Source organism: Schistosoma mansoni, chromosome 1 (assembly GCF_000237925.1).
Source record: "Schistosoma mansoni strain Puerto Rico chromosome 1, complete genome".
In the NCBI taxonomy this organism is placed as follows: Eukaryota; Metazoa; Platyhelminthes; class Trematoda; order Strigeidida; family Schistosomatidae; genus Schistosoma; species Schistosoma mansoni.
Window position 1 is genome coordinate 15,966,150 of NC_031495.1, and position 72,089 is coordinate 16,038,238.

A 72,089-nucleotide genomic window follows, 5' to 3' on the forward strand; every position below is an offset into this window, starting at 1 on the left:
TTGCTCTTACAATTTCATCCCCTGTGCCAAGTGGCTACTGTAACTTAAGCTGATGTACACACGTACCAGGTTCAACGGTGCATTTGACAGGCTGGTATATGCTAAAGTGGAATTTATAGAAATATAGTAGTAATGTCTCGATTACGACCAGGTCCATGAAATATCATCTTATGAGAATGCAAGATGACTCTAAAAACAACTCCTCTAAATAATATATCCAATGAAAAAACATACGATACTTGAATAAAGCAAGATGAGAACAACGTTTGCTCAACATTCGTTTTGTACAAAACCATGAATTTTCGGATGAAAACTCAATACTTAGGTGAAATGCGTTACATTGATGAGCAATTTTTTTTTCTTTTTGCAAGCATTTCTTAAATATAATCGATTGACGTAAAACCAGAACAAAGTCGTAGAGGTAAATAAATCTTCAAGCTAAATAGTCCTGTAAGTCTTCGACATTGATACTGACCTTACTAGTTTTACTGGACACACCCTGGCTGAAGGCGCTCGGTTACGTATCCACACTAGATCGCGAGTGGGTAAGCCGTGATACGCATTGACTGCAACTACTACCCAGCCTAGACCAAACTATTCTCAACATGCCGATAACCTCCCAAATATATCTGTGGCATTTTTAAAGTATTAGCCGAGTATCTTTGCCAGTAAACAGGAGGTAGTGAAAAATATTGAGAAAAACAGTATCGTTTTACCTTCGGAAGTAGTCTCCATACTTGTATTCCCTTTAGAAAATTTACATATTTTGATAGGCTTGATTCATGAGTTGCAAGCAAGCCTCAACAAGTTATTCGAACCTGTGGGATAAGTTTCTTTTTGACTGGTCAACAGAGGATCTTTATCCAGATCCTCAGGTTTTCTCATAACTTCGAAAAGCATTTACATTAGACAAACGGCTACATCAGTATTTTTAAAGTTAAATCAGTAGTATTTTTTAAAACCAAGAGTGACTAGTTACATTTTGTTGTACAGAGTTATGCAAATCATAAAAAATAATCCGATTTCACTGAACAATGAGAAATGTGAACCCCCTCCCCAAAAAAAACAACCTTTTAGGAGATATTATAAAAAATTCTAATTCCACCATAAGCCTGTAAACATTCCATTAAAAGCTCCTTTTTAGTAACAATGACCAATATTAATAAGCTATATTTACTAAAATTATTTTCAGTGTTTATGATGAAGCAGTAGGAAACTGGTAAACTATCCTAATGTCGAGAACAACATAAAAAGCCGAAGGCTATTAAAAATCAAGTTGTGAAACTAACGCATATCTCAGGAAACTAACAAACGGACAACATGACATATGACTAAGCCACGAAAAAAGAATCTTGAGCTTGAAGGGAGAAAACTTCCGTCGCCCGAAACTTTGAAAAAACCTGCAGATATTTGTACATACATATCTCGAATCGATTTCTAGCATCGGTAGCTGTAAATAAATCCCCAAAATCAATAGCATCGTAAGTGTTCGACATTGGATGCTGACCAAATTAGTTTTAATGGACTCGTTTAGCTGAGGACGCTCGGTCATGCATCCGCACTAGATCACGGTTTGGAACGGCGTGCGCAACGTCTCCTGTGATTACTAGCCAGATTAGATCAGTCACTCCTCGAAATATTGATAACCCATCAAATATATCTTTCAAACTCCTCGCTTCTGACTTTTGATTTCACTGGGTGGGTACGATTCAATTATAGAAAGTGTTACTGGTAAAGTGTTGTCAGACTGCAATACCTATGCTATCTTCAGAACCAAGAGTTTCGACCACGAAACTTCAACCTTCGCTTTTCTGAAAGTCTGAATTCACCATAAAAGTTACATCCAAAAATAGTAGGAGCAGGGTACCGAACAAATAAAACAGAACTTTCGTCCAGAAAAATATCAAGGAAATCAAAAGAATTCATATACACAAATATTAGAAATGCAAGTCAACTGAAACGTCTGTGTAGTAACATGAATGCAGATAAATAACGAGTTTTGTTAAGTTATATGTATGCTTTGAACAGACCCTAAGGCTGCCTATACATGCAATGGAAAGCGAACAGAGCATCTGAACACAGCAATGCAAGCCTAAAGTATGAGTTATATGGATAATAACTACCCTAATAGTGTTACAGAGTTCCTATTCTACTTAGCGCCCCCAATAATTTGGTTTCAAAAGTATGTGGTGACCTGCATTCCTCGACGAGAACAAGATTGGAATAATGGAAACAATTATTATTAGAACCAATTGTATCAAACATTTATTTAGCGTACTCGTTGTTGTTTACCTGTATCAAAGTCACTTTCCGTTCGGTCGTCCGCCTTGTTTGTTTCCAACTTTCTTACGCTCTGCCTTTATTGCCTGTACTCGTTGGCACCTCTCGGCATTCTTTCGATACCACGAGATCGCCAATAAATATACTCTATCTGGATCAGTTAGTCTTCTGGTTTGTGAGTTATCAAAGGGACCAAGTCGTTTTTGGGCGCGTAATCTTATTGTAGTGGTGATCATAGTCAATCAAGACTCAACTCCATCTACAAGTATATGAAAACTATTGAGTTGATAAATATTTGTCAGATAGTATGTTCAGTGGCAAAATAACACTTCTTCGAGAAGGCTTGGGGTAAGAGAGCGGTCATCAGAAAACATATGATATGTAGTTCCAAATAATTAACAGCACATTGTGTACATCAACTTCCCAAACGAAATGGACACTCTACATCGACAGCAGACTGAAATTTCCTAGTCTTCGAACCCATGAAGTTTTTCGATAGGAGGTGTGTTGTGGTAAAAAGTTGTGTAAAAGTTTTACACTCATCAACTGATGGCAACGTGAACTTCAGAAAACATCTCATTTTCATTGTCAGACTCAATCTTAAATGAACAAGGTTGAATTTAACTCAGTCTATATATTTGATGAATTTCTAGAACAATGAAATCTAACTCTTGAAAATTTCTGGAGCAATTGCTTACGCTGTTTGCAGGGTCATGGAACTCCATAAATTCATCACTCAAATTCAGGAACTAGAATTCGTTTTACTTTGAAAAGGACAGGAGGCTTGGTGGCCAGTGTTAATTTTTCAAATAGTGATCTCCCAGTTCATTCAACTTTCTTTTGAAGGCATCAAAAGATGGCTCTTCAATCACGTGTTGAGATAATGAATACCATTTGTCGATTATTCGACGGAAAAGTGGATAATCAACTGACAAGTAATTTGTCCTGGACTTGTGAACTTTTGAGGGGTGTTCTCGTAAATTCCCTGTCTCGTAAGACAGGAAATGCGATAGCATATTGTCACAGATTTGTCACAAGGTAATTCAAAAACTGTGATAACGTCGCCTCCAGTCCTTCTACATAGTATAATAATAGGAATAGTTATAGTTCGGTCAGTCGATCATCATATGGGAACTTTGCTATTCTGGGAGTCATCATTTAGAAGGCTCTTGATTAAATCCAGTGAAAACTTTGTTCCTCAAGACCAATAATCATTTTGCAAAGGATAATACTTCGAAATGAATATGAATTGGCCCACTGTGACCTGTGAAAGATCTCCATTTAACATCCTGCTCTGAAGCCAAGGTGACTTGATTTGTGCACTAGCACAAAATTCTCAACTGGGTTTTGTGCACAGGAGGTTTCTAGATGTTCTGGGAGCAAGTCTAATTTTTCTGCATGCCACAAATCACTATAATATTTTCATGATAGTTTTTTGTGAGATGACGCATGTGTGGAGCACCAAATGTATCAATACCAAAACAATGATAGGATTACTGAAAAAATATGAGGACAATGAATAAAATACATATATATGAATACACATGACAAAAAGTATGGAAATATACTTGGATTATGAGTAGGAATAATGTTCGACATTTGGTCTCGTGATCCTCAATTGCAAGTCAATAACTCCAAATATGCTAGATACAAACGAAGGTTATGTGTATACAGAATAATTGAATAATTTACAAGTCAACACGATCTGTAAGTGTAGACAGCAAATATACTTGCGTTTTTTGGAGCCTCCGCTGACAAGTAAGAACAAGAAGTGTGTGTAGCAGTATAGTAGTTGTGCAGTAGTTGTATAAGTGACATGAAACTGCAGAAAATGTCGACAATAACATAATTCGCTTACAAAAGAACTATATTAGTTAGCTCCTCATGTTCTACTGGAAATATTGCACCAATACATATATGCATGTTAAGAAATTTGTGCGCTAGTGGCGCATGCAGTGTCAATGTACGGTGTTATAATATGTATATAGTTGTTCATTAAGAAAATAATGTATTGTAATACTCATGATTATAAAATACTAGACTCTGTAGGCCTATTCACATGAAAGAAAAGGGAATAAAGTTTTTGCCTTGAATATCACTTTATCCAACGGAAATAATCCTCTTCTTTGAATGATAAATTGTTCACTTGTCTCTTTGATGACTCGGTGAAGCACTTTATATTGACACTTTTATGACTTTCTAACTGAGTCGATGAGGGCAAAAATGAGTTCGCATATTTGAAATATTTGTCAAGCTGAGCCTGACGACCATGCTCACAATGATGTATCGCCTTTAACCTACTGCATATTCTGCCATAAAAATTTTGCAAAACGTATTGAGTCGATTAAGACTGTGTAGTCAGAGCCAACTAGTTGTCCTAGTGCGAGTGGAGATGTGCCATAAACTTGCTCAAATGATGCATAGCCGATGTCTTCTTTGATGGTTGAACAGATCTCATGGAGAAAAAGTGTCAATAAGTCACTCTGTTTGATCGTGTCAGCCTGTACATTAGTGAGCTTCTCAATTGACGCTGGAATCGTTTTTCCAATCCATTCGCTGCTAATTGCTAGGCTGATGATTCATGTGATTCGATCCACGACTTCTGGCGAACTCCTGGAATAGGACATTAAAATTAGGAGCCACAGTATGCAATGGTGGTTATTGGTACCTCATTGTTTGATATAAAGTAGTCCCGGAATATCTGTAGCCTTACTGTCTACTTCGTTATTAGCACTGCTCTAATTATAGGCCTAACCCTACAATTGTAGAGTTGTCATGATGTAACTGCCCAATCTATAAGATCCTACGTAGAAGTCACATCATTGTCTACACTGACTCATCATATCTTAATCGTCACCAACATATGATGGAGAACACACTTAGGCTGAAGACAGATCAGTATATTTAATATGAAAAGTGACAAGACAGCACACAAGAACAACCACGCCTGCATGGCTGGGCCATGCCATCCGATGATTTGAATCGGTTGAATTCCTTCCCTACCGCCTTCTCCATCGTTGGCTTTTTCTCCGCAATAGGTGTTGAATATCTATTTTCCCAGTTTCCACGTGTTCAGCTGTGACGAATATGTAGTTACGGCCTGAATGTCACTACATATCTACTATCTATCAACTATATCTGCAGACTGTAATCCATTTTACAGTGCAATCCGTTGATGCAACAGATTACACAACTTTAAAATGTTGATATAATATGCAGTTTATGGGATCACAACTTTGTCCTTTCTGTTGCTGTCGATGACTCATAACCTTGATTCACATTCAGAATTTCGAAAGATGCCAAAAGTATCCGAAGTTTGACAACGCCTTAACACGTAAAACCTTTATATTCGATGTATGCTAACCCAGTCAAATAAGAAGTCGGAAGTGACGAGACTCGAAGTTATATTGAAAGGTTATTGATAACTTGAGATGCGTTTGGTCGAAGCTGATTGACAGTTGTAAGAGATTCATGGCATGGCGTTCCCACTCGCTATCTGATGTGCATGCGTGACCGAGCGCCTTCAGGTAGGTGTGTCTAGGTCAACCCAGTGCGATCAGTACAAAATGTCGAAGACTTACGGGACTATTTATTTTGGGGATTTATTCGGCGCCACATTTCATACTGTAGAACATCAACGTTGATGTTCCATGTCGAAATGATTGGCAGGGCCTACTATAGTTAGACGAGAATGGTGACGAACCAACTAACGCTGAAGTCACACCTCGCGACCAGCCCTTACGTGGATTGAACGATCGACGCATCAAAGGATCATGGACGCTATGGAGACTGTACAACACAAAGGACGTTATTACAAGAATATATTAGTTAAGGTACAACCACGAAAATACAGAAGTGAAAGAACAACCACTGCCGCGTGGGCCAGTCCATGGCATATCATTGATTGATGCGCGCTGACTATCCTTGACCTTGACAGGGATCGATGATCTGTTCGATATTCAGTGACATTTCACCGACCCTACAATACAGTCGTTCACGATTCTCAGTGAACGGTAAGCATAGTGAGTCATTTCGTACCATACATCTTGGCTGAGCTGAGTACACGGACTGAATAGACCGGTTAACATTATGGTTAAAATGCACGTTCAGTTCGAAAATTAACTGTTCTACAGACTCTCCTGGACGTCAGTTGATCGCGCCACAAACAATTTAAGCTACAGAGAACGAAGAATAAGCTTTTTACTCAATAATGATTCGGATAAAATATTATTTTTTGACAGTGTATTAAGAAGATGAAGATTATCAGAACTATATAGTTCTTGACTGTAGATATTAGTTATCAAATGATTGTTTAACACGATCTAATGAGTACATAGTCATCGGGATTTCGAAATGTCACTGTTCCGCAGAGTGTTGAATGTATTATGCAATGAATTATATAGAGGATGAGTACAACCTCAAAAGTATTGAGTGCAATAAGGCAGGTCGATGACCACACAGGTTTATCAGTCATTCAACAGAAAAGAGAAAATGTGACCCTTGCATTATGGAAGAGCAAATAACTCGTGATTCGTACTTTGATGCTTTCGTCCTAATAAAACGTCACCTTCGTGATTTTTTTCATTTTGGCTATTACATTTTGCGGCTAGAAAACTACAAAGTTGAATGCCTCCAGGACAACAAGCATTAAACAATAGCTCAAACTGGCAATTATTAGTAAATACTCAGAGAATAATTATTAAAGGTAAAAAAAGTAATGAGCTACTGAATAAATGTATATTAGTGCCAGCCTGTTCCATGAAGGTCAAGTACAATCAATCAGTTCCATTTGGCCCTGATAACAATAGTGTTAATTGAACTACATGATCACATTATACTCCAGAAGAATACTCAGTTGAAAAAACGTAATATTGCTACACAAACGTGTTATCAGTATACTGGAGGTGACGAACATCTCAAATCTTATATACTGTTGCAAAAATAGGTGGTCCGATTATCCACTGATCTAGTCTCCAGAAAACTTTGAAAAGCTGATTAAATAAAACATAGTTTCTATTATTAAACTTCAAGTTTATTCACACTGTTTCGAAAATCCTTGTACGATGTTAGAGATAGCCAGCACGAAATACAAGTTTTGCGCTATCAGCATTCTCAAGGTCGTGGAACGTTATCTGTATCGTAATGTTATGTTTTGAGATGAGACTAACTTCAACTAGATATCTTGTATGAAGTATACAAATAGAAGCTCAAAAATTTTTGTAATAGTTGTGATATCTGTTTCGCTAGTAAGCATATATTCGCGTTGTATTTTGTGCAATTGCATTTGTGATACTATAATTTATGGAAGACTTTTGAGCTACTCCAAAGTGACCTTGGGTATCTCCACTTTCTAACTAGGACCAAATAAGGGTTATAAACCAGTATGAGTAGTCAGGATTATGATTTACAGTTGATGGTTAGCGTTGGGAATTAGATTAGTGGTTATCATCACGAACTGAGATAAGCTATTATTACCAAAACGCTATTTAGACAAGTAGGTGAATAAATTTCGCTCCAAAACCCGAAACTAGTTATCTTATATCTGATTAATTCGTCCATAAATTACAGTCTCACTTCTAACTGCGACAAAAATGCCTTCCGAGCAAATATTACACGTAAAACTTCGAAGCTCATCTAAACAACCAATAAAGGGATAATAAAGGAGAAAATAGATTGCAAAATTTTGGGGAAACGCGCCTAAATGTCTGTTTTTTCGTCTGTTTCGGAGAAATGATGCGGATTTTCCCCTATATGTCGCTCTAGGTTTCAAATGTCGCCCAATTGTCTACTTTTTGGATAAATACACGCCGAATTGTCTATTTTTCACCTAAATATACGCCTAATGCACTTTCGGCCAGTCCGACTGAAGAATTCTACCCTCACTCCAGAAGGATAAGGAAACTTTGAAATGTATCCAACGACAAGCCACGGAATCAGTTTGGCGACTCAAATTCAAGTCTTTTGAGGAGCGCCTTCAATCACTGAACCTTTACTCCTTAGAGTACAGTTGTCTTAAAGGTGATGTAATGGACTACAACATCCTTAATACTTGTAAGCATCCGCGTAAACACCTACTCAAGCTTAGTCCCAGCACAAACCTAAGGAGTAACACCAAGAAACTGGAGACACAACACAAAAGAAAGGACTGTAGGCACCTCTACTCCTTAAGGGTAATCAAATGCTGGAATTTGCTGCCGGTCAAGCTAGTCCAGGCGACTTCTCAGAAGTCCTTTAAGAGGAAACTTGCCGTATTCTTAAGTACTAAAGACAGTATCTTGCTATAATTTACTATTCTTTTTCTCTTTTATCGTTAAATATATCTAGATTCTTGCCTGAAGGTATCGGGGATCCATTGTTACCAGATGCAGAAGCCCGTTGAGCAAAAGCTTCTCCTATTCCATCCACAACTATTTGATATACACGCTTGGGATCGGAAGACTTATAGTTTCTATTAGTGTTACTGAGAATTCCTCTGAACTAATCGAACGACCTTTCTCTATTACTCTGGGTTGTCGATTTCATTGTACAGTTTCAATAGTAATAAGTATATTTTATCAACTGTTTCATCAAATTAAAGATAACTCCTGGGGATGGTTTTACACTTCTCTGAGGGGATCGACCGAGTAAGCAGAAATACATTATTGGGTCTGCTTTCACCTGCTAGAACTAGCTTAAGCTTTTTGGGTGCTTTGCTTGTTTTTAAATGAAAACCTACATATTTCGTGATTTGGGACTTATTCCTATTAAAAAACACCCCAGTATATCTAATTTACTTGTACAGAATTTTCGTGCAAATGTTTTCACCCAAATATTTTCAATGCCTTTAGACTAATTTTCATTTCTTTTCCTACCAATGCTTTTAGGTGAAATCCCTGTTGATGATTTCTTGACTCAGAGTCCACTAAGAATATTTCATATAGTTCCTTTCAAATGCAATCGTGAACAAATGTTTGTATGGAGAAATGGTTTCCTAATTAAAATTAATACTGTACATGCCGGTATAATTCTCACTAATATTCTCAATGTTCAATATATTCAATGCTTATGATTTACTTACAGTAAATTATCCACTTTTCCAGTTAAAGGGAAATATTGACCCTTATTGTCAATGCCAATCAGTTTTTGTTTCTGTTCACAATGATCGTGAAAGCGATTGGGAAATGGAGTGGACTTTATGCGAATCAATGTTCAAAGTATTTGTTCCACTGTCCGTAGGATGTAATACCTTGCAATTAAGGTGTGAACACTATCTCGTTGATTTTCGAATAGCGTATGTACATAATCGTGACTCTCCATATATCGTCAAGCCTATTTACGTAATATGCTCTGATGATACCGGGTGGTTCCAAGCTCCTGAGGGGATGGTTCCCACGAAAGAAAGTGCTTGTAAACGTATCGGACTAGGAATTAGATTGTTGCAGACTTTGACTGCAGAAGCCTTTCTGTCTGAACTTGGAATAAGACGCACTTTTATAATTAAGGAAGAATTCAATCGTAAATCATCGCAAAATATTTCAGACTGGTCTTCCGAAGCGTGCTGTATTTGTCACTACTCAAGTCTCAGTAAGACGTTTGTTAGTAGCAATACTCCCGAAGATGTGTGGCAGAAGTTGGCATACGAGCTCTACGAAAAATATCCTTATAACTTCGAGAACATAAAATGGATTGCTTTTATGGCCTGTACACGCTATCATCCCTCCGAGAAAATTAATTCCGAATTTCTGAGTTACAATGAAATACTTCTTCGGACAACAGCTCATTTCGCTCTCGGTAAGCATCCTCTTAGGATTATGTTTTTATCATTATATACTTCGAAAAACTATTCTTTCCTAAAATTTCGTTGGCTAAAACAATCACTGTTTAAAAATGAGACAGTTTTAAAGGATCTAGTTTTTGAAGGTTCCCACCAACGGCCGTTTAGTTGAATGAAGGGCATATATTTTTTGTTCCATTCGAAACATAGGGAGACAAACGTGGATACTTGTTTATATTGTTTTGTTAAATCAAATATGTTATTCAATGGTTTTCTTAAAATACACCACTGGTTTGTTTCAATTCTTGGTAGTGTAAGATGAACATTAGATCTACCTGTTATGGAATTTCCCTTTTATTGGTAGTGATAGTTGAAATCACTAATTTATGGGATGATTGTCAGTGAAAAGAGCATACCAGCAATATCATGAGGCCTTACGAGTTATATTCGTTTAATTTAAACCCAAAGTCAAAGTTATTTGCATGATAAGGTTTGAATAAAGAAAAGCACTTGGACTAATCTGCGCATTAAAACATGATACGCTCATGTGTTGATCGAGACAGTGTATGAAAGGAAGTCTTCAGGTCTCGCTGGGTTGATAGACCAAGAATCTATATCATTATAATAAGAAAGATTGGTTTACTAGAATAGACACGACCAATTCTAAAAGTTGGCTGTAGTCTCAGTAATAAACCTAGTTCTTCTCAGCTAATTGTGAAAGTGGATTATCAGTCAACTGAAACTGCGATTATTGACGGCCGGTAGTGTTTCTGATACTGACTGATAACTGAAATAGTTCGCCTTCGAATGTGTGTGTGACAATCCAGTGCCTGCAAGCATTTATAAGACCTAGTTGTATTCACTGAACAGCATATCTATTGATTTTCCTTATGAGTTTGAAAAAAGCGTTAACTTGAACTGCTGAAAGCGTATAACTGCATCGGTTAGTTGAAGCAAAATAGATCACTGAAACATTATGAAAAATCGAAGTGATTTTTATGGTTGAAGGAAAATTTTGAAAAGGAATACTCAAAAGAAAGTGAACATGGGTTTCTTAAAACCCACTGGTCGGTAATTGGTTTACGTATTTTCCTGAACTTCACAAATATATACTTGCAAGCCAACGAATAATGATCCAGTAATTTATATGATAAATAATCTACTCCTGGGTTTGAAAAAGAAAAGAAATTACAAACGAATATAAATGCCAGTGACAAAGCAATAATAATTCTTGTTATTTCGAGTTCACCAGGTTTGATAAATACCACGGTTATAAATTTAATGTCCATTTTTCAATATAAGTCTCCTAAAAATTACTCGCAGTGATTATTATACAAAGAAGTCACACTGAAGTGTCATCTAGTGGATATTATACCGAGCCAAATCCACACCCAGTTAGTGGGGAATTCAAATGAAAAACTTTACATTTAGTCGGTGTATGATTTTACACTTAGTTTCTTCTTAGCAAATCGTACTTGGGGATATAAGATCCTCAACAGTATGGTAGTTTAAATTACAATGCAGAATCCACATCACTCCATTAAATCAGATCTGGGAATCTGACCTTAGTCAGTAGTTCGTGCTCGGAAATAATGGTTTTATTGACCAGTTAGTTTCATTAAATTACGTTTGATGCATGTAACTATCAAAATAATTCATTACTTACTTACGCCTGTCACCCCTCGTTGAGGAGCATAGGCCACCCACTAGTATTCTCCATTCAACCCTGTCCTATATCAAAATAATGCATAAAGTAAATTTTAATAAGCTTTCTTTTTATTGATATCCGGTTGATCCATACATGATGATTCAGTTTAGATTTTATTTGTTGGTTTAATATTCTCGTCTTGTCAAATTGCGGTTAAGGTTCCCATCTGATAGTGTCAGGCTTATTTTGATTTATGAAACGCTCACTTGACGTTTTTTTGTATGATTAGGAACAGGGGGTTTAGCCTTGCTTGGAACGGGGACTTTACATGCTTGGCCAGAAAACCTTGAAGATTTGGAATTAGTTTTGGGCAATACAAGATTTGTTGACCCAACATTGATGGATGACACTGCTTATCGGTGAGTTGTAGTCGCGAGATGTGTATGTAAATTATTTCCCTCTTAAACGATAAGTTATCATCTATAATTAAACCACTGTGTTGTTATACCTGTTGTTTGACTCTAATATGTTCGAATCGATAATAATCTTGATAAAATATTAATCCTATTTACTTCTGTCGAAAAATCCTGTTAACAACAACATAGATATAAAAATTTGAATACAAAAGCATTTGAGAAATGCATATTTCTGGAATTTGGTAATGCAGATGATAGCCAACTCAGTGTATAATGAATACCTCATCATGTATCTAAAATAAATAGTATATTAAGTACAGAAAACTGATTAAAGTATAAATGATAGACACACATAGGGCACTCATACTTAAGAGCGCACATGACATGGTGAACAAGATTGTAGATAACAAAGTACATGGGAAGATCATAGAATGTCTGACTAGGTCAGACAAAAACAGACTTCATCCAGGTATGAAAAGGGCTGTCATTGTACATATTACAGTTTATTTGGTTCTGTTGAATCAAGTCTAAATGGTCTGTTCAAAGTATCCATTTGAATGTATTCTGATAAATTTGAAAAAACTCAACCTGATTCCACATTTGATGTTATTTACATAAGTCAACCAAACCGATCTAAAAGTCTTATTCTCCTCCTACATTCTGTTGAATATTTCTTATCATTTCAAAACTTCAATTCAGATTAGTGTTTACGAAGGCAGTTTGCTGAACAGTGTTTGTCATACAAACATTACCTATGGAAAAGATTGATTCGCATCGTTGTTCGAAGGTAATCTTTTGTAGCCGTCTCTAAATCTTATTTAAAGGGAGTTCATAGCAGTAGCTATCATAACTCTGTTCATTTTGATAATTAGAAATGAATATAACTTTCTTCACGATTCTCAGTCCGTATTTTACGTGATGTTTTTCATTGATCCCTTTGTCAGGCACACCTATTGGGCGGCTTTTGCTACAGGATTGGGTGCTGTTTGGCATGAATTAGGTCATTGTTTTGGACTGGAACACTATCCTCAGGGTATAATGTTTCGTGGTGATGATATTAATTTATGCCTTGGATTTCCACCTCCTGATTCTATTTGTCCACATGAATCCGATATGAATGGTAAATCTGTCCAAGCTACAGATCGTTATGATAGTTCAAATCCTCCAAATAAATATAGAAGAGACCTTTGTCAAGTATGCCAGTCCTGGTAATATTAGGTGATTTTTTTCAGTATTAAGAATTTCGGTTATTTAAAATAATGATTATTTCAATGGTCTGGTAAAAAACAAACCGGAAATTGACTGCACTCAACAATGACATGGTTTTTATCAAATATTTTGATGGTTAACATAAGCTCTGAAAGATTCTAAACTTGGGGAGAAATAATATGAAAATTCAGTCACATTAAGCTACTGGAGAAACCTTTTTATACGATTATTTGCAAATTGTTATTAAGAGTTTACCTATCTTAGATGATTGGTGTCGGCCTCCACAGATTATACTGCGATGAACATTTTTTATGCAAGGCTCATTTTGTTTTAAGAACCAGGCAGCAAAGCCTTTTATGCTTTAAGAAATTTACAAGTTGTTTATCTTCCGCTAATAACCACAATCTAATTAGCCTGTTTTGTGATCTTCCCCAGCATTGTCGGCTATTTCCACTTTTATTGAAATATTACAGCAGTAAAAACCCTTTACATCCATTATCTTGCCGATTTATCTCTCATTCGGCTTCTTTCTGATTCATGTAGAATACACAGACAACTAATTCATGTCGGTTGATAAAGTAAGGTCTTCTTAACATAAATTGGTATATTGTTAAATAAGTTAGTTGGTTAAGTTATGAAATAACCCCTGTTGACTAGTTTGGCTGGGACATATGCTCATCACATCTACCTGATTCAACATGTTACCTTAATGCTGGCAATCTAAGCCGATGTATTCTTGTCTCAGGTCCTACGCTTATATAATCAGGTGAACTGTCTAAACCGTTCCAATTTGCCCATTGTATTCTAATGAGCCTCAACCCAATAAATCTGTAAAACCCGATAGGAGCTATTACGTAAGTAAAATACAATACACTTGATGTAATGGACCGAAGTAGAGGATTATTAACTGCGTTCTGACCTTAGTTTTCATCCTTTATCATTTGATAAGTCATTTAGTTATTTAAGTTATTCGGTTAAGATTTGATTGTCGAATCCATGAACGAACTACCAGTTTGGCTATCCCAGTCATTCTAGTAATGCCATAAATTTGATTATCCTGTCATTATCTATAATAAATTGTATATTACATCTCATATATTTCGGGATATCATGAGCTTTATCTACATATGTATAGGCGAACTCCAAAGCTAAATGGCTTAGATCCTTGTTGGAAGGTAGATATTTAGGATGAATTCGAATATGGGACTCGATTATTCAAAGTTTTATGTGTTAGCCCTCAAACTCCCTGGTACTGCCAAGAGTGGGGAGAGCTCGCTCTCCCTCGAAATGCCCTCACATAGCCTCGAGTATACAGCCACTGCCAGGGAACTCTTTAATATAGTTCGGTAGTCAAACATAAAGTTTATTTCTATTAAAATAATCATTTAAATCTCACAAGTAAGCCAAGTAGAAACATTTGAATATTGCGCGTAATTTACAAAGCTTACTATATTTATGCTTTCCAAATAATGATATGTATTTTATCATCTGACAAACGATTATATGGTGAACGTTTTTTTAGATCCAACCCCCGAAGTCAATGTCCCGTGCTATACAATTTCAACGCATAATGCAGTTTCATCCAATGAAGTCTCGTTTACATTCTTCAGATCAAACCACAAGTAAGGAAACGAAATTTAAGCGATGGGGATTTTGTAAGTCTTTATGGCATCAAGGTTCTGCTTTTTGGGGAACAAAGGCGCTTTCAAAGCTACTTTCATGTCCGTAAGTTATATATGGAAGCTTATTCCTGAACAATTTTACAGAAAAAACCCCATGTTACATTTTAAGATGTTCAATCCTTTTATTCGTGGTCACAAGACATTTGTATTGTAAACGTTTTTTGATTAGGACTATTTTCATCCATTCTCCAACCCTTGATTTGTGCACTTTATAAAGGTATGCAATTATTTTATGTAAAGTATCTTCATATTCATTAAAAACTTTTTAAATTTTTTTTTAGATGGATTATCGAAACACCAGCTTTAGATAAAGAAGACAAACTACCTGTTCAAAAATGACTTTAGCTATACAGACTATTTCTTCTTTATTTTAAATCCCCTATGTCCACCTATGTAAATCCCATGTAAATTACAACAGTGTGTGAAATCTAATATAAATTATTATGTTGAATTATGTATAAGTAAAAATTGTACATTGATATGCCTCACCTTCTTCATTAATCTACAGTACTTACACAAAATGTTAACACTTAATCCTAACAGGGAAGGTGCAATGTTACAATTAATGCTAAGCAACTTGGAAGTGTAGTGCATCAGGTAATTTTGAAATAGATAGACTAAAATATTTACAATTACATTGTATTTTTTTAAAATTCTTACTGTTGATTAAAATGTATCAAGATGAAAATGCTGACATGACGTGACGTACAGTATTTGTATATTGAACACTAGTAAAAGCCTCCACCTGAGCTGGGAATCTTCATCATGATTCAAAATGCCAAATTATTGAGAGATTTAGTGATTATTAAGGTTTTCCATTAAGTTGCCTGTGTTGTAGCAAGAAAGTTCTTCACTTTTCTAGAAAATTTCTTCTAAATAACTCAATGGCGCAATATCACTACTTTACCATTTGGAGTATAGCACCTGTATATTTCTCTTTCTTACATTCTCTTTAGTCATGTTGTCCCAGTTAACAACATCTAAGTATATGCAGTGAACGGCCCGAAATATACATTAAATTGAGTTTCGTTGTTGCGTCGGCTGTTTTGCTTTCTGTACCCAAATTCTTACACTTTTTCCTAGAGGTCCCATCCAATGACCACTTGATATGTGCCGTGTATAGTTATAAAAAAACTCTCCTCCCCTACATCTACAATACTGTTTCTGGGATTCCCTTTCTATGCATATTAAAGCCATAAAATTAAGAAATGCTTAGATCAATCATCCATTTTTTAAAGATTAGGATTTAATATACAAACCATTGACATTAACTGTTGAATTTCCGTTTATCTTACAAACTAACATTAATCTATTTGTAGCCATTATTATTTTCGTATATCATTGGATCTTTTTTCAAAATCTGGTCTGATCGATGGGAATAGACTTCTCAAATCGGTGACAAAATTCAATTGACAATAGAAATACACAAATACCGTGAAACGCAGAGCTAAAATAGAATCATAAATAAATATTTTTAAGCACATATCAAGTGATTAACTATGTTAATAAAGGTATATCAGATTGAATAATAGAAAAGTTTAAGCACTGTCGAATAAGTTTGCACAAAATTAATGGATTTATAAATATGTACTTGATATGGACTATTGTTTTAATAAATGTAATATTGCTTCTTGCAATAATTTATATAATCTCTTACGCTTGTTACCCCTCGTGTAGCAAAGGCCTCCCACCAGAAATCTCCAGCCGACTCTGTCCTGGGCTTACAATACTGTTCCTTACAAAGATATGTATCACACTGCTACCTTAACCACCATCCTTGTTAAACAAAATTTGTGTGAGTTGCACGTGGTGAATTTTCTTTAGCCCATAATGCAGAAAATGTGATCGGATATAATTGGCTTCAGAGAGTGTATTACTAAGAAGAAATAAAGTTCATTACTTATTCATTTATATAAACATTCATCAAAATTTGGATGAACAGTATGCCATAAATCGGGTGCCAAGTATATAAAGGGAAATATTTCCTTGAAGACACTCAGACCAGTTTTTCAGTCGAAGTGATTCCGTCACTTCGATTTCAATAGCCGAGATTATTCCAAATGTATCTTTAGCCTCGAATATCATTTTTGCAATGAATTTTCAAATTAAATCAGTTTATCATGAAAACTACTGAAACACCTGAATAATCCAACTGTGAATGACTTTCATTTTAAGTTATTCGAATTATAGATACCCTGTTAGTTTATCCATCCAAAGCATCTTTTACTTGTGTATACGTTATCTACTAATCTATCTAGTGAATCACTAGTTCTCAAAGTTTTTATGCTGCTCATATCTATACGACTAGGATTCATCCTAGAATTCTAGGATTCATCGCTAGATTACAACATAAGTTCCTTCTTCAAGGAAGAGGTAATACCACAAATTTGCTATGGAACAAAAATCTCATCTTTAAATTTCAAAGAGCATAGATCAAGTTACCTCTTGTTTCCCTTTTGTTTCCAGTTCGTGGTCAAGTCGATTTCCCAAAAATCACTGACTAGTATGAAACAAGGCATACATTACAAATTAACGTATACTATACTGATGGAGATGGCAACATTTTGTGCACATTAAAAAACAAAAATAATGTAATTTATTGATAAGCTAGTTACTCTTCAAATACACCATTGAAAGTAAACGTGGAAAAATATTTAAAAAGAACAGACTTTTGTTCGGTTTGTTAGCACGAGATTTCGCCACTAAGTGTGTTTTATGCTTACTGACGATATCTTAATATGTCACCATAGCCAGTAAAATGGAATAAAAAAAACAGTCCAACTAACTTGGATCATGTATCAACCACATAGCTAGTTGATTTGCCACTTTCGAACCGAAGAGGAAGTGCGAATTCCCCAAAACCGAAAGAACTCCACTGGTTGCACAAAGTAACAATGACAGACGTCGAATCCACCTATCAGACAGCTGATGATGCTAAATAGATATTCATAAAAAGATTTTCACAAGAAAATTCGGTTAATTCTCAAGTGCTTTGGATGATATGTTTATCACTGTAAAGCTCTTATCATCAGAGTTTAGTGGTGAACAAAAATCAGACCGTAAATTCTTGACATCGCGCTAATAATAGTGATCTGAGCTTATTATTTTGTTATGATTAGATAGTCTTAAGTGATTAGAGACAATCAGAAAGAATCCCTGGAACTAAGTTTTGTTATAGTCGAAACTTATTAACAAAGGATATTGTAAATCTCGAGTAAACTGGTTCTCTCTGTGAGATATGGATCTGTGTTGTCTAATTTTGAATGTTAGAAATATTCGGTGCGCAAACGGCCTTCTGCACGACCGAGATGGCAAAATAATGCCTGAACACCAACTAGTGACCATGCTGAGTAATATATGACATTAATTTTCTACTCCTAGACCAGTTCTCCACATTTTCTCAATTTCTCATCTTTTTGAACAAGTTTATCTTTTGGGAGCGTAAGAAAATTTGAACTGTAGTGTGATTAATAAGTTTGACTGCATATAATATAAATTAAAACTTTGTCGGATGCATTAACGTATGTTTAAATAGTAAAAGGACGTAAGATACGGTCGAAAAATTTCCAAACCATAGAGCGAAATGAAATTTTATGACTCTCTCCATCCTCCACTTATTTTTCATTACATATGCTTATTTCATGTTGACTGCAGTTAATTTAGATACTCACTACACTGCTTGAACCAATCTCTGTTAGGTTTGTGGATGTGCACCGATGAAGAGTCCCACACTTAGAATAAACACCCATCGAGTGCTTTTTAATCTTTGGTGATTGTCTAACTATAGTCAATTCGTGATATAAAGCTGTAAACTCAACAATCTTCACAATTCCTTTATATACTGAAAATAGTTTGGTATAGCGATTTAGTGTTTATATTACTGAGAAATCTGAATTTTTTATAGCTTGCACTTACTAAGATTCGCGCTCATAAAACCCGAAATAAAAATAGGCAAAAACAGTCCAAACTCAGTAAAATAAATACTGATACCACTTTGACAATAACATGACTATCAAGTATAGTCTTCATGAAGATAGCCAATCAAATATTTCGAATGAAAGGATTTATGATCAAACAAAAGTTCCATGATCAATATTTCTGTAAATGTGAACACTTCTAACAAATCAAGCGAAATTACTCAATAATAATCATAAAAAAATGTTGGTTATTTTCTTTTTAAAGACGTACAATTTCTGACCCAATATTAGTATATCGATAAATCCATTTCACAGAACGTTCAAAAAATAAAAGCAGTAGGTTTGTAGATAACCAAATTGCTTGACATGAAGAAAAAATAATCGAAAGAGAAGTGTGACGATTCGCATTATTTTGTAAAAAAAAATATACGCCTTACATGCAGTAATTATGAACAAATATGCTATTGTGATGTAATATTTACGTGACCATGAATTTAAACCTTTTAACATCAATTTAACGCTAAAGAAAATGTACAAATAGATTGAACTTTTCAGTGTGATGAAATCAGTTCTAATTATGGACTGACATAAAATGATGAACCATGGGTCATTCGGATCATCAAAGATGTATAAGATATTGAATTCTGGTGATCAATACGATGCTGTTTTTAAATCACTGATCTAAAATTCTGTAGTCCACATTTTTCAACTTCTGCCAAAATTAGTGAAATAACGGTACCAATCCCGAATGGTTTCGCGAGTATCTACTTCACCTTTAACACTGTTGACTCCACGGGGACCTTACTTTTTTATTGGGACTTGGGAAATTTATCTCTAAACTAGTCGCATTTATAATGATTAGTTAGTTAGGTTATTTGTAAAGATTCGTTCGACTCCAAGATAGTTCTCATCGTCGAAATGCAGAATGTTGGGCTCTGACTTACTGTGAGGTCTAAAATTATTGTGATCACCACAAGATTTGAATGCTCTAGGCTTGGTTACAGTTGAGCTACGAGAAATTGAACATTATCACGGTCTTTCAAACGAAAACAAAACATGTGTTCAATATTTTCTGATTTTCAGTGGTTCTTAAACTAATTTCAGTTCATAATGGATCAAATTGAATAAATCAGTTTTATTCAGAAATTTTTATGTCAGCTCATTTGGGAATATTGGAGATGCTGATAATTTGTGTATAATTTTTTGTGATTTTGCATATACATACTTTTAAAATCCGAACCAACTAAATGAAAGATCGGTGAATGGAATACAGTTTTAAAGCAATTTAAGAAGTTAAGTAGAAAAAGATCAATATGTAGATTGACTGTGCAGCACTAACTTATGACAAAAAAGATTTCTCCAGCTTCTTGAATAGAGTAATGAAGAAATCCTAAAAAGTAATCTAGCTTAGATCGACTCGTGAATCCAACTGTTAAAATACTACAATCTCCACAAATCCCCATACAGAAATCTTAAGTTGTCATTTAAATAAGTGAGCAGATAATGAAATACATTAGATTTTTATGTAGCTAGTGACAATAAATCGAAACATAAACTGTTCTATGATTCTGAAAAGATTTCTGATGACAATCAATCTTGTGTATACATATCCAAGTATGACTGGTCTTGTAAGGACAATTAAAACTTTTTGTAGATATTAAGATGAATAGTGCTTCTTGTTATAGTGAATATGACATTAGCAATATTCAACTAATTTGGTTATCCGCTAAAGTCTGTAAACTACTGGTAAAATAAATATTTGGATGAACTTTTGAGATGACCTGTAACAGCCATACTCCAGTTATCTTCGAAGTTTCAACTGAATTTTCGAAAATCAGTCCATATTCACCTTTCATTATGACTGTAGATGATTAACTAAGTGGTGAATTCATCAATTTCAGTCATTTTGATAATCGTACGACCTGTATTTTCTATTTAAAGTAATTAAATCGGATTATTCGATTATACTGACCAAACTATGTGATATTTTTGATCTTTTACGCCAAAACCGATTGTAAGGAAGAAACCAGTGATGTTGAAGGTTTAGGTTTCTAAAAGCCTTAAGGTAAGCTCTACGTAAACCAGCGGCGACACATCTTTAGAATATCATGTCATTTTTGAAAGACAGATGACATCTGTTCCAATTTTTTTTTAACTATAATATGACACACAAATCAATGGTGATTACTGGTAAACGTATCATAAGTAAATAAAAATTGGTTAGTCGGTTTAATTCCACGATAACTAGGATCTTTTACTAAAATTTCCAAGCAAAGTAGATTGTAGTCTGTTCAAATGAATTCGTTCTTGAATTATCAAATATCTTATTTCGCGTAAATGAAATCACTTCAGTGTAAGTACTGCATAGATTCATAGGGATGAAGTAATTATTGCACGTAGTTGAGGAAGATCTATGTGTACTTATATCTTTACTCTGTACGGATAAGTACTTGAAACTCCCATTTCTTAACAATTGAAGCAGTTTAAAAAACAAGGTCATTGATTTACCCAACTGTTTAGCTTATTTGAACTTGGATAAGAAAATCCAATTAGGCACTGAACATATGCTATCACACACATGGTAACCAGACACAAGTTAGTGTTTCTCTACGTTGAAATTACCATGCAGGTTTTACCTCACTGTGACGATATTTCATCTAAATCCATTTATCTATCGTTCTTGTATCAATAATTGGGACCAAATAAAAACCATTAAAATATTTAACAATATAATCATGTTACACAGAATGAAAAATAAATGTTAATTTGACATTTTTTTGATAGTCTTCATTACGAATTGATCCCAATTAGACGAACACTTGACAACAGGAAGCAGTGGACAGCTATTTTGTTCTGGTATGAGACTCCTCAATCTCCCATATCCACGACCACACATTCGATCGAGTCCAAGATCTTCATCTCTCGCAGTGAACGCTTAAATTTTATACCACTAAACTGACATCCAGTAGTTTACATATCTAACTTAAATAGTTTTTCTGTTTTATTAAATATAAGCTATCTATGAAAATTGTCTTAACAAGATAATAACTTTAATTTCAGTGATTCTCAATATAGATAATTGTCAGCTCTAAATTGTGATAACTTGATCTAAACATTTAAAGTGGACAAAATTAAAAATAAGACATTTACCATTTGTTTTATCAATTCCATGATATAAAAGTACAAATGAATAGGATAAAGTAAGCGCTAACCACTTTTTAATGATAGGAAAGATAATTAGGAGCAATGGATGTTGATAATTTGACGATACATCGAATTTCATCACAGGTATAAAAATATAACTAGAAAAGATTAAAAAAAATAAATGGAAAGTTGTTTATAGGCTTACTGCATTTGTAATTAATAATTTGTTATATATAGTTGAAATCATGAGTCAATTGAAGCTAGGCCACCGTGGAAAACCTGGAAGCACTGGACGGCCGTTTCGTCCCATTGTAACAAATTAAAATGTTTAATTTCAGTAATATATTTTTATATATTTACTAGTCTAAACCGAGAATGGATGTATGCACATTTGAGTAGTATGTGTTAATAAATGTTTCAATTCAGACACTACACGGATATTTGTACTAAAAATTTTATGAATCAACATAATATTCACTACTTCTATTTAATAGGTGAGTATGCTAAATAAGGGCTTTCAGATAATAGCTACATTACTTAGTAATAATAGCGATAATAATAAGAATAATAGTTCCTTAATTCATTACTACATGTTTGGTAACAGCAAATAATTATTAGCCAAAATATAAAAAATTACGACAAATTCCCATCTCTTATCTACTTCAACTGAACATATCCAGAAAATATTTTGCTACGTTTATCAACAATCATTAATCATTCTTCTTTTTTTTTTATCTGTAAAGTATTCCTGTTAGATTTAAAAATACATTTTTTTCCAGTTACAATACAGGTTTGATGTTGGTATTTTATTTTCAATAGTGTAATAAGAAGGCGAAGATTATCTTCTTATTACATTATCGAAATTTATCAAAGGGACTAATTGCTTTAAGTTTTATATTCAACTTAACCTTTTGTTTTAACTTCATTATCGACATTCTTTTGGAGATAAAGCTTTCTTCGTCCCGTTCTGCAAGGATTGAACTCCTACCAGATCCTCCTATTGACTTACAACCCACAGAAGATATAGTTCTGTTTGATGAAGACTGACAAAATGTAGTTTCCTGATAATCTTAAGCAACAACACAACAACGTTCGGAACTCAGTTTCCCTTCCCCAAGTGCAAAATGTTTTTTCATATGGTGTGAAGTTAAAACTATCAATCACTTTACCAATCAAGGAAACCTCATCGGTCTTTGTGGATTGGTGTCCAGTGAAATCTAGGGGGAAAGAATCAAAAAGCTTGATGGCTTTCGCCAACTTGCTTCACTTATGGAGTAAGTAAGATGTCCATCTACCAACGCAAGAACGAGTATACCAAACAGCAGTCCACTCTGTATTAGTTTACAGCTGTAAAATATGACCCTAAAAGTTGAAGACAGTTTTAGGTTAAGAGTATTTGACCACATATACCTCCGAAGTATCTGAATTGGGTCATTCAAGGGCAGAGTAGCTCAGCAGTAAAGTCCCGTATTGTGTGTAACCCTGGATAGAACCTACCAGGGAGCATCAGTTCCCTCAACATTGCAGGTATACTTTGTTGAATATAAATGCTTTCAACCACTCAACACGTGGGAATTTGTTTATATGAGAATCATCTAACTGGTAATAAAACTATTAAGTAAATTATTGGTAACAGTGATCGGCATTTCTGTTACTCAACATAGAATAATCATAGTCTCATTAAAGATAAAGTGTAAACAGATAAATTACTACATGGATGATATATCCTACTAGATGAAAATGATACATATAAGAATATGAAGTTGCGACTACCATAGATGATTTACTGATGTCAAAATTTTTACTAAATTATCAAAATAATTAACTGTAAATTATTTACCTATGAAAAATAACTTAAACTGTTAATGAGCCGAGGTTTAAAAATATGTTGAAAGTCAATGAGAATTATTTAAGTTGTTTGAAATTAAAGAACGTGTAAATAATATTGACAAAATAAAAGGTCAACTGGATAAGAAGGTTATCAGAAAAAAAATCAAGCGACAAAAGCACCAACTTACGATTTGATGAAATTATACAGTCCACGATCGAATGACCTGAAACATTTGCACATAAGAAACAAGATGATAAGCGATTTAAAAGACTGAATAAACGTTATGAATATGAAGTCTCTACGAAGCAACTGTCTTGTTTAGTGAACAACTTTACTATGAATTTCCTGAAGTTCTAGTTGTAAACTATGAACTGTGGAAGTGAAAAAACAACCAATTAATAAAATTGGATGTGTTAGGTCGGCTTACAATAAACTCTAGAGAGGCTCATAAAGAGCCCAACCAATCAGCGATTAGTTAGAAGCTATGCTACTAAAATGCTACTAAAATAACAAGGTCCTGATTGGCTGTTAACATACTGCTACTATGGAATCTCAAGGTCTTTTAATTACTATAAAACCCCTGTTTTTCTGTACATAATTGAACCTTGTAGTAAAGTGCTTCTCTGATACTCGTGTCTTCTCTCTGGTCTTTCAAGTCGCTGAGTAGTGCTAGCCTGGGGTTATCTGAATAGCTAGGATCCGAATAAAGCGTTCAACGTACAAGACATATCAGTGGCGACGGGGATTTCGGAAAAAAAAAACGATTGTTGTCGGGGTTTTTGGTACACAAAAAAATACAACAATTGTCGTAGAGGATTCTGGCAAAAAGAAATACAGCAACCGAGACGTGATTTGGGAATCAAACAAGCTGTAATAATTGCCGGTGAATTTTCGGAGTTATTATTATTATCAGCAGAAAAAATGACGATTTATTTAGAACAGGCGCTGATAATCTTAGAGCACCGGCAACAACAGATGCTAGCCTTCCAGCAGCAACTATTTGAAACAGTCTTGAACAAGTTTTTCAATGATGGTGCTAAAATGGCCGTCCCAGAAGAACGCCAAGTTGAGGGTTCAATTCCCTTTATATCTGATGGAAAATGCAAAATTGGTAAGTTGGCCGGTTCAGAGCAAGACAATATCTTGCCTAATGCACATGAAACTGTGACAGTATCAGATGAGCAAGAAAAAGAAGGTTCCGCAGACAACCCCCTTAGTCCAGAATCAAATGAAACACCATTAAGTCCGCCCATCTCTGACGACAAACTTACGTCAGAACAGAACTACAGTTTGCGTGATATTGGCCAAGAAAACTGGAAGAACGCATGTCCAGAAAATAACTGGAACAATACAGTTAACCAAATTGTGCCAAATGTGATTCGAAATCATGGGGAGACAGAAGTTTATAATATGGGTTCGCGTAATGATGCCCATAATTCTGATGAAATTTCGTATAAAGATGAGAAAAATAAGCCGGTCGAATCAGATGGTGATCAAAAATCTGATGCAATTTTATTAGATGCCGATTCTCCTAGTTATCTAATATCCTCTAATGAAGATCTTAATGAATTTGATGGAGATATTTCAGAAAATCCGAATTCCGATAACCTAAAATCAAATATCGTTCATCATCATCTATTTATTTCTAGTAGATTCTGCGTTCAATACGAGAAATATGTCCTAAATGAAGTCATACTAATTGTGTTTTGGAGATATGAGGATCCAACATTATTTCGTGGGGGAGGAAATGTTGGAGAATTTCAACCTACAGATAATTTTTTAAAAATCAGAATCTAATCTTCGAATCTTCAAAAAAAGGGGAGGTGTTAGGTCGGCTTACAATAAACTCTAGAGAGGCTCATAAAGAGCCCAACCAATCAGCGATTAGTTAGAAGCTATGCTACTAAAATGCTACTAAAATAACAAGGTCCTGATTGGCTGTTAACATACTGCTACTATGGAATCTCAAGGTCTTTTAATTACTATAAAACCCCTGTTTTTCTGTACATAATTGAACCTTGTAGTAAAGTGCTTCTCTGATACTCGTGTCTTCTCTCTGGTCTTTCAAGTCGCTGAGTAGTGCTAGCCTGGGGTTATCTGAATAGCTAGGATCCGAATAAAGCGTTCAACGTACAAGACATAACAGGATGAAAATTGTATTATACAACAAATATGCTCAAGTTAAAAAGATGAAATGATGGATTTAGTGACAAAAAAGGAGTGATGCTCTCCTTAGGACCTAAATGTATTGAACATGATGCTGTGCGCATTAGTTGGTTCAAACTACTGAGTCGTAAACTAAAATGAAACAACTTTACAATGTTCTCTAATTTTCAAAGGTTCTCTGGTAGGTATCAGTCAGTATGTATTTTTAAACACTAAAATAAACCAGGTTACTGTATTCAAGTTTAAAGTGGATGTTAGTTTGACTTAATGTGGATATAACTATCATAATCTAAAAAAAGTCGAAAGGCTTGATATCCTGTAATGAAAAGCGACATGTTTTGTGTCACATAGGACCCTGATAGTCAAAAGAATATCTGGTAAGGTCAATATAAACTTTACACATGATAACTTCTTAGTTATTAGTTTACATTTTGTACAAGGATAACGAGTAAGTGAAGTTAGTATTTGATGATAAACTATGATAAACTTATGACCACCAGGTATCTAGAAAGAAAACGTCTAAAATTAGACGAAATGATGCAAGATGCCTTTCAGTTCGGAGTTTCCGCACCTATTAAACTTCGTTAGGTAAATGGTTACCAGTAATCACCCTATCTATAGAAAGTTTCGATTGGTGGTTAGCAGTGGGGTCTAGAACGCAGGTTTCTTATCTGGAGCTCGTCGGCTGGATGTACCTGGACTCATGATGTTCACATCAGGACTCGAACTTGATAATTTTCGATTCAAACGTCCCCAACACTGCCCATTGTTTGAAAGGTTCTGGGCATGAGTCCCGATGTAAACATCATCATGGGTACAGAGACATCTAGCTGACGAGCCTCAGATGGGATGAAACGCGGGTCCTGGGCTCCACTGCTAGCCACAATCTAAAAATGCTTGTGACATCGAGGCAATTCACGCAGAATGCTTATATGCCAAAAGAGACAGGTCCATAACGTCAATGGGAAGATTTAAACAACCAATATAAATGAAACCTGTCTGGTGTATAGCTCGTAGAAAACAATCATATATTTGTATGAAGATGATAGTTCGTCCTAGGATTTTAACTGATTCCTCAATTACTTCAAATCTATCCACTTATGATCAATATTTAATTAAACGCAAAGCACTGAATAAGTAATCAGCACGATGAAATCTGAGAGCATATCCCATTCAAAACACAATGAAGCAAAATACTCAATAAATGAGGTGAATTGTTCATGGATTTGATATCTATAGTTGGTCTAATTTCATTTTTACTATATAACTCCGATAGAAGAATATTTTCTGAAACACCAAGTATAAACAGTCCTTTTGAATCTCAACCACCAGTTATACGGATTATCCCTAAAGTGCGTGAAGAGCATAAATAAAAAACTAATACATGAAAAATATATCTGTTTCAGATTCAGGTTTGAAAGAAATTATGGCAAACGCTGAATGATTTTGTTACATAAAAAAGATGCATTACATGATTAGAATTGAAGTACATTGTAAACTAACCGCCAACATTCAGAAATCAGAAGGAAATGTAAAAGACATGCTGGTGGTTCAGGCATAAACGAAACTTGAATCGGGCTTGGGTCACTACGAGATTTTCTTATTTGATCAGTGACAGTAGTAGTAGTTTTGGTGTTTCGCACACATGATTTAAGAATATTCGATAATTTGTGTAAAAAATTAATGAGTAGACATTCAAAATTTGAAAGTATATATGGCCATCCGTAAAATTGTAAATATATAATGAATAAATGTAAAGTACGTAAATAAATACTCGCACCAATTGTGCCACGATCAATAATAAGATCATACTGATTTGATTTATTTTGTTTTGATAATTCACTAATTTGTGCATAGGAAATCAAATAACCAAATGAATTCGGATAAACTATACAAAGGCATAATGACCAAAATGAACTCCAGATTATCAACCGGATAGCTTTAAAAACAAGTGATATCAGTGTGTCGAGTAGTGTTTTAAAACTGGGTGACAGATGATTGGAATGTAAACTATCAAGATTTTCCTGTAATTTTAAAAAAGGAACACAGTTCACTACTGTTATCGGATTTATATTAAACAATTAAATAAGGTGAAAATTTTGCATTTAATTAAATGAGGTTCAAAATAATTCCAGTATGATGAGAATAATATAATATCATGAGAATCTCTTTAGTATATTTGCTTAATAACGAGTAGTAAATATGAACGACTGAAGTAAATAGGTAGCTGAGGTTATATAACACAAGTGATTTGTTAAAAATTCCAGTGATCTACTTGGAGTAATATTTCATTATCGATGTATAATGATTCTTGTTGGAATAGATAATCAAAGGATTGTTAAAGTTGTTTCTTCCAGGTTTTCAGAAAGATAATTGATAATATAACACTAGTCAGTTACTTAACAGACGAAAAAGATCATTTTATTTCGCCCTGATTCGGACGGGATTCCTTGTGGTCTCTGTTGTTATGTCAAGCCCAAATAGCTTATTCTAGTTTACAAACAGGTCAATTTATTCATTCTTTCTAAATCACATTTTGACCTTGTCAATTATTCGCTTATCAAGCTTGACTATTTTTATATGAGCGTATGTGAGCATTTCTTATCTTACTCATCACGTGTCTGTAACTTATTTTTGTGTCATTATAAATATCGATATACGCTTTTTTAAACTGAGTTGGTTCACTTGCCTTCTCCATTGAGCGTCATTTTGTTTTGTTTCGCTCTCCGATCAACGATTGTACGGAATATACATATTCAAAAATCCATTCTCGTATTTGACTTATTTAATTCCGTTATTCACCAACGAGATTTAAGTCGATAATTATATACGAGGATTGGTGACATGTACATTTCAATAGCAATCATTCGATCCGAATGGGTTCAGATAAAAAAGGGCCACTAAATCCTACAACAAAGTTTTCAGTAATGTAGTTAGATGAAGAATTAGATTCAGAAATATGACTTCCAAAAAAATCCTTTATTCACGTAAGATTCTAATATATCCAAAGTCACTAATACAGTTCACGTTGTAATTTAAAGTTTTGGCAAGTGTGCTGGTAGAAAATCATCTCAAAAGATTGTGTTCCTTCCTTCGTCGTTATATTAACGTGACGAATAACTTTTTCCCTAAAATTTTGCAATTGTGTTTATAAAAGCAAATATCAATGTTTAGCGCCAAATTAGTATATAAAGCATAATCAATTTCACCAATTGATTTCAAGTACAAGTAATAATACGTTCATATTTACTAAAATAAAAATATTAACGGGTATCTTTTTGTTTAAACTACTTCTCTAATACCATCATAATTCAGACGGAATATATTTCAGTGTCATATAAATGAAAGATTGTCAATCATATGCAACAATATTCATGAATAAAGTTACTATCACGTATTTAACGACTATGTAAGATTGAATATGAATGCATAAAGACTTTTCGAAGTACTCCAGTCCACATGATCACTCTTACCATTGATTATGGTAAATGTACAGTTAAACAGTCTAAAATTACATGCGACTATGTAGTAGCGCAAGTATAATCAATATTTCGGTTAAATACATGAATGAGAATGCTACAACACATACTTATTGTATACGAATAGTTTAACTTTTGATGAATTAATTTAAATAACTGATAATAATACACACTGTAAATAAACATGGATCGAATATATTTTTTACTGGGATATTCATAATCTATTCCTCATTTTAGGGAGACATTTCAGCAAAAATACCTTTTATAAAATGTCTTCTTATTTTATTTACTATAATCAATAATTATATATATATGCAGTAACTCGACGAAAATTAGTATGTCTGCTTGCTTTAACTGTGCAAAAGCTGGTACTTTTCACTTTATATGACTGAAAAATAATGGAGATGTGGATTTATAATTCACTGAAAATAAATCTATAAATTCATAACCAAATCTAATTGTGCTGCATTATTTACCATTTACTTAGCTGGCCGATGGTCGGATCTAAATACAATGAACTGAGAGACAGCTGGTGGCAATTATTCACTAGCCTAATACCTGTATATGCTTTATAATACTAATAAATTTAACTGCTTTGATTAACAAATATAACTAAAGTGCTAACCTATATGTTGGATCTTTCCTAATAATCTACATGTATGATCTTTGTACAGAAGTTGGAAAACTGGACAAAAATGAAATAATATTGTTCTGAGAATGCTTACCCAGAAATTAAGCCAATTTGAATACAAGACGAGTGGACCTAACAGCAATGCATGAGGGTATAAAGAATAGTCTAATAAATCCAATAAAGTTTCTAGTGAGGATTTAGCGGTACAGTGAATGATTGAACCCTTTTTTTCTGTCTGCTTGTCCGAAGATTTCTGAAACGATAACGCCACACTTAAACTGCGTAGAACTATATAGAAATGCGCCGCATATAAGATCATATACCAGTCGTATGACATCAATCCAAGGTTAAACGATGATTCCTAGTTTAAGCAATATATAAAACACAAAAGGTGATAAGCAGTTACTAATTGTTAACAAACATCAAAAAATATTTACGTATGTCCATATATTTGTATCAGTTCACAATTTGGAAGATAAACGTAATGAATCAAATGGTTATCTATTTAAGAATAGAAGTTTTCAAAAAAGCTTTCGTTTTGCCTCTTAAAAATTCATTGCTGTTTTGTTTCTTATGTTTAGGAATTTTATAGATTTTGAACAAACTAATTTCCATTTAAGTAATCAAAATTTAAGAAAATAACTTAATAAAAAAGGGTTTCTAGTGGGTTTGAGATAACATATCTGTTACCATAACTTTTCCTCAAATAAACTCTAAGAGACAAAGTAAGAAATATAAATTTAATCTTAACAAGAGATTATCATAAACTACTGAAATATCAGTCTGATTGAAGTTAAAAAAATGTTTGGGAGCCGTAGTTGATGTTTATTACTATTACTTTTGAAAATAAGAACTAAGTGTTTTATAATTTTAGATGCTTTAGAAATTTGCATGGCAAAATGTAAGAATAAGTGGTTTGGTTTCTAGTAAAATGAGTAATTTGAAAACAATCATAGTAATTTGTCCTTCGAAACAAAAGTTTTGTATTTTTATGACTACAAACTTTCATAATAAGTTGTAAGTTAGATCGTCGAAACCTTGCAACACATTTTATCTTTGTTTAATGGACATCTTTGAGAAGTTATTGGACTTTTAATAACTGCTATAGTGATTTCATTTTGATATAATTCAATCCATTTTACCAATTGTTTCAGCCTTTTCAATACGCTTTACAATAAATCTAAATAAACCGTTTTTTGATTAAGCGTTCTGTAACAGGCTAAGCAGTCGCTAGTACTATTCAGTTTGAGCCCTAACACAAAAGGTATCTACAATACCTCCAACATTTATTGTTCACCAGTATTTTATACAGGCGGATTTAGTCTTTTCACCATTTGCAGCACTGTCACTTCAATAAAACCAACACGAACTAAATGAAAATATATAGACTTCAAATATTTCTCATATGGGTTAAAAGTTGAAAATACATGCAATAGTGAATCTCGTAAAAGAATTAAAGAGTTAACTAATATTATAGTTCGTTGAACTTACAAAAAATTCAGATGCTTGAAACACTAAAACCGCAAACACCCACATCAAGAGATAATTTCCAAAGACCAAATAACTTATGCATGAAAAGCATAATACGTTCAAAAAGACGTCCATTATGATTTTAAAACCCACCAAATAATTGATGAGCGAAATCGATAATATTATTCGACAACATTTGAATATCTACACTGATTATATAGGAACAAGCATGAAGTACTTTTTTGTTCGCTAACGTAAAAACCAATGATGATGCGATTGAATGGAGTAAAAGATAAGGTACAAAACTCATCCACAACGGGAGCAACGTCCACTGTAATTCAGCCGCATCTTGCATTAACACCAAATTTTGAGATAAACTGACATTTTTCAGTCGTAATAAATTTAGATTCACTGAATTTATCATTATAGTTTAAAGAAGGTATTTCACCTGAACTTTTTGAAGAGATAAAAAGTTTATAAATTGAATAGCTTGGGATGATTAAAGCTATGCCGATATACACAATTCGTTCCACGAGAAAAGACTCAACCTTTACAGTCATTTTACTTTGAAAATAATTTAGGACATGAAACCTGCAGAACAAAAAGAAAGTTCAAAGATATCATGAACGGTCTCAAAATGATGATCATAAACCCAAAATATTTGGATACAATTTTTAAAGTAGATATAACACCCCAGGATTTTACATGAAGACATAGAAATGAATAAATGCAAGTGAGGAATATTTGGCAACTGTTGTTCCAACTATTGGATGTAATAACCTGTATATTGTCAATAATATCTAACTAGGCAATTAGTTTCTACCCTTATTTTATCCAAATTTTAGTTTTGATGAGAAATAAATATAGCTGTTGGGTAGCTATCGAGTATAAACTATAGCCGTCAAACCATAAGTACGGTTGGATGAAATCTGACCACATATATTTCTGCTTTGAAAACACGCTACTAGAAGTTCACTGACACCCTGACCAAATCTTTTTAAATGCTTAAAATAGGAGGGAAGTTTCTATTACTTACGGATGACTTTTAAACAATAACTTAAGATTAACTTAACGTTTGTAAGATACATTCGCAAGCTGTTTATTTAAACTTGTTTGAGCGATCAGACAATACAGCTTGCCGCTCGTACTGTTAGTTTATCCTATAACCTGCTACACGAATTCATTTGTGAGCGACTGGTCTAACACCAAATGTTTAGTTAGTGTATTCACTGTTGTGAAATATATCAGCCGAAATGGGTGATTACAAGCTAAAATTGGATGTAAAAGCATTTATAGCTTAACATTCTGGCTGTATGGTCACTTTTTATGGTAGTGACTTTGTGGTTAAGACAAATTATTTTTAGCTACTAGGTAAAATTGCAAGGCTCTTCCGTACCTTGCACAGTTTGAATAGTCAAAGAGTATTATGATTTGTGGATAAAACCAAAGTACACCAAAGTGTACGTAAACATATGATTGAAGACTTGGTCGACATCCAATGCTATTTCGATTACTCTGACATTGATGAATTCAGGAAAACAAACTTTGAGAAAACCCGAACTGTTTTAGATGGAAGCTCTATGACTCTTTTCGTCAAATAAATAAGTAATATTTTGAAAGGTTTTTCAAAGGCATCAGGTACTGGAATTTCAGTTGCACGATGCATTTGGAACATCGTTTCACCGTCACATAATATCATTCGATCGAAATTTTTGTTTATAGATTCCTAGGAATCTTCTTCAGCTGAAGAAACAAAGTGAATGTTGTGGAGAAAGGAAAGGAAAAGTGTAAATAATGCTATAGGAATAAGAATAATGTGATAGAAGGACTATAGTATAGGTATCAGGATTGTTCACTTTTTAATTCTATATCACTTAGAGACTACTACGGCTTAAACTTCAACGTTTGCTTGGTGAAGCAACTGAGCTTAATTATGGAGAACATATGTTTGTATGCTAACAATTACCAAAGATCACGTACATAAAGAATTTGTAGCTATAAACTGTTATATGAACAAACTTAGTACCTTCACGAAAGTTTTCCCTAAATAATGAGAACGTTCTTGCAAGAACGTTCTCATTATTTAAAGCATCATGATGCTTTATTAAATGATAAAACATATCAAAGCATTTCGAGAGCTGTTTGTCAACAAATTCAAAAACTAACAAAAACAACAAATTAACTGTCATGATGTTTTGATTCGAAACCACCTGAGAATATACAAACTGGGATCTATACCTGAGAAAACGCAACAATATATACCGACATCAAATTAACCACAATACGACTAGCAATACTTTGTCCAACATGCAATTCCTATATAACGATCTGATATAAGAAATCGGATTGATTGATTGGCATCTTGAGATGAAGTAAATAAATAATTCATTTGAATTTAACAGTAAAAGTATGATAAATAGGAAGTTTATTTTCTCTCCAACATGTTTGTTATGATATGGTATAAACCACTTGATTTCGTGTTGTTCCGCTTTCTGTATTAAGTCTAAGCGTTCACTTTTTCATTCACTTCCAACTGGATTTTATATGCATTCGGCTGTAGTAGTGCCGTAGATTGATATCACGATTTTTGCGCACTTTCATAATTATCTATCATTAGATTATCACTGTCGGCCGGTGCAGTTGATAGGAATTGGTCTTAATGTATTGTAGATTGCTCGTTATTCGGTGTGCTGTAAAGGTTCGTCGTGTCTTAGTAGTTGTCCTGGAATAGTTGTAAGGATCAAGTCTGTTATTCGGTCGCATTTAGAAAGAGTTGACTTTCTATCTGGCGAAACAAGGAACTATGATCAAATTAATTTTACACAAAAAATACTTATTAATCGGTGACCTCCTTTAGTAATCACTATTGTCAGTCGTTCTTAGTACTTGGACTTGTGAGCGTCCAAATTTTTTTGTAGTTCAGTCACCCTTGTCTGTCTGGATTTTCGTCCCTAGTTCCACTGTTTGAATAGCTGAAGGCTGAACTCTCAGAATGTAAAAATCTCAGATTATGTGTGTTTATATGATTCTGCCTTCTGTGACATTAGAAAGTTTGCAAAGAGTCTCAGTGAAAACAGGTTCCATGTTACTTGTTTTTATATGTTTACTGGTTCGGTGGAATAGGGTAAGATAACTCTATATGTGCACCGAGCACATTAAACGGTCGTCACCCTATTACAGTGGTGAAATACTTGAGCAGGAAAGTGCCTTTTCAAATCCATAATACACATAAGATACAGTTAGGTTACTCACACAATATTCCCAAACTGCAAATCAATTGATTTAAGCTCACTTAGCTGATATTAAGTCTAAATTATATAAGTTGAGTGGTTCGTACAAACTAGCAGACTGAAGATGACGCTCGAAAATGCGCTAAAGTTGTAAAGGGCAATGTCTCAATCACATTAGTTTATCCTTTCCATCAGATCTCAACCCGGAAGATGGAATCACCATATTTCAACACAGGTATCGGCATGATTTGATTCAATATAGGTAAACACAGAAATAATTATTCATGGCTAACATGGCGACACCATACCACAAACACAAAAATGTGTTCATGGCATCTACGTCAGTCTTTGATGATTTATTTATGATGCAATGACTGGAGTTACGAATGAAACTCAGCTCATGATTAGCAAACTTGTGATGTTGAGCTGATAAACATCCTCAAAATTTATTTGACGCGAAGAGGTAAATGGTTCAAATGGTTTGAAAGGTTGAGGACGGAAAAGAAGAAGCTTTCGATTAACGAGCTTCGTGTCTAGTAGCAGTGGATCACCAATACCTCCAGGCAAAAACGTAGGTATATGAACGATAAAAAAGAAAAAAATGAATTAGGTAAATCATAATAATATGTTATCCTTAGTCCTTAAGAACAAGTCAAGTTTCCCTTTAAAGGACTCCTGGGAAGTTGCTTGGACTAGCTCAGTAGGCAGCGAATTCCAGCATCTGAAAACTCTTACGGAGTAGATGCTGTGTCTGCAATCTGTTCTGCTATGTTGGGTCTCCAGTTTCTGGGTGTTACCTCTTAGGTTAGTGTTGTGACTAAGCTTAAGAAGATGTTTAAGGGGATGACTAAAAATGTTAAGGATACTGTAAGTCATAAGAAAGTCACCTCTAAGACGCCTGTACTCTAACGGGTAAAGGTTAAGTGATTGGAGGCGCTCTTCGTAGAGTTTGAATTTGAGTCCCCGAACTGATTTCGTGGCTCGACGTTGGATACGTTCCAGAGTGTCCTTATCCTTTTGGAGGAAGGGAGGAAATACTATGTTTCCGTACTCTAAATGGGGACGGATAAAACTGTTGAAGATTATGTTGAAGGTTCTACCGTCAAACTGGTCAAAAATGCATTTCAATGTTACCAGTGCAAGGTTTGCTTGAACGGCGTTTTTGCCACAGTTCGCATACGACTTCAGGTCGTAGGGTACCAACACTCCTAAATCTTTTTCGACTTGGGAAACTTCTAGAAAGGAGTTACCCAAGTTGTAACTATAGTCTGCAACATGTCGCAGATGGACTACTTTTCACTTTGAAGTGTTGAAGGTAAGTCCGTTGTCGTCTGCCCGACTTTGAAGTCGGGTCAGATCCTCCTGAAGTACTAGTATATTCTTATAGTTACGTACCTCTCTCCAAAGTTTCACATCATCAGCAAAAAGCGATAAGTCAGATGAAACTTGTTGAGGAAGATCGTTAATACATTGAGGCAAATTTTATAACACGAACGCAGCAAAAAACGCTCTTTGCTATGTAATATTTATAAATAGCACAGAAAATAGTTCCCTTGATAGTTTTTGTTTATCTTTACAACCTTGAACTAGGTTTCAACTATTCGCCATCGGACAGTTCAGCGCGCTATTGGGAATTACGAAATTAAGCAATGTTGGCCGACGGTGTCACTCCAGGTAAGGTTTCACTTACCTGCTATTATTTTACTTTACACTATGTCTTAATAAGTCTTATATATATCGTCTCTATCTTGATATCTTGCTACTTGAGTGATGTTACTTTTGTGGTTATTTATAATCAAGTATACCTGATGGTCCAAACTCCAAAGTATACATTACTATTTTTACGTCTCAAATTGTTTGGGGTACTTTTTAAAGATTCCTGTGTGACAAAAAAATGAAGTATTTGCACACTCTACCTACTCAACAGTTTCGTTTTTTCTTTGGAGTGACATAGTTTCTTCGTGTTCAGTCTGTGTAACGACAATAAATCTGTATTTACGTCACCAAATTTGAGAACCTAACTTAGTACTGTTGCACCTGAACATAATCCGTTGGGTCACGACCCTTGCTGACTCACTGTCAAGGATTCTGTTCAATCAAAGTGAAATCAATTTTTTGTACATGCCTAGAAATTTTATCTGTCCTTAAATTCTGTTATTCATCGCTCATATTAGTGTTTCATAAGCGGAAAGTATTATGTTTATCACCAAGTGATCTCACACGTGATCTTGTTTGCCATTATCGCAATCCTATTTGTCTCAAGTAGATAACAGTTATTCTGGATGACGATATTTCTCAATTCTATTTCCTAATTATCGCACACTACACATGAGTCCCATTAATTAAAACTGCGCTATGTGAATAGCTCAGACTGCGGTGCATACGAATATCATTTATAATATTTTATAGTTATCCCTGATTCTAACCTTCATCCTATAATCTTCCCCTCTTTTAAGTTTCACTCATCATTACTACTTTTCATGATTATTGATGCTAATTTTTAATGATCTTATTAAACTTGTATAGCTTTGTCAACACCCAATAGTTTCATGTATCTAACAGCAAACTTGTTTCGACAACCATCTTCTAGACTCCACGGATATTTGATGCTCACCCAATGTATTTCAAGCTGTTTTCTTTTGAGTTAGTGATCGGGTTTGTCTCTAGACTGTCGAATATTTTCGTAGTTGTGATTGTATTTTGTTTATCAAGAAGGCATAGTTGGTTAGGTGTAGGGTGGCTTTGAAAGTATAATTAATTAACTGAGGATAGGTTGATTAGCTTAACTCAGTTACGTTAAGGGAGGGATATTTATGCTACTGTGATAAATGAAATTTGGCGAACCTATGTTAAAGGTAGTCACCCTACGACAGTGTTTAGTCGCTCAACTTAGAGAAGGTAAGATAAACTTTCATCTTCTCACTAGTATACTCCGCACCACTATGCCCGGGTAAGACTTCAACCTCATAAAACTGAATAGTTGCTAGATAAATGTGCATTCTACTGTAAGCAAAGAGACAATAAATATATTGTTGCAGTGTATTCACTCCTCACTACACATCTGTATATCTTGCGCATGCGGAAGGTGGTGTTGTTTAAAAAATGTGGGTCTTTCAATCTTCAGAAATCAGATGCTTGATAACGCAAAAACTAGTTCAGTAAAATGTTATGCTGTCCAGATACTTCACTTCCAGTGAACATAAAGATAGTCTTGTAAAATTGTCCCTAGGTCAGATTTCGAAATTCAAAGTAGGAAGTGGCAAGAAGTGCATCACAAGTTGTCTGAGGAACTGTACTTTTTACCTATTTTAAAAACTAGTAACGCCAAGTGTGTCCTCAGATAGGATACAGCGTGTTTTCCATACACCTGGAAAATTGTGTGGCATAATCTTTAAGGATTTGGAGTAAGGTACCGTCACCAAACTTTAAGTGGATATTAACACCATTAAGCAGACCATTGTACAAAAAACGTGTACAGATATAATAGATAGGTAAGTGTCACTTCGGTTTTGTGACGAAATATGACCTTAACCAATTTTTAGTCGTCAGTATTCAAAGGTCATCATGATCTGGCTGTTCATTTGTTCCTTTAGGAGATCTGAGTTTCTTTTTTTGTAGTGACGTGTTTCTCCATTCATTGCTACTGTTACTCCCTTAAAATATTGTTTCACATAAATAACCGTCTTACTGTCTCATTTGTATTTCCAGGTAAAATGGCTTGTTCAGACGGTTGCCCCATGGCGGAGAAAGGTAAGACAGTAATTGTTGACAGATGGAGTTTTCATAAGGCTAAAACTAGTTAGGCAGTACTTATACATTCGATTACTTCCTGTTAAGTGTTTTCTCCCAAGTGATTTTTATTTCGTGACGTAAGTAGGAATCACGTACGTAGGTAGCTCGATTTTCATCATCGCGAAACTTATATTTCTAGTAACTAAGTAGATCATTGCTCATTCCACTGTAAATTCCCGGTAGATGCATCCCTTTTGAACAGATTTTCATTATTCCCTGAATAAATTAAATCCAAGTCAGGAAGGTCTGTCTGCTCCACTTATTGGCATTAAGGCGACTACCAATAAATAGCCTACAGCTGTTTATACGAACAAATGATGCTTTTCCGTAGTCTATTAATTACCTTCAAAGAATGTATAACAAATTTATTTTTATATTTCATCGATTTCCGATCAATTACGCAACTGAAGTTCAGCCACCAAATATGTAAAACACTGACCTTTAGTTTATAACTTCGAGGGGATCTGATATTAGTGGTCTTGAGTGGTATCAAAGAAATTATTTCAACTCCCTTGCTATTCATCGTGTTAACTTCAACTCCTTGTGCAACAATGTGTTAGAAAAACTTTAACTAACATTTGGTATATTCCACCTTCGTATACTTCCATCAATATATTTAGGCCGATAATGAAAGATGTAAGTTGTGAAATGTGTAAAACGCATCCTGTGCTGTAGTCTTATATTTCTCGTCGTGTTCGAAATCACAGTCAAACCTTTACTCAATGAAAAGATATTTTGTTCACTTTACCACCAAACATAGTACACAGTTTTCAATCTAGTAAACTGTAAATTTCTCCAAGCTCTAAATTTTGGTGATGTAAAAGTATTGTTCTTAGCTGAACTTGATTTTCGCCATTCACTAATGACTAAAATTAATTAATACCATTCATATTTTCTTTTTATTCTCTTTTTAACAGTACGCTCCATAGTGTACTGGAGGCAACCAATTGTAACAGGAGTCATATTAACTCTCTTGCTGATTGTCGAATTTAGTTTTATGTGTCTTTCTGCGATCTCCTTCATTGCTTATATTGGTTTAGCCCTTCTTGTTTCCGTCAACTTATTGCGTATGTATTATCACTTTGTGGCTAAAACAGAAAATAATTTTGTCAGGTTAGTTTTAGTGTTTTAAAGGTACATATAGTAAGTTAGTATTTACGTATAACAATTCATCCAACAACGAGGTTGTTTGCAAAATATGTAAATAAGTTTTTACTCTTGTTATTAATATTTGAAACATATTTTCATGCCCAAAAATGAAGTTTGTAGGGCTAAACTGATCGGGTTTGTGTTGGGGATGTTAGATCCCCAGAACTCATTCGGTAAATACCTTGTTTTTGTACTTTAATTTCGAAGTTTTCAATTTCTTTGTTTTCGCGCTAAAAGCGTTCTTTTCACCCTCATGTCGTATTTTCCACTTGGGAAAATCTTAAACGCTATTGGTCCGTCGTGTCTTTCAGTATGCTATTTTGTAACGCTTCCCAAGGACAGTTTTATGTCTTATATATACCTTTAATTTGTGCCTGTTGGGATCGCTTGTGATTCTGGCTGCTTGTGGAATATATTTATTCCCCGTTCGAACTTCGACTTCTCTCTCTCTCTAGTTAGCGGGACTGAGACGCATCAGAATAGCTAGTTTATCGGTTTTGGTCACAAGTCCTTGTTCCGTTGGCGGACTAGGTGAGCTCGTAATCGCTTTAAACATAGCAGTTTGTTTAGCTAAAAATCAATGCTTTAGATCAAAACATTGAAATATCCACTGTTTCTCTACCATAAATTTCCATAGCAATCTTTAAGGTATAGTCTGGAAAAACTTCATTCACTTGGTTACTGTACAGACATTAAGCATGATCCTAGTTTAATAACATGCATTGGCTGCCGATGTCTAATCGTAGATTCATATGTAGCATCACTCATGGCTATCAAAATCTTAGAAATTAAATCAATAAATGGAAGTTGCAAGTCGACTCATGAAGCAATCATTCACTGACTGAAATAGTAGAAACACGTATGACATATATTCAATCAATACACAGATTAACGTTAAGTTCTGGGTACTATAGATCAGCAGTGACTATATACAGATGTCGTGTCCATCTCTACGTGTACTGACCAATAGATTAAACCTTGTGAGATACAAGCTTCCTGATTTGGATTTTAGAGATAAACATGATTAACTGTTAGAGATATTAAAATATATTTCAGGGAATCATATACACTTACTACTCATTTTTCTCTAACTCCTGAATATATTCTAAACCTTCAAGCTCTCGATAGTTTCGGTTTGATTTTCACGTCAACAAATAATAATACTTCCCTTACAAATCTAAGGACTATTGACGACTCGTATGAATCACTTATTTAACATGGTAAAAATCACAATACAATACTATATATATATATATATATATATATATATATATATTCCTTGATAGTTATTTGTAAATTTTACATACTTATATCCTTTCACTTCGCATATCATAATTTCAATCTTAACCAACTTAAGTAGCTGTTTTATTTCATTTAAATGTAGAGAATATCTAGAACGAGAAATCACTGTGCCACAAGATAAAGCAGAGAAAGTTTCTCGACGTCTCACTGAGGTTTTAAACAAAGGGTTAATACGCACTAGAGAAATATTCTTACTCACTGACCCCGCCGCATCCGTAAAAGTATGTTTATTTAATATTGATTTACTTTAAAACCAGTATATAATTTATGAATATTGTCACTTTTTCACTGTTGGATTTCAGCGTTACTTATTAAGATATCTTCCTAACCCGACTAAACAAAATTTGTTTCACACGTGCCTAAACCAGTTTGTAATGCTGAGATAACCATTTTGTTTTCGAATTAGCTTTCATTACTTTTGAACCGAAATGTATCATGACATTGTCTAAAATAACATCCATAATTTTCAGTCTATTTCATTGATCTTTTCATTAGATTACTTAACGATTATTTTATTATTATTATTCAACTAAAGCCACATTTAATACTCTGCATAAATCTATGTATCTGACCTTCTTGTCTTCGTAGATTATCATACTTTCCACTAGAGAATAATCTATTCAGCCTACAGAACCTCTTGTATATTGATGCTTTCTTAAATTACGTATTTCAAAGTTCGGTGCACTATACGTGATTTAGCGTAATAACCAGTTATCTATTAAATCTAAATACAAGCACTAAGTCACCTGTGACTTAATGGAATAAGTATAATTTTCAAATATTATGTCCGTTTATATCCCCATACTATGCCTACTTTGATCCGGATAACCACTTGACGTGTAAATAAAATATTAGTGGGTGTGTGGATCAACTTCTGATCAGTCCAGAAATATTGGAATCAGAACTTGTCAGGACTAGTAATCACAATTATTTCGACATTTTATCCTCATGTCATACCAAATTTGTCCTGACAAACTGACAATGCATATTTTTCGTATACTTTCAGTTCGCTGTACTGTTATATCTACTGACATACATTGGTGCCCAGTTCAACTTCTTAACTTTATGCATACTATGTAAGTTCTTTTTTAATGATAATCCAGTTTTATGCATACCGAAAAGTTGTCCACTTTTTGTTGTTATAAGTTTCAAACATCAGAATAACACTGATTGATATCGGTTTCACATACATTCATATCCCAGGGGATATTCCCATATTGTTTCAATATAAGCTCAATGTTGTGGTACGTCCCAGTAATGGCAGGGATTTGCTGAAAACACAAACCACTTTTTATGTAAACATATCCCTTCTAATATGGACACAACATGATTGCTCTTCATTTTTCACAGTCCGCAAATTTATAATAATAATGATAATAATAATAATAGTAATAATAATAATGTTAAACACATACTGTACAAAATGTCCTTTGGTTCACAATAGCTCTGGGTACATACTTTTATCTACACTTAGTCATATGTTCTTTTTTCCTATTTTGGTATTCTAACTAGCTATACTTTTATAACGTAGTACCAGATTACTGTCACTCATTATTCTTCTAATTGCGGTTCTTTTTGTTTTCATCGCAGTTACTTTTGGTGTCTTTTGTGTGCCGAAGTTTTATGAGCGCTACCAAGTAAGTTTTTTCCCAGATATTACATATACCCCGTAATAAAATTATTAATATGTTTATTATTGCCTATTTACTTTAAAAATAAGTTGCCTGGTAACCGATGTATATCGAACAATGTGATGTTAAACTTTATCTTGTTTTGATTTCGGGTTGTCATTTGGTCGTTTTTATTTCTCAACAACTGTGACCTCTCTTGGCTGAGCTCATTTACCAGGTACGGATTCGTGTATTTGGCTTTGAGCCTCACTTTGTGTGGAAGCTAGTGATACTGCTTCATTGGTCAGACTGAAATAGGTGGAGCAACCTTCGGACTTGTGACTTGTCAACCGAAGGTCAAATGTCGTAGCCACTGAGTCCCTCACTTCAGTTCACACTATTTTAACTTTTTACCCATATTACGTTAATCGTCTTTACTATTGGTAGTTGTAATTAATTCATCATATTTACGTTTCTCTTCAATGACATGATCTCTTGATCATAGTGTATTCTTAGAACCCATGATTATAAATATACCTAACTCAAAGGTTTTTCATACTGACAGGATATTCACAGGAATATCCCAAAAATTATCTCGAACATATGTTTTCAGACTTTCCACGTATTTCACATGTTATTTCCTATTGGTCATTATTTACAGTTGTCCTAACTATGACTTTCACGTGTCGTTTTCCTATTGGTCAATTTTGAGTTGTCCTATTTATAACCTTTACGTGTCCTTTCTTTCCATTGGTTACTGTTCATAGACATCTTAACTGTATAAATATGCCTTGTCTGTGAATCATTTTTATTCTGCTTCGGACCCCATGAGCAATTCTCATTTAACGGCTGTGTTCTGAGTTATTGGAGTTGGGGAACAGTATTGGGGTCGTACTAGGATATCTGAATTTGGTCAGCCGGTAGAATTTCGTGTAGTCCTATCGCAATACGCAATATTTAGCAGCGCAATAATTCGCGACGTAACACATACACTAATAAAATATGGAGATTATAGATGTAAATATGACTTTTGTAGACTTCTTTATTATCTAAATTATACTGAAAGTTTATAACGCACTAATCTGTTAAACTTTTGGGTATCTAGAGATCTTCAGAATCCTTTGTCTCAAATTTATCGCGGTCATTATTCAGAGATCTTCTTACTCCATTCTTTTTAATCACGGATTTATTATGATTATGAACTAGTAGTCATAAATGTAGGGAATGTCAATCCATCATATGATTCTGTCATTTTAATGGAAAGCATTGCTATAATTGTAGATTTGGGTGAGCTTTTATGATAATACATTGTTAATTAGTTATACTCATTTTCATTTGACAGATTTTCTATGTACAATATCTCTGGTATGAAACAGATTTAGTCTTTAAGCTGAAGTATTATTTTCTCAAAATAATATAAACAAGTTGAACTTTGAATTCATTCTGCAAAAATATTGTCAGTCTTCCTGTATATTGGTATAATGGTAATTTTCATAACTTAGTTGCAGGTTCAAGCATTCTCTTCACCTAGTTCAAATTTAGACAACTAGGTACTATCATTAGCAGCATCTTCCACGGTGTGGGCAACCGGGAAGTGATAACTGCCCTCATACTTCTAACAGCACTCAAGACCACTGTATTCATAATCAATCTTCTTCTTCAATCACTACTATTCCTTCTACCTTGACTTTCAACACTAAACTTCCTCTCTCGGTTTCCTCCTCAAGTGTCACCATGGCCAACGATTATAGTGCGCGAAACGCTGTCCCAGGTCTACTAAAACCTCGCTCCAAACTACACATTAGAACCTTCAACGTACGTACCCTATGCCAAATCGGTCAACAGGCCTCCTTAGCTAAAACCCTAGAATCTCGTGCCATTGATGTATGCTGTGTCTCCGAAACACACATACAGGATCCCAGTGTGGTCATTCACTTGACCTCACCTCGCCAAAATGGACAGCCAACGAAATACACCCTCCGTGTATCTGGCGACCCGTTGGCTAGTTCTCGCGGACTTGCAGGTGTAGGCATAGCATTAAGTACAAAAGCATAACAGGCACTACTAGAATGGATCCCCGTTAACAGTCGCCTGTGTGCTGTCCGGCTAAATGGCTCCATAAGAATTCGGAAGGATAGGGACACACGTCGTTTCTGCCTACGCTCCCACTGACTGCAGACATGATGAAGTGAAAGATGACTTTTACAGAAAGCTCTCTGAGCTTCTTCAGAAAGCTAAGCGCTCAGACATAGTAGTCGTAGCGGGTGACTTTAATGCCCAGGTAGGCAGCTTAAATCAAACAGAAAGACATTTAGGTGGGTGTTTTAGTATTCCGGCTCAACGAACCGATAATGGTGATCGTCTGTTGCAACTATGCTCAGACAATCGTTTATTTTTAGCAAGCACTAATTTTAAGCATAAGGAGAGACATCGTCTAACATGGCGACCACCTGCACCAAACCAACGATGGACTCAAATAGACCATATTGTCATCAGTCATCGTTGGAGAGGCTCAATAGAAAATTGTCGCTCGTATTGGAATACTTGTCTAGACTCTGATCACGCTTTAATACGAGCGCGCATTTGTCTGCGCCTCAATGGACGCAGGAAAAGTACACTAAGAAGACCCATTAGGATTGAACTGGAGGACGAGAAAGCCAAATGCGAATTCCAGAAACAATTGAGTTCACATCTAGGCAGTTCTGTAAACGAGACTGACCCAGATGCTGCTTGGAAAGACATACGAACAGCTGTGGAAACAGCAGTAACATCTATTAGTCATTTAAACCATAGGGCTCCAAAAAACCAGTGGATTTCCTCTAAGTCTATTTCACTGATGGATTCGCGTAAACTCATCCCATCAGGCTCTGAACATGACGAAGAGCGTAAACAAATTAGATCTAGGTTAACTACAAGTCTAAGGAACGATCGTGAGCAGTGGTGGGCAACGAAAGCAAAAGAGATGGAAAAGGCAGCGGCTTTAGGCAACACCAGGCAACTATTCAGACTAATAAAGGAAACCGGAATTAAGAAGTCAAGTGTAAGTGAGACAATCTCGGAAAAAGACGGAACCCTTATCTGCTCTCAACCCAAACGTTTAGAACGATAGGCGGAACACTTTAAGGAGCAGTTTAGCTGGCCTTCAGCTACTGCACAACTACCCACTATTCCCAGAAAACCTGAATGGAACATTGGAGTAAGCCCCCCGACCCTACTTGAAGTTCAAAAGGCTATAGGTAATCTGAAACGAGGAAAAGCAGCTGGTCCTGATGGATTGGCTCCAGAGGTCTTTAAATATGGTGATCCAATTTTAGCGATTAGGTTGACTAATATTCTGGCTAAAATCTGGGAGACGGATGTAATCCCATCCGACTGGTCTCAATCACTGATTGTCCCAATATATAAGAAGCGGTCAGAATCATCCTGTGATAACCATAGAGGGATTAGTCTGACTAACATAGCATCTAAAATACTAGCCTCAATAATTATCGGGCGCCTAACTAAGACTCGTGAACTGCAAACACGAGAAAATCAGGCTGGCTTCAAACCTGGTCGTGGCTGTATCGACCACATATTCACCATTCGTCAAGTTTTAGAGCACATACATGCTTATCGGCGTCCGACAATGATAGTTTTTCTTGACTTGAAAGCAGCATTTGACTCTGTAGACCGAGAGGTTCTTTGGCAGTGTCTGTCATTGAAAGGTTTACCTGAGAAGTACATAAACCTTGTGAAGGCTCTTTACTCGAACACTACCAGTCGAATGAGAGCTTATGGCGAACTGTCATATGATTTTACAACCTCAAGTGGTGTCCGTCAAGGCTGTCCACTATCCCAATTTTTGTTTAACTTCATTATAGACCTGTTGCTGGAAATAACACTCGTCGACTGAATTTTCAGGAATTGATCTACCAGGGGGGACCACTAAGCGACTTAGAATACGCAGATGACATAGTCCTGTTTGGTGAAGACGCTGACAAAATGCATAGTCTTCTGTTAGAACTGAGTAATAATGACAGGATGTTTGGGATGCGTTTCTCCCCATCCAAATGTAAATTGTTACTCCAGGACTGGCCTGCGTCAACACCCGAACTAAGGATAGGGAGTGAAGTAGTCGAACGCGTCGACAACTTCACTTATCTTGGAAGTCTAATCAGTCCTAATGGGTTGGTGTCTGACGAAATCTCAGCACGGATTCAGAAAGCTCGTTTGGCATTTGCCAAGTTACGTCACCTATGGCGAAGACGAGATATCCGTTTATCAATTAAGGGACGAGTATACTGCGCAGCAGTTCGCTCTGTTCTACTTTACGGCTGTGAAACATGGCCATTAAGAATAGAGAATACTCGTAGGTTACTGGTATTTGACCACAGATGTCTTAGAAATATTGCTCGCATCTGCTGGGATCACCGGGTAAGTAATAGTGAGGTTAGATGCAGGGTATTAGGGAATGATGGTAAATCAGTTGATGAGGTGATGAATCTTCATCGACTGAGATGGTTGGGCCACGTGTTACGTATGCCTGAACACCGATTACCACGACGCTCTATGATGACTAGTATTGGGGATGGTTGGAAGAGAGTTAGGGGCGGCCAAACCAAAACATGGCATCAGTGTTTGAAGTCACTAACTTCTAGCCTGAGCCATGTTGGCAGATGCAGACTACCTGGTTGGGGTCCGCGTGACTATCGTAACCAATGGTTGGAGACTCTAGGTGACATGGCTCAGAATCGATTAAAATGGCGTAGGTGTATACACTCTTTATCTTCCCTTAAACCTTGAGAATAAAATTGCTTCATAACTTTCTTCCTTCCTATACTATATCCTTATATACAACCTATAATTTATATACTACCACCACCACTAAATTAACTATTATGAATCCGGTGTTGATCTTGTTGTGCTAACGAGGTATGGCAACTTGGACCGATGCATATATGTGCCTGGTCCTACGTTGTAGCTGACTGACTGACATTAGCAGCATGTACACATAAAAGCACGTAGTTCAAAGTTGAGTACGTGAACCTAGACTTAACACATAAGTTATGTTAACACTTTTGTAATACTGATTGAAACATAGTTTACCAGATGCGTTAATTCTCCATCCTCTAGATTTTATATTCCAGTACTTCGTTCTACCACATCTTTTCATTCCTCGAACCATATCCTCGGTGTTTATTCCTTTCTATTATAATTACTTCTACATTATTTCCATTTCTTTTTCATCCATCTTGTTAGTTTCATTTTGTGTTTCCTTTCTTACTTTGTCTTCTCCCACATTCCAAGCTTCTGCTTTCTTCTTAAGTTTTGTTTGTGTGTTTATTTCACTGGTTTATATTTTTCTGGAATCGCATCTTCGATTCTTAGTGTTTTCTATTACCACTGATGCTGTTACTACACCTACTATGGGATTTGACCTGACAATTCCATCTGTCCGTGCTAATGGGGTATAACAAATTGAACCGATGTACGTATGCACCAAGTTTCTACGTTGAGACTGGCTGACTTTCTTTCTGATGTGGTATGGGAATATGTCCCGGGCTATATATTGATTATTACTGAATCACGTGATAAAAACTCTCTTTTTATTTGTGAATTCCAGCCGGAAATCGATAAAATGATTGAGCTGGCGAAATCAAAAATACATATGGTATCATCACAGTAAGTCACTCTTTCACTGATGATATTTTGACAATTGGATCTTTAAATTATTGTTTCTGTCAGTTCCTATTTTGTTGGAATTGTTATGCAGTCGAATTTTTCGCCAAATTTAGTGATTTTAATTATCGGTTCATTACACAATTAGTGTCCAATGTATTACAATTATATCGGTTCACTATTGGTCTGAAGAAAATCGATCCACGCTTGTGAATAGCTAGCTTGGCTATCGATTAAGTAAATTAAATTATATAACAGTAAAGTTGATCAGTTTGAAGCGATCATATGAGAACTATAGTTAGTATGGTGCTGAGTGATTTTCCATCTGAATGTGGACACTGTGTACTATTTCTTTTTCCATTGGTATTCTGAAGGTAGATTTGCAAAGATTTAAAGCATGAGTTCTTTTCTCACTATTCCTGCTTCTCCTGATTGATACCTAGAAAATTAAATTAATTGCGCCATCACAACATACGGTATCATTCTAAGACATTCTTGATGTATTATTTAATTGTAATTGTTTACACCAGACATTTCTTTTATATACCTGACAGAACGAAATCCATTTTAAAAACGAGCTGCAGTCTGATGATAGGTTAGTATCCAACGATTCGCATTTCTTTCGTCAATTCACCATACTGTATGACGATCACTCGTTGTAATCGATGGTATTTGTTTCATACCCGACATGGTTGAACCTCACACCGGTCACGGCTTCTCATTAAAACTTTTGGGGATTTCTTGTTTACGTCAAACAACAGTAAGCATACGGACTATTATTGGTAGTAACTGTGCCACGTCAGACATGTGCTAATACCTATCGTACAGGAATTGTTTGTAAGTAAGCATATCTTTATATTCATAGTGAATCCTTGACTAATTAGCTTGTTTTTTTGCAGGTTTAAAACGCATCTCGAAAAGGTACCAATTATTGGCAGTGGTCTAAAAGAAAAAACACAATAAATTTCTTATTTTCCAATTACAATGATCATACCGAGTCGTTCCAAGTTCTACGAACAACGATAAAAAATGTTCCAAAGCTAAACTATAATAATGCAATTCTTTTTCTTATATAAATATGATAAATGAAACTGTAAAGCATGTAATAAGTATAGTAGTTTTGTGCTCTTTCTCTCTCTCTCTCTCCACTCTACATTGCGTAAATTTTTCTACCAATTTTCATACTTCATACTTTTATGTTTAAATAAAACTAACTCCTTTCAAAGCTCGTTATTCATCCCATGAAGAATAAGATTTGTGCTGTCATGAATGTTTGTCGAGATACATTTTCTATTTGGTTTCCGTTTCAAAAGTCCAAGTTTAGTTGTTGGTGTAAGAGGAAGAAGAAAGTGAATTGCAAAACTGCTCATTCTTTTTTTAACTGATCAGTATTTGTCGTCATCATCTCTCTCCTTTTTTTCAGCTGTGTTTAGATTACTATTTATTGTAATAAAACTCTGATTTCTTTCTTTTTATAGCGCTAAACAAAAAACTTCCAAGTGTGTATTGGGACTTTGATTTCGTATATTCAAGCAGAACTTTGTACCTATGCCAATATTGTTTGTTACTAGCTATACACAGACAAGCAAATTAAGTCAGTTTAGCGCACTTTCTGTAACTTTCGTCGTTATTTCTCTTCATGGTAAATCTCATTTGTTGTTGTTTACGGTTTTCACCGTCGTGTTTACCACTCCTTTTTGTTGGCTTCATTTATATTTAGTTATTCGTTATTTTGCCGTGTATCACTCATCACTCAAATGTTGTATTGGTATTTTTTTCTTCCATTTTCTGCTAAGAGCATTTAATGACACATTAGTAATAACACACACTATTGATGTTATGCTGACTGTTCGACTGGTTATTGTTTAATGCTGACTGAAATGTCGATCTTTTTTGTAAGTGTTTTTTTAATTTGCATAAAGCCTGTTCTCATTCAAAACCCTGTACCAAAAATAGATATGGTTCATAATTTATTACATAACTAGTGTTGTTGCTTCTTTATGAGGAAATACTCTTTTATTGCTAGTTAAAATAATGTTAGCCTTTGTTATATCTTTTTTAATTATGCTTACTTTCAAACTTCCTGGCTAGGGTTATTTCAACTAGTGTCATGTAGTATCTGTTTGTTTAAAAGCAAGAATGAAATTATTTGTGCTTGGAAACAAATCTATGTATTTAACTACACTCACAGGGATTTAATGAATTACAGTATAAGTGGACATAACTGGTATAAACATATCTGGACACCTCAAGATGTGTACAAGTGTAGTTGTTATTGACGTCTTGTCGGTGAACATAATTCTATGTCCTTTCATCTTATTTGCTTTTTCATCCGGCAAATTACGTTGTTCTACAGTGGTGTGCCCTCAGAAGGCATGTAAACAGCTTCAAATGATCGAAATGTAATCCCCAGTAAAAATTATGTGCATTTATACAGTACCCTTCCACTAAACAAGCGGAAAAGTGCTTAGAAATGCTAGATATTACACTTTTATTGAACACTAAAAAAGGGTGGATAACATAACACATGAATTCTCTAATTGGACTTCGATATAACTGGTGATGACTAGAGTATTAAGCTTCATTTAGTTTATTGAGGATTTCTGTAGTTGATTTTCATTTATCAATAATACATAAGATTTAGCGCTAACACTGTTTACTGTATTGCATACTTCTAATTCTGACTTCATTTGTATAAACTAAACTGTTCAGTGAAAACCAATCTCGTAGTTAACTTCACACAAACATTGTGTTCTTACTGAATCTATTTTCTTGGCTTTTAATATTCTGCATACTTTAAAAATAAACTAGTTAAAAAGGACGTGTTTCTATTTTTCAAATATATTGCTGAGGTAACCAGTATGTTGCACTTGTTAATGTTTACATGTTCAACTTCATTTCTCTTGTGATCCAACAGGATTCGATAATATGTCGATCTATTACCATTTATTTGACAATATTTATCTGAACCTTGATTATACAGAACTATGTGAAAGAACTTTATTCAAGTTTAATTGTCAAAATAGTTTCAAAATACAATTACATTTTTGTTACTTCTCTAACTATTATTAATTTCTAAGAGAATTCATCTATTGTCTATCACAATCACATCTTTTTTTAGAAAAAACAAATCAGATATGGTTAGTTCATTTGGATCAATAGTTATTGTATCTACATTGTATAAAAAAAGGAAGTTTATATGACGCCAATGTAAATAGTTTAACGTGCACTATAAAACACTTAAATAGGTGCTCCTATTTATACAAAAAAATCAATATTTACAACTAACTTTTAATTAACATTTTTGAAATGGTGAGTTAATATTCGAATTGTGTACTCGATAATGGTCAAAGTTCAAATAATTTAGAAATAATTTCTAAACATATAATGTTGATTACTCTAATCATTTGTCAAATTTATTTTGGTCAGCTTGTGACTCATTAAATTTTGTCTATTGACTAGTTTCTGTAACTAATATTGTTATTTTTATAGTTGAACAGTTTTTTGACTGACCTGTAAAAATTTCTAACAAAACTATTTCTGTTTTGCTGATTGATTTATGGGTATAAATCCGTCCCAGATTGAATGAAGCTGTGAAATAATGAGTGCGAATGTCTAGCCAAATGGTTTAAAATCATCATGATCTAAAGTTCCTGAGTTTGGGTCCATCGGAAAGCAGGATGCTTTGCTTAAAAGACTAGGATAAGACGTTTGTCAAATCTGTCATCGTCATGATTCTACAGCTATCTATCGGTTCGTAACACAAACTTGTTCATAGTATTTAAGTGTTTAACAGGAATTAATGGTTATTCATCATAGATTGAAATTAAAAGAGAGAATAACTGAAAACAAGACTAGATTGAACATATGGTTAATCAAATAATCCCAATTAATATTTAAAATATGATATATATTATTATACATGGCAAACTAACTAACCTATAACTTGGTCTAGTTACAACATGTGATATAGCTACATATAATTTTTTTTCTTTTCCCAATAATATTGAATACCAAATAAGTGAGAAAGTTCCTTATAGAGTGGTACAGTTTACTGTTTGTTTTAATGTCACAATATTTCTCAACATAAACCTAGACTCAGCAAAAGTACATTCAAGATCATCTACATTAAAATGATCGCGAGTTTCATTTTCTTATTCTGATAATTTTATAACTACTCTGTATGTGTAATAAAAACAGTATGCAATAAATATAGGTTAAAGTTGTAGTTCGATAGTCCAGCTGATAAAAGAAAACGTATCAAGAGCTTAGATAATGTTAAATCGATCGGCAACGTGTAGTTGTATATTCATATGTTTGGTTAGCCTTTATTGGCATATGCGTATCCGGATCGAATTGTTTCAATATTTGTCATTTACTTGTAAGTTTTATTAAATTTGGATTGTGGCTAGAAGTGGGGTTTAGGACATGATTTTCGTCTTATTTGAGATCCATTAGTTCCATGTACCTACTTCCTAGTGTTGATGCTCAAATTGGGACTCGACGATTGAAAAGAAATCGACTGAGTGTGAATACTAAAACGGGGTTGTAGGTACATCCAGCCAATAGTGCCCAAATAGGTTTAAATACTTGTTTTAGCTTCCACTATTTATTTTGCTAAAGCATGTAATTATTTATTATTCAGAACTCAGATTCATATTTCATGAAGAAAATAGATTCTCAAACTAATTAATTTCTGATAATAAATTTTCACATGAATAGTAACCAATAACATAAATTTTAATTCAGTGAGTTCTGTAATGTTCCTGTAAATTTTATAAGTATAGCTGATTGCAGCTTAGTGACTGAGTACAGTTTCATTTGTTCAATTGTGATACAAACTTCTGTATGTTGTGGCTTACGACAAAACATAGGCTCAAATTAATGTGGGTAATTTGAAGTCTCAAACCTGCTATCCACTAGATGAGAAATGATCGCTATCACCAATAATTCACTGTAATTATGAAGGCAATGAGAGTTTAGCAGCAATGAAGACCTTCCAAAAAATATAACAGATGAGTTCAGAATTTCTTTAAAATTAGCAATAAATTTTACTGTGTTTGCTTCCGACAATTTTCCTAGTGAAAAGATTTGGTGTATATCAATGAGTCGCAACTGAAGGTCTTGGGTTCAGAACATTAAGGATTCATGGTTATGGACTTTTGAGAGTCTCAAGACTGGTTGGATATTTCACACCATTTTCGAATATTTCATTGAATACCCCCATCAATAATACTAACTAGTTATAAGTTTTTTTGACTGAGACCATGATTTGATTGATGTTAGACCACCACTGAAAACCTGGAAGCACTGGATGACCGTCTCGTCCTCGTGTGGGAATCCTCAGCAGTGCGCATCCATGATCCCGCTCGCAGGATTCGAACTCAGTGTTTCCAGGTTTTCACTGGTGGTCTAACATTAATCGATTCATGATCTTAATAAAAAAAACTTTCCAATCTTCATAACCACATACTGATAGTCATAAGTTATTCTAATTCACCAATCTCTTGAAGCGTTGACAAATGATCAAAGTGGCAATGATCATAAATTTTGCAAATTTTCTCTCATCACACATAGAGTGTAACGGTTAGAAACATAAGTCCACACTTAAAATACACAATTTCGTCACAAGATTCATGGTACATTCAAATTTTTAAAAAATCATATATTTGAATAATTCAAATTGTTATATAAAGCCCCCAAAAAGGGTGTAATTACAAAATGGCAGATGATGAATCACATATGATATTATTTACACCTATCAACAAATCAACAGTAAACCTGATGTACTTATAATAGTAATTAGGACGATAAACGTTGTCGTCCACTTGATATCGATTATTATTGTATTGTTGTTGTTGTTGTTAGTTTTTCTAGAAGCTACATTATCTTTAAATATTTAAAGCATCACTGCACAGAAAACATTTACTTCTTTTGGTAGAAAATCGGTTAACTGATTACTTAGACGTTATAGTTAAGCTTAAAAAAATCAATTTTTTCCAGTATCTGGTTGCCATGTGCCTTTATACCGCTGATGCGAATAAATGATAGAAGAAATAATTTTAAAAAAACTTAGAAAAACAATTAATCAAAATAATATGTGACACTAACTAACAAAATATGTAATCAAGTAATTTCTTTTGTGGTAAAAAGAATTCCAAAATGAGATGATTTATAGGCTTTTGTTAAAGAATTTTTTTAAAGATCTATTGTATGTAATTGTCATTTTAAAAAAGAGTTAACTGTTGACTAAGAAATAAGTGTATGTCTCCATAAATCTTAATTTAATTTTAAAATAGTTTATTTCACAAGAAGAAAGTGCAAACTAGTCTGGGCACCCGAGCAGTATCATAGCCTTCACACAACTAAATAAAATGACAATTTTGTGTTTAGCGCATATATATCTGGTGCTCCCTTGTACGTGTTCAAATAATAATAATAAATAATGAATTCCATGGAGTTAAAACTGAGACATTTACTCATTGGTTCTATAATACAAATGAACAATCAATGAAAATGTAAAAAGTTCAATCCTTTTATAGTGATTTAGTGATGTAAATTTCGTAGGCTAGAAAAACTGATAATTTACAATATCATAATATTTCACACTTTCAAAAATATAAAATAGTACTTTTTATTAAGTGATGCTTGTATTTGACAATAGTCACATGTATTTTACCATTTTACGTAATAAAACATCAGAATGATGTTTTTTATATTACATATCTCAACGTACTTGAAACAGTTTATCTATAAAATTTGAATGATACCATAAAATGAACACGTAGTCTATTTGACCAAAATATCGTTTACAGTATTCCATTATTAAAGCTTAAGCATATGACCCTTAACAACGGCAGTGGATAATATGAGCTCGAGTCCCATATGGAGTGTCAGTCTTCTTAATAAGGAAAATTTGGCTTGAAGATAGATTACCGCCTACCTCCAAAGACTTTTAAGTCTAAATAATAAATAATCACCTAGTAGTAGTAATCAATCTTATGGTGTCTAGTACTTATTGTTTATTGAAACAAGTCAAAATACACTTTTTTTTAAAAAGTGAATTTCCAAAATTCCAGAGATTAAAGTTAAAATAAATCCAATATTTCCTTTGTCAGCCTGTTCTGATTTTCTCTAGGAGAAATAATCAAGATTATCGAATATAAATATACCATTCACAAATCAACTGTGTACTAAGTAAACTGTTCAGTTACGTTAATAATGTCGATTAAGAAATTTATTACAATACAAATATGAGCTATTTGATGCTAAATCTATAGAATAATGGTACAGAAGAAGTGAATGCATTTATATCCATATCTGAAGTTAGAAACGTTATTGATCATATTCAACTTCAGGTTATGATAAACAACGAAATTCAGCAATATAATATATTATAAATGGAACTTGTCAAAGCATTCATGAAATGAGAATAAATAAATAAAATGTTCTTACTAAACTGAATAACCTCTATGAATACAGTCACTACTTAAAACGAGAAAAAGCTGACTGTTACTACTGATTTATCAGTATGTAAAATATAACTGCGTTCAGTGAAATACTTTGGGAATAGTAGATTTAGAAACGTAAGCTGTTTGAAGTAATATATGTTTCTGACTTTTCCAAAGTTAATGCGGTGAGACTACAACTTATGAACGACCTATGAGCGACGCTAACGTGACCTTGAGAATATCCACCTATCTACTAGGGCTAAATGAGGATTATAAAGCAGTGTGAAAACTAAATTTGAAAAAAAATTCAGAAGTTGATCTCTGAAATATCATTACCCTAATATATACTTATTATAGGTCATGAATGAATTATTAGGTAATAATCGTTTCCCAAGATAGCTTCCTTCATGGAATAGAAGCAAGTTGAGAATGATTTAACTTCAGAAAGCAGTGGACAGATATTGCAAACAAGTCTGCAACTCCCCAATAGACCAAAAAAGGAGATTGAACAACACACTTTCAAATATCTTTAAATCATCGATACAAAATTCAGTAGTCTGCTTGGCTACAGTCTTACATTTAGACGAACAAGCTTCTCAGTACTCCATAGATTTCAATAGTTTTTTGACTGATTCCGGTCCATCATAAAAACTCTTATCAAATTGAATAGATTCTTTGCACACTTCCTATTAAATTGCTAATCATCATATTTAATAGGTATCATTACCAAGGTTTGACTTGATAATTTCAAATAAATTGCCCATCAGATAGATTGTTAATAATAAAAATAATATTTTTGTAATATCCCAATGAGTAGAAAAACCAAAATTTTAGATTTTCCGACGTTTCGTGACTCAGCGTAAGCCACTTCTATAGAGACTAAATAAACAAACAAACCCAAGTTTGATTAGTACAACAGAAATAATATTTAAGTCTATAAGACAAAAAATTCAACTTTATTTTTATAAATTAAAGTATTCTGAACAAATGGTAAATATATTTTTCTTGTTTCCGGAAAAAACAAAACGCTATCTCATTTTAGTGATAGATATACTTTCAATACACATTTTCAACTCATCGTGGTCTTGTGGTGTGCTCTACTTATATCCACATAAGTAGTATATGGTGATGGTCAGACAAAGAATGTATTTTGGCAGAAGACCGATAAGAAAAGAACTGAAATGAAGCGTAATTGGTAGGAAAATGCGTGAACAATGAAATTTGAGAAGATGAACTGATATTTACAGAAGGAACAGTCAAATTGAGACAATTGGTTGTTATTTTGCAAATTATTTGTTTGCTGTATGGTTATCAGAATTTAGTGAGATTGTTTGTAATTTGTGGTCAAATACATTCGATTATCCCCATTCGTGTTCTTGTTCACAGTGTGACCGTTTCATATTGAATACAAGGTCTGAATATCAGTGTGTAATACCACACTGGTTGACCTTGATCTTCGAATCTTAACATCACACATGACTTAATCACAAACACTTATACAATTAACTGTAGAATGCATGTTAAGTTGTAAATATTTGTTATTTTATCTCAAAAGTTCTATCAATATACTATCAGATGGATTAAGGTCCAATAGTTAACTTTTTGTGTTTATTTTTTTCTCATTAGTTCAATGTTTTCTTCGAGTTCTAATTTAGCCACTATCCAAGATATACATAAATCATTTTAAAAAACCATGATTTGGAGAAAATAAATCAATCATCCCTAAATGATTTATACGAATATTCGTCAAGGTTAGAACGAATAGTTTAACAATAATTGGGCGCCGAGTATAGAGAATTCATTATTTGTGAAAAAATTATATTTGAAATAGTCTCAGCGATTGAAATTTAAATAATTCCAACGTTTCGTCCAGCTAACTTGTCTGGACTTCTTCCCTAAATGTATTGCGTTGAACTTGACTTAAATTTTTATATGTCTATACAGTTGAGCAAAGAATTTGTTATTTTGTCACTTCCAATAGAAAACGGAGGAAAAATCTCAAGTTGCAAAAAGATGACATAACCTAAAAAGCGTTGAAGTTTGGAAGTATGTTAAAATATATTTACAACGAGAAAATCAGTATGTCGTAGAATGTTAGTAAACGTGACTGATGAGCTCTTACTTGGGCAAAACACTTCTTGCTAACTGTAAAACCTTGAACATTTAACTAAAGGACATTATCACAGCATTAATTTATTCACACAAACTGACCAGTTTAGTTTTCTCTAATAAAAGTCGGGAGCATCGAATTAAATTAATCAATTAAACGGATTTCTTTTAGTCAAGAATATCGTTTCACTGTCAAGTTAAATAACTCTATTGGTATAATAATCTAATTGGAAACGATTGTACGTAACAAAATCTCACATGACACCTACATTTTTAATTGAAATAATTTAGAAAGATATCACTCGATGAAATCAATAAATTCATGTCATTTGTACATCATTACATTATCCTGCTATAAGTAAGTCTATAGGATAGGTGAAAAATATCTTACCCAACTATAATCCAATCATCAAAAAGAAGCATGAGTAGAGTTAAATATCTTCAAATTATTGAATATTTCAGCAAAGTACACCGTATGAGGATTTTTGCCTATTCTTTTATTTAAATTATTGGACAGGTATAGATCATTCAGAATTGTATACATATTTATTTTCTGATGAAACTTGTTTCATCTTTAAAAGTTGAATATACTTCTGTGTACAGGTCAGATTATCACGAGGATTATTGCTTTATTGTAAAGAATCTAACAGGATTAAGTCCCAATTTTTCCCGATCTTGTTTAAAGTGTTGCTAACAATTTAAGATTGTTCAACATTAAGTCACTTCATAAATTGAAGTTAGATGATGAATTTACAATTATTGACCCTTTGAGAATCCACACTCACTATCTCTTAACAAATACTTTGTGATCTCATGGAAGCAGCGATAAATTTCAACTATTAAATTGAAATTCAGGGTGGAAGAAGTTAACGTTTTTACAATACTACTAAGTTTCTGATACTTATTTAGTGACCTAGAATATTTACTAACTCACTCCAGACTACAGTTTATGAGCTTGGTCTACGAATGGTCCTGGATCATTTCAAAATCAATATTGAAGGTTACGATAACCATACACAAAAATGAAAATGTTTCGTATTGTTATATACAGTACAATATTACCAAGTTTTAATCATATGATATATTTAAAGTACACAACAAAGTGACCTCATTCTAACAACTTAAAAGTCCAGGTCAACATTACCTGCCAAAAAAGATAATATAAGGGAGTCAAATATATAAAAAGACACTTTGTCAATTATTGACAATATTTATTGTTTGTCATACAAATAAATTTCATCGATGAAGAATATCTCATGTCCTACAATCACTAACGACTTGTATTGAAATTGAATTGAATTTCTTTTATGAACTTTCTTGTCCTTAAATTGACGTATTTCATTACTGAATTCGAAAAAATTTACAGAATCCAAAAGTGTATTGACAGAATGCGAGATGATTAAAAATGTAGCCAAAGTAATGTAGTGACAGAAAAAAACTAACGAATGGAGTTAGGTATGATGCATATTACACTCTTAAACTTCTTCCATAATGTAATGACGTTGATGAAACTTGAGAATAGAAGAGTTATATAGTTATTCGGTAGAGTTTGCTAGAGGAAACTCCGCCTGTAGCTCCTCTGGGGGTTACTGCCGGTCCCAAGTCCGGGTAAAGGAGGAGGGTTGGGCATGGGGTTAGCGACCCCATCCTGTAGAAAATCAACTCGCTAAAAAAACGCTAACCAGAAAAAAATCATTCAAACTCTGTCCTGGGAGTAGAAGGAATAATTATGACGTCTCATGATGAAAGCCGAGTTCCTTCGGAAGTCATGAGGCCGATGCACCTTCTTACAACCAGAGCGACAATTTTTATAGGTACATGGAATGTCCGGACAATGTGGGAGACCGGAAGAGTCTTCCAAATTGCTGCAGAAATGAGAAAATACAACCTGGAGGTGCTTGGAATCAGTGAAACACATTGGACGCAGGTTGGACAACAACGACTATCTTCAGGGGAACTTCTGTTATACTCCGGTCATGAAGAAGAAAATGCCCCACATACACAAGGAGTTGCATTGATGCTGTCCAGAAAAGCACAAAATGTACTTATTGGATGGGAATCTCATGGACCAAGGATCATCAAAGCCTCCTTCAAAACAAAGAGAGAGGGCATTACAATGAACGTCATCCAATGCTATGCGCCTACCAACGACTACAATGAAGACGCTAAAGACCAATTCTACGATAGGCTGCAGTCGATCTTCGAGAAGTGCCCAACCAAGGACCTGACAATTCTGATGGGAGATCTCAATGCTAAGGTTGGAATGGACAACACTGGATACGAAGACGTCATGGGACAACATGGACTGGGAGAAAGGAACGAAAATGATGAGAGATTTGCAAACCTATGTGCTTCAATAAGCTGGTCATAGGTGGTACCATATTCCCACACAAAAACATACACAAAGCCACTTGGATTTCACCGGATCACACTACACAGAATCAAATCGACCATATCTGCATCAACAAAAAGTTCATGAGGACGATGGAGGATGTGAGAACCAGAAGAGGAGCTGATATAGCATCCGATCATCATTTGCTGGTCTCCAAGATGAAACTAAAACTCAAGAAGCACTGGACAACGGCGCGGACAACATCACAAAAGTTTAATACGGCCTTTCTTCGAGATGCTGACAAACTCAACAAATTCAACATAGCCCTCAGCAACAGGTTCCAGGCCTTTCATGATCTGCTCAATGGAGAGGGGACTACCATGGAGAGCAACTGGAAAGGTCTCAAGGAGGCAATCGTTTTAACATGTCAAGAGGTTCTGGGCCAAAAGAAGCACCATCACAAGGAATGGATCACTGTTGGTGCACTGGATAAAATTGAAGAAAGGAGGAACAAGAAGGCAGCAATCAATATCAGCCGAACAAGAGCGGAAAAAGCCAAGGCACAAGCCGAATACACAGAGGCAAACAAGCAAGTGAAGGGGAGCATCAGAACCGACAAACGTAAATATGTGGAAGATTTAGCGATGACAGTGGAAAAGGCTGCAAGAGAGGGAAACATGAGACAACTGTATGATACAACAAAGAAACTTGCTGGAAATTACCGTAAGCCAGAAAGACCAGTGAAAAGCAAGGAAGGCAAAGTAATCACCGACATTGAAGAACAACGAAACAGGTGGGTAGAACACTTCAAAGAACTCTTGAATCGACCAGCTCCACTGAACCCACTCAACATCGAAGCAGCACCCATGGACCTCCCAATCAATGTTGGCCCACCAACAATTGAAGAGATCAGCATGGCCATTAGACAAATCAAGAGCGGCAAAGCAGTGGGACAGACAACATCCCGGCAGAGGCACTGAAAGCGGATGTAGCAGCAACTGCCAAGATACTCCACATCCTCTTCAGTAAGATTTGGGACGAAGAACAAGTACCAATAGACTAGAAAGAAGGACTTCTGACCAAGATACCAAAGAAAGGCGATCTCAGCAAGTGTGACAACTACAGGGGCATCACTCTTCTCTCAATACCAGGAAAAGTCTTCAACAGAGTATTGTTAAACAGGATGAAGGATTCCGTGGACGCCCTACTTCGAGATCAACAAGCATGGGTTTCGTAACGATAGATCGTGTACATATCAAATCGCAACTCTACGTATCATTGTGGAACAACCAATCGAATGGAATTCATCACTCTACATCAACTTCATTGACTACGAGAAAACATTTGCTAGCGTGGACAGGACGACACTATGGAGGCTTCTTCAACACTACGGCGTGCCTGAGAAGATAGTCAATATCATACGGAACTCCTATGGTGGACTAAACTGCCAAATCGTCCACGGAGGACAACTCACCGACTCGTTTGAAGTAAAGACCGGTGTTAGACAAGGTTGATTACTCTCACCCTTTCTGTTTCTCCTGGTGATCGACTGGATCATGAAGACGTCAACATCTGGAGGAAATCACGGAAAACAGTGGACAGGCAGGATGCAGCTTGACGATTTAGACTTCGCGGATGATCTGGCTCTTCTATCACAAACGCAACAACAAATGCAGCAGAAAACGACCAGTGTAGCAGCAGCCTCAGCAGCAGTAGGTCTCAATATAAACAAAGAGAAAAGCAAGACTCTCCGATAAAATACAATATGCACCAATCAAATTACACTTGACAGAGAAGCTTTGGAAGATGTGGAAACCTTTACATATCTGGGCAGCATCATTGATGAATACGGTGGATCTGATGCAGATGTGAGAGCGCGGATCGGCAAAGCAAGAGCAGCATGTTTATAACTGAAGAACATCTGGAACTCAAAACAATTGTCAACCAACACCAAGATCAGAATTTTCAATACAAATGTGAAGACAGTTCTACTGTATGGGGCGGAAACGTGGAGAACTACGAAAGCCATTATCCAGAAGATACAAGTGTTCATTATCAGTTGTCTACGCAAGATACTTCGGATCCGTTGGCCAGGCAACATCAGCAACACTATATTATGGGAAAGAAATCAGGAAGAAGTGCTGGAGATGTATAGAACACACATTGATGAAATCACTCAACTGCATCACAAGGCAAGCTCTCACTTGGAATCGTCAAAGCTGGAGGAGAAGCGGAAGATCAAAGAAATGGAAACAGATATATGAGAAGAATGAACAACAACTGGATAGAAGTAGAAAGGAAGGCCCAGGACAGAGTGGGTTGGAGAATGCTGGTCGGCGGCTTATGTTCCATTGGGGGTAACATTAAACATTCATATAAATCCTGAATTTATTTGATCTCTCTATCTTGTTTTAACAAAAAGAATCTTGAATACTCAATATTATCTAGCGGCAATGATCTGAAAGTAATCTATGAATTTACTCTTTAATTCATGATATAACATGAAAGTTACAACAATTATGAATGAACAATGAATAGATAAAATTCAGTTTGTTCAACTTTTTTCTTTATTTTTTATCTCATTTTTGTAGATAGCAACAAAAAAACAAAGATATAAAGAAATGTTGATAAACGAAAGGTATTTTCAAGATTTAAAAATTAATTACTGAGTAACAAGTAGACAGAAGAAAAAAAGTTTGTAGAACAACTAGTTTTATCGTGAAAAAAAGAGATTTGTTTTTAAATGGAAGATCAACGATTGTTTGGAACTTCCTTTTTTGGGGGTGGGGGGGACTGGTAACGATAATTAATGTAAAATATATTCATATTCTCCCATATCAAAAATATTGGCAAGTTACTCTTGAAAGATGGTAAACTTTTTGACATTACTATGCCTTTCTATAAAGTATAAATAACTATTTTACAGTAGATTTTAGGGTTAAAATAAATTGGTCTTACGTTGTAGGGAAGGAGAGAATTGTTTGGTATCAAGAAGTAGAGGGTTCAACTTGAAGTTTTCTTTTGTTAGGAACGAAAATAAATGGTGGAATGATTGAAAATAAGGTACAACTGATAAGGTATTTGGATTTATTCTGAGTATTCTAGAAGTGTACACTAATGGACAATTTGGGGCTTCACTCAGAATTCAAGATACAATATTTTCATCGCATTACGAACAAGTTGATATTAGAAATGTGAATAATTAAATACTAATTCAGCAGTTCAAAGGTATCAATGTCGATCAAAAGGACTTTGGGTAATTAATACGATCACATGTCAATTTGTGCACATCCTCAAACTAGAAAGAAACGTATGTTTAGTGGAGAGTAATTTCCAGTAACAAAAACTGATTCTGAACTTAGAAATTTCCAAAAACTTTGTATCGCAATAAAAGATTTTGATGCGTACCTATTTATTTCAAGTTCTATTTTTAGTCTACGATTTATTCCACCATTCGTAATATTTATTCTTAGATTTGATTAACCACAGCAAATGATTGTATCACTTGGTAACCGTAACTGATCTTCAGTAAATTGAATAAATATCTAAGGCGATTAAAAATTATATGAGCAATAAACCACTGACTAACTTAATTCGTTTTGAAATAGCGTGGATGGAGCTTCACCCAGCTAATGAATTCCAAATATGACGAAACATTCGTTGTGGATTTCATTGATAGCCTCATTCTCTTCATTCTATGGCAGTAAATAAGCTCTCTCGAAATATGTACCTTTGTTATCTTTAATACATGTTTTTGCAGAAACCTATAGAGAATATAAAAACTATTTAAGCACATTTAATGAAATAACACAGATAAGAATAGTAATGATCAACACAGTTTTTCAAAAGAAATGGATTCAGTTAGAGTGTGTGTGTGTGTGCAATAGGTTACTTGTTTTAAAACGGAGGCTTAATTGTTATATTAATAATTATTTTTACTATCCATTCATATGAAAGTTTCATTTATACAATATAAAATGATACATTTTTGTAATTGTCGAATCTGTTTGTTTTTTTTTTTTAAAATTTCGCTCGTTTGCCTTAGTTTCAAAAACAAATAAAAAATCAATAAAGCAAAAAAAAATGTTGAATACACTTGTTTATATCAATTAAAACTAAATGACAGTAACTAATTTAAGAAAATATTTATCTAATTGTTTGAATCATTAAAAAGTGCTTCATGGTATTTCAAGTGGATATGCATATTCTTTTTCCAGATTATCGATTTAAAGAAATTATAGATTATTTACATATATATAACTAAATGGATCGTGTTCAACAAAACAAATTATGTTTTATTACAAATAATGAATAAGTGTATTATAGATTAAAGATTTGTAAACTCCAATTGGTAAAGTTGGGTTATATATGTTTACAATGTGGCAGTAGGTGAAAATGAACAAAATGCCAAAAACATAGTATAACATACCTTAATCATAAACAGTGCATAATTAGATGTGAATTTATACTATAGGAATCTATTTTACGTGACAAACATAAACAATGTAGTTTTCTCACACGTAACTCCATTTTTATTTTATTCAATATTGAGTAATTTGAGCACAATAGACTGGTCCATTTTTGGAAATTCTTATTAATTCTAGATTTTTACTCATGAAACAAGAAGTCACCACTTGAATGATGATTTTCTCTTTCTTATACTGTAAAACAGCGTGTTATTAATACTGGTGTCTTCTGTACACGTGATAACACTGATAAGCTACATTTGCGTAGAGGAGAGGAACGTAATCCAACTAAAATGAGTTTTAATAGGGTAAAAATGACGTATTTTGAATACGTAGTAAAAGAAGATTTGGCGATTGTTATAAAAGGTTATATCGAAAATGGATAAAGTACAAATATCTTTGTGAAAAATAAGGGTGGTTTTCTGAAATATTCTGTAAATTCTATCAACAATAACCAAGAAATCAGTCTTTATACAACAATCCAGATAACGTTTCAGAACTAATAAAGCACCGTTGGTGATAACACTGAGTGGAGGTTTCTTCATTCATAGTGATTTCAGCCAATAACACTGGGTCACTATTAGATCGATCAAGAGTAGTTTAGTACTCTTTGGAGTTCATTTTTTTTGTTTTATTCAATATTCACATGTGTTTCTAAAAAATATATAGAAAAAAAGACAGAGAATCATCTTCACAGAGCCATATAAATATATCTATTGAAACCTTTGTCTTAAATAAAGAAATGTGTTCACTGAGGAAACGTCTAGACATCTGATGAAAATAAAGTAAAAATATCTGACAGTTAGATGTCTAACAAATAACAAGGATCAAATCAACTTAACTTCATAGAATCCTATCTTTATCGAATATTTTTCAGCTTGATCTATTTAGGTAAATGGAAAGTTTAGTTAACTTTTGTTTTGGCCTATAGTAGTAAATATCATACAAGAATTCGATGTATAATAATTACAAGTTTTCATTAGATTAATCAAATAATTTATAATGGTGTATACAGTTATATTATCAGGTATTTTGTTTCCTTATCTTATTATTACTTTCATTCATTTTTATTCTAACTAGTTTTCAATGATTAACATTTTTATACAGCTAAACTTATTGTCTACTGTAGATTTAAATAGTCTACAGATTATGAGAAGCCTAAGAATAAAATTCACTATTCAGTTAATATTTCAAATTGCGTAATTCTTACTTTGCTTTGAAAGATAAATTATTTTATAGCGAAATCAGTGTGAAGGTACCGTTAATTGAACTTCACAAGGATATAAATTAGGAATAATAAGGACTAATTGCTACTTTAAAAAGATTGATAATATCAGAAGGGGTTTTGTGGAGATTTCAATACTTTCATAGTTGAAATCATGAATCAATTGAAGGCAGACCACCATGGAAAACCTGGAAGCACTGGAAGGCCGTTACGTCCTACTGTGGAACTCCTCAGCAGTGCGCATCCACGATCCCGCCTTGTGAGACTCGAACCCAGAACCTATCAGTTTCGCGCGATCACTTAACCGATAGACCACTGAGCCGGTATCCAACGGTAATAACGTCTAACTTCGACCGATCCATGAAATTGAGAGACACATCCACCAGTGTCTTCAGTGAGTTACTAACTCACAACAGACTTGGTTGAACTCCACTGGTCACTGCTTCTTACTAGAACTCCAGGAAATACCACTTGAAGCTAGTCACTAGTGATCATATGTTGATTAATATCAGAAGGGGTTTTGTGAATAGGTCCTGGTTCCGAATCTCGCGGGGCGGGGTCGTGGACGCACACTACTGAATAGTCGCACGATAGGACGAAACGGCCGTCCAGTACTTCCAGGTTTTCCATGGCGGTCTAGCTTTAATTGATTCATGATCTCAACTTATAAAAATAATAATACATTGGCACTGCATGGTATTCGTTATTATTGTCTTTTTTCCATTAACTATTAAAAATTCGAGCATATCTACATGAATAAATAAAATTTATCTTTTATATTTCTTGTTTTGTATAATTGTCTACTCTCATTTAGTTATAGTTAAGCATCCAATTCAGGAAACTTTAAATCTAACTTTCTTGGTAGTTAGGACTTATTAGCAGCGATACAATGAAATCTTATAAGAAATGATACTTCAAACGGGATTTAAATAAGCATTATTTGATCAACTTTGATAGAGTTACCAATCGCATCGCTGACTTCATTGTAAATCTAATTTTATATTTTTAAGTTTAATCACTGATCATATTATCCTTTGATCTGCTGAATAAAATTAGAATAGTCAACTTATAAACTGATCATATATAAAATATCAGTTGTTGGTGATATTTAAAAAGCGTTAGAAATGTTTGAAATTCTGTGGTAGCTAAATAGATTTTCGATAGCACAAACAATAGTTTTTATTACAAGTTAATATAATGAGGATTTTTTTTCAGCTAACCGAAAACTTGAGTTCATATTAATTAGTTTATTTTGGATAATATTTTCCTCCTTTCATAAGTCAAATGATTTATTTGGGGGAAAGAAATGTACTGTTTATGGCTCATTTCAATAATTTAGTCAATACTAACCTAAAAATGTTATTTTGATTATTATTTGTGAGTAGAATCGATTAAATGTATAAATGTCAAATCATAGTAACTATATACGGAATTGACAACTTAGTGTACTTTAAAGAAAATACTTCATTATTATCATCTGAAATATACTTCCAAGTAAGATAATCATCATCAAATACTTCACTTTCATATTATACACAATCTTCAAAGAAATATTATTAAAAATTCTCATAAATATCTTTATTCAACAGTAAAATTTCATGTAAACATCGATTTTCGGATATGAAAATATTTGAAGAAAAGAAGTTCCAATTGTATTCAATTGAAAAAACTAATTATAAACCATTAGTCATTGACCTATCTATGATTTTTCAACAAAGAATATACATTTTGATAGGTTTCTCTGTGAAATAGTCACTTTGACATTCTTAGGTTTAACTACATTGATTCCTATTTGAAGTTATGGTCAATTTATAAAATAAGAAAACTCATAATATTATAAGCAAAGATGAATAGTGGCTAGCAGTGAAATCCAGAATGCGCGTTTCATCCTATTTCGGACTCGTCAGCAAGATGTACCTGCATCTCAGAGTTGATGTTCACTCTGGGACTCGAACCCAGTACCTTTCGCTTCAAATGCCATCGAGTTATCCACTCAGCTACTGAGTCCTGATAGTCATTAGCTTGTGCAATGGGGTGAAGTTTAAATTCATTTAGTATTGTTTGTTTGAATCTTCTCATTGATGCTCAGGACTGCAACTAATCAATCTCTTAATGCCATATGCACATACTATGCCTATTGCCTCGATATAGCCTTAATTCACAAGAATTATAAACAAAGATGGATAGTGGCTAGCAGTGGAACCCAGGAAGCGCATGGATAATGCGATGGTGTTTGAAGTGGATAGTACCGGGTTCGAGTCCCAGAGTGGACATTAACTCTGTGATGCAGGTATGTTCATCTGACGAGTCCCAAATAGGACGAAACGCTCATCTTGGATTCTACTACTGGTCACTACCCATCTATGCTTATAAACAATAAATATTTTTCATAAAATTCTAATTAGAAATAATGAAATTTTGTTTAAAATTATGTGAAGTATTTATGTATTATTTGCTTTTTCACTTTTATTCATTAATTATTTCATCAATTGAATTGTAATTTGGATTAGACAATGTGGATTCAACTAATAAGTTACTAGATTTGATCGATTGGCTTATGAGTTATTTCAACTATTAAAAAAAAACTGAATGAATGTTTATTATTTTCTGCCAACAAAATGATTAAAACTTATGACAACGATTGATTATTTTGTTGTTGTTGTTGTTCTAGTATCAAGACAGTCTGTAATTAGAATTTTGTATTATTGATGATGTTGTTATTGTTGTTGTTGTTGTCGTTTTGTTCTCAAAAAAATATAACTTCAAAAAGGTATGACGTAAATGGATATGAATTCATTTTACGTATAAAATTCTATTGATTAATTGTAAATGTACTTTTTCTTTTGATACAAATAATCCAATAAAATATCATTGATTAAGAAATGATCAGAAACGTTTAGGAAAATTTATGAAATAGTGTTGTTGCTTTTTTCTTGATGATTGAATTTTGCCAAACATGTCACCGTGAGTTAATTAAAGCTACACCACCATGGAAAACCTGTAAACATTGGATGGCCGTTTCGTCCTATTGTGGGACTACTCAGCAGTGTGCATCCACGATCCCGCCTCACGAGATTCGAATCCAAGACGTATCGGTCTCGCGTGAGAACGCTTAACCTCTGGATCAATGAGCCGGCTGGCATCCAACGGTGTTAATATCTAATTTCAATCGATCCACGAAATAGAGCGACACATTTATCATTGTCTTCAGTCTTCTGAAATTATAGAAATTAAACAATTTTCATTGATTTTCTATCCTGGTAATTATATGCAAGATGTTTATACTAGATATCTGTTTTTTGCTCATTATTAAATGTTAAATATTGATATCATCATGAGATTTTTCGGGTAATATACCGACTAATTTTTTTAACTTTCAATAACAATCTAGATCATTTTTTAATAATCCATTTCGAATTTTCTTAGTATTGTAAAATTCCATTACCCTGTGTTTTCAAGAAAAAAACATTTACTAAACGATTATGTCTTTAAGTCAATATTCTTCATGTATGATGATTATATTCTACTTGTGAATAACCATTGATGAAATAATGTTGTTTCAATTTGTATTTCAATTCATATATTACTTACGCCTGTTACCCCTAATGGAGGAGCAGAGGCCGCCCACCAGCATTCTCTATCCATATATATGTGTTGTTAATGCATATAATTGTATGATATCGATTTTTATCTCTTACACATTATCTACAGTATAATCTATCAAAATATTTTAAGAATAAGGAATCCTAAGTAACAAGTAAATAAATATCTTATTTTAAAAGTAATTGATACCATTACGAAAAGGTATTATAGTTGAAATCATGAGTCAATTGAAGCTAGACCGCCACGGAAAACCTGGAAGCACTGAACGGCCGTTTCATCTTATTGTGGAACTCAGCAGGTTTTCCATGGTGATCTAGCTTCAATCGACTGATGATTTCAACTATGAAATTACTTTAAATTCCACAAAAACCCTTCTGACAAAAAGGTATTAAACAAATAATCAATAATATTGAGAAATATTTTATAAAATTGAAATAATTATCGCCTAATTAAAGTTGATAATTAGAAATGATAAATGGTACTTGTTGATATTTCATCTTAAATTATAATGATTATCAAAATGAATCATTTAAAATTGGATGGATTGAGAATATAATGTACTTGAAAATTCAATACCAATATTTAAACTACCAACTATTATATATTATTTAATTAAATTATATACTACTATAATTGATATGGTATATAAATTTAATGTGGAAAATAATTTTCGTTTTAATATCAATTTTGCGTTTACGAGTATCACTACCAAGTTTTGATTTGATAATTGTGAAATGGATTGAGCATTGGGTAGATTGTTATAAATAAATTATTATGTTTGTAATATCTCAATGAGTAGAAAAATTAGATTTTTTCTGACGTTTCATGACTCAATGTAAGCCATTTCTTCAGAGAATAAATAACCAAATTAAGACTAATCCATGTATAAATAGTAGTTCCGTTGTACTATTTAAACTTGAATCAATGTTAATTTGAAGTGGCTTACACTGAGTTACGAAACGTCGGAAAAAATCTAATTTTTCTACTCACTGAGATACTACAAATCTATTATTAATTTTGTGTTTGTTTATTATTATCTTTTAATTGTTTTTAATTAGAAAACATGATAAAGTTTTAAATATTATTATTATTATTTATATTATAATAATGTAATTAATCATCCTTCTGCTAATTAATGATAATAATCTTAGTGATTCAATGTTGAATTAATAATACTCAATAGATAATTTATTAATTTTAATTATCAGTTATAGACAACAAATATAAAACGTCTATGATAGTCGTTTGATAAACCTAAGAGATTTGAAGTAATTCTAGTGAATCTAGTTTAAAATATTTATAGGTAATCCATAGAGTATCCTACAATAAAGGTGAGTGTTAAACGATCGAGAGTCAAATTGACTATAGTATAATATAGTGAAATAATTCAGATAATGTATTGAATGACTGAATATAACTAATCAAGTGTAAGGACTAAGATGAGTGATTTAATAATGTAATTTTGATGTTAGTGTTCTTTTTGAAGTTATCAAAAAAAACACAGTTGCATAGGCTTAAATAACTTGGTAACTATACGTTTCCATAATTTTGTACAACCATTTTAATGCATTCTACTACTTCTTCGTATACTTTTTACAGGTTGTTAATAGATCGTTGCAACAGATTCAACTTCATTTTTATGGCATTGATAAGTTTTCATACTTCACATGGGTGGAACTGATAAGTGTTTTAGGTTCTTTATGCAACTCTTTGCTTTTGCCGGAAAACTTTCAACGGTAATTTAAAAATTCTATGGTGAAACCATTAATAGTAAAAATACTTCCTTCATCCAAGTTATCATTATTATATACATGTCATTATTTTTAATGAAAATAACATTGGTTTAGTGGTCGGATTCTTTTGAAAGTTAGAAATTCACTTATTAAGGGGTTGATTATAAAGTTAGTAACTGTTCACAAGGTCCGCTTTTGTTGCGAACTGATTCATTAATCAGGTTATTTCATCAGGATTTACAATAAATAACGCAACAGAAATTAATTTAAAGAGAGATGAAAAAGGTATAATTATTTGTAATACATAGAGTGATTATAAGCTATTTTATCTTGTTCAGTATTGCTGATCCCTTATCCTATATACTCAAATATATTGCTAGTTTACAATTGTATTGAAGTTTAACTCTAAAATTCTTCTGAAGTTTAATAGATACTATCTTTTCTTGCATAAATGTAGAAAACATCCTCGCATAAACTAAAAGACAATTTCATTTGTCTTTTACCAGAACACCGTTATGGACTTAAGTACATAACAGTTTGATAAATTTTAAAGAAAATCCTAAAATGATAAAAGATAATCCGAATGATATTTTAATGAAACAATCACCTCTTGAACTTTAACTAAACACAGACTACAAAACACTGAACAACTAAGTAAATTTCAATATTAGGATATTGTAGTTGACATTTACATACAAAATCTATTATCAAGATAGTATAAATCATCACGTCATAAGTGATGACTACAAAATAGTCGGTAGTCGCTTATTTCTGTCTGTCAAAACATCTTTTACAGATATGCA

The 72,089-nt window shown here is 34.0% G+C and overlaps 5 protein-coding genes and 1 non-coding gene across 7 annotated transcripts; 3 read left to right on the forward strand and 3 right to left on the reverse strand.

Annotated features, from left to right (window-relative positions):
* Positions 1-9,302: 9,302 nt before the first annotated feature.
* Smp_020400 (hypothetical protein) lies at positions 9,303-15,327 on the forward strand (the record flags this gene model as incomplete). The annotated part of the gene is made up of 5 exons (XM_018793424.1): positions 9,303-10,050; positions 11,971-12,100; positions 13,042-13,291; positions 14,829-15,031; positions 15,270-15,327. The coding sequence occupies 5 exons, from the start codon at positions 9,303-9,305 to the stop codon at positions 15,325-15,327; spliced, it is 1,389 nt and encodes a 462-aa protein (XP_018647938.1).
* Positions 15,328-16,202: 875 nt separating this feature from the next.
* Positions 16,203-28,829, reverse strand: Smp_133230.1 (putative membrane-bound acyltransferase/hhat; the record flags this gene model as incomplete). Of its 2 annotated transcripts, XM_018793425.1 has the most annotated exons (7): positions 16,203-16,435; positions 17,775-17,922; positions 19,177-19,265; positions 22,056-22,207; positions 24,068-24,103; positions 27,550-28,070; positions 28,664-28,744. In XM_018793425.1, 7 exons carry the CDS (start codon positions 28,742-28,744, stop codon positions 16,314-16,316), a joined length of 1,149 nt encoding a protein of 382 aa, XP_018647939.1. In that variant the 3' UTR covers positions 16,203-16,313. The 2 variants fall into 2 exon arrangements, with proteins under 2 accessions (XP_018647939.1, XP_018647940.1); XM_018793426.1 differs by lacking the exons at positions 16,203-16,435; positions 17,775-17,922 and having other exon boundaries at positions 18,928-19,265; positions 28,664-28,829.
* Positions 28,830-31,284: 2,455 nt separating this feature from the next.
* On the reverse strand, positions 31,285-31,981 carry Smp_133220 (hypothetical protein; the record flags this gene model as incomplete). The annotated part of the gene is made up of 2 exons (XM_018793427.1): positions 31,285-31,323; positions 31,865-31,981. The coding sequence occupies 2 exons, from the start codon at positions 31,979-31,981 to the stop codon at positions 31,285-31,287; spliced, it is 156 nt and encodes a 51-aa protein (XP_018647941.1).
* A 4,524-nt stretch (positions 31,982-36,505) lies between these two features.
* On the forward strand, positions 36,506-49,330 carry Smp_020370 (putative reticulon/nogo; the record flags this gene model as incomplete). The annotated part of the gene is made up of 8 exons (XM_018793428.1): positions 36,506-36,530; positions 38,565-38,606; positions 39,566-39,761; positions 41,182-41,320; positions 42,106-42,175; positions 42,690-42,736; positions 48,312-48,370; positions 49,267-49,330. The coding sequence occupies 8 exons, from the start codon at positions 36,506-36,508 to the stop codon at positions 49,328-49,330; spliced, it is 642 nt and encodes a 213-aa protein (XP_018647942.1).
* A 585-nt stretch (positions 49,331-49,915) lies between these two features.
* On the forward strand, positions 49,916-50,236 carry Smp_020360 (hypothetical protein; the record flags this gene model as incomplete). Its single annotated transcript, XM_018793429.1, has 1 exon — positions 49,916-50,236. One exon carries the CDS (start codon positions 49,916-49,918, stop codon positions 50,234-50,236), a length of 321 nt encoding a protein of 106 aa, XP_018647943.1.
* A 17,650-nt stretch (positions 50,237-67,886) lies between these two features.
* Positions 67,887-67,953, reverse strand: Smp_tRNA_01290_Gln_TTG.1.1. The gene has a single exon. It is a non-coding gene (tRNA).
* Between the last annotated feature and the right edge of the window lie 4,136 nt (positions 67,954-72,089).